The sequence below is a fragment of the Chenopodium album genome, chromosome 3 (genome assembly GCF_948465745.1).
Source record: "Chenopodium album chromosome 3, dcCheAlbu1.1, whole genome shotgun sequence".
Taxonomy (NCBI): Eukaryota; Viridiplantae; Streptophyta; class Magnoliopsida; order Caryophyllales; family Amaranthaceae; genus Chenopodium; species Chenopodium album.
In genome coordinates, this window is record NC_137836.1 from 33,029,936 (window position 1) to 33,102,024 (window position 72,089).

The window sequence follows — 72,089 nt, forward strand, 5'->3', positions numbered from 1 at the left end:
GAAATTCATGACATGGATAATCTTCTCCCTCTCTCATGAATTGTCCATTTAGGGTGATAGGATAATGATCCATTGGGATTGCTTTATTTTGGGTACGAGTGTTCCTACGTGCATTTTCTTTTTCTCTTGCTCGCTTAAGGTCTTCTAGAGTCGGTTCAAAACCAAGTCTGAAAGTGTCTAATTTAGGGAGGCCAGGTAGTTCCATTTTCTTTGCTATCCCTTTCTTCTTTCCAAGAGTCATTCCAGGGAAGTGTCCCCGTTTTCTGAGGATATCATTTACTGTCATATTAGAGTTGAGGTTATAGTGAAGAGGGTTCCTCTCATCCTCCTAGATTAAGGAGACCTCTTCATTGAAGCCCCATAAATCTTCGTCATCTTCATCGTGCTCCACATTAATGATTGGATTCTTGATGGCCTTGATTCTCATTGGTAAAGCATCAATTGGGATAGGAATTCCTCCAACTATAGCCTTCACTTGTTGAAAAAGGGATGAAGGGACAACCTTTAGGTCATAAAGTCAAGGGAGTCCCAACAATAAATTAAAGGATGCTTTAATGCCTACTACATGGAAAGTAGTAGCATGTTTAATGACTCCTGCCGTTACATTCATGGTGATGGTACCAAGGGCTTGACGAAGAGTGTTATCATAGGCTCTTATTCCGTATGTATACAAACACAAGTCTTCATCCCTTATTCCCAACATTCTTGCTGTTCGAAGTGGATAGATATTAATTGTTGATCCATTATCTACAAGAGTCACTAGGACATTCATCCTCTTGCAAATTACTGTGAGATTTAAGGTCTTGTTATGTTTGTCACCCTTTGGTGGTAGGTTCTTGTCAGACAAGGTGATCAAGTTGATGGGACAAGGAAGATCATTCGTGAGAATGTTAGCCAACCCCTCAGGAGTGGTTTCATAATCTATTCCTATTTTATCAAAAGCATTCATCACTGCCACTCAATGTTGATGGGATGTACCTAAAAGTTTCCATACATTCATCTTGAACCTAGTCTTCTTTAGTTGTTTGACAATATCGTTGTCTTCTATTATGGGTATGAGAACTTGCTGAGTTGTAGGAATAGGTTGTTGCACGGTAATAGGAGGTTGCATTCTCCCGGATCTTATGAGAACGTGTATCGGTGAATCTTCTTCATCCCAAATAATCGTCCACTAGATATATTGTGGAGTGTGGGGTTTTCTCCATATCCTTGAGGTAAACGTCCTCATCATCCCAAACTCCATTGATGGTAGCATCTTTCTCTTGAGGAATTTGGACTAACTTTTTATTATCAATCAACTTTTAAATTAAATCCTTGAATTTTTTTACAATGTTCTATAGTGTGTCCCCCCCTTAGTGATGATATGGACAGTAGAATATGTCTGTCCTCTTTAGTGATTCAAATGGTCTCGGTCCGAGAGGTTTAATCTTTCCACTCTCCGAGAGAAATTTGAACATATACGCATATGTGGTCCGAATTGGAGTGTAGGACTTATTTCTCCTTTTGGGTATCTCGACTATTTGAAGAGAAAATGGCTTCTTCTTAGTAGTCTTTATAAGTGTCACCTCTTCATTGACATGTTTACTTTGTTCTTGCTTTGTGCGTTCAAGAACTTTTCTACACATGTCTATTGTTTTCCCCATTGTATATATGAAGAGCAACACATCTTCTTTAGTTGCCGGTTGTTGAATTGGGGACCAATCACTCATAGCATCGAAAAAAAATTCTTCTTCTTCTTCAAGGACATGAGTTTCTTTGACTGGTTTGATTAAAGATGAGGGATCAACACAACTTTCTCCATCAAAAATATCCAAGGAGTCATAAAGTGGTGCACTGTTGATACTTGGCTTCTTTCTTGCAAGAGGCACTAGGAGTTTATTGTTATCAATCAAGTCTTGGATAGCTTCCTTTATCTTCTAACAATTCTTAGTAAGATGGCCCTACCTTGATGGTATTTGCAGTGTGTAATGGGGTTCCAGTTAGCCGTTCTCCTTTTGACTGGTGGGTTCCCAAATGGTCCAATAGAAGTTATAAGACCTTTTGCATGAGGACGAACAAATGCGGTGTCATAACTCATACGAATAGGAGTAAAGTTTATCCTAAATGGTTTTTTTTGTCCTTTTTTTTGGAAGGTAAGAGAAGTATATTGATTAAAAAAAACTGTACAAAGAAATAATGTACACTCCTGACGAGCAGGAACCCAAACTACACAAGCCTTAAACAAAAAAGGCAAACAACCACCATGATTTTAAGTTCAGCCTTACCACCTTCTAGGAAGGGTATAAAGCAAGAACAAAAAACTGTTAAATGTAGGCTTTGAGGTGCTGTAACCATTTACAATCCTCAATCTTCCATGTATGATTGATCATCTGCTGACATTTAGCCACAACTTCCCTCTTTACCCCTTTCGAAAGTAAATCCAGCCTTAGAACAACTTTATACCGAAGAGTATGATTCCTAGCCATCCAAATATTGTACACAACTGCAGACAAGAAAGCCAGAACCACTTTCTGCTGAATATAGTTTTTGCCTCTTTGTTTTCAGTTCTTCCAATTATTAAGAGAATGCAGAGGGGAATTATGAAGTCCAAGCCAATGTGCAACATCATCAATAACCTTTGCACTATAGCTATAAGCAAAGAACAAATGAGTACTGATCTCAGCATCCTCTCCACATAAAAGACAGTCACTAGAGTCACAAACCCCAAACTGAACAAATTTATCTCTAGTTCTGAGCCTGTCCAAAGCTGAAAGCCAGTTAATAAAAGTATGCTTGGGAATGTTAAAATGATTCCAGACCCAGTCATACTAATTAACTTTTTCCATGTTACCCTAAAGCCACTTGTAACCATCTTTGATTCTATATCTTTTGTTTATCCAATTCTCAGTCTCAAACCCCTGCCTAAGATCATCTTTAACCTTACATAACAGCTTCCAGGCCCAACCAGCATCTTTCTTTGGTTTATAATCCCACCACTCCTCATCTTTGATATAGACAGCATGAACCACTCTGACCCATAATGAATCAGATTTTTTTGCAATTTTCCAGACATAGCTTCCCAGGGCAGCTTTGTTCCGGTTCCTGCAATGTCTTATACCTAAACAACCAAACTTCTTGGGTCTGCAAACCCAATCCCAGGCAATTGGAGGGGACTTTGACAACACATCAGTACCACTCCAAAGGAAGGCTCTACATAGCTGAGTGATTTTATCCATCACTCTCTTGGGTAGAAGAACACACTGAGCCCAATAAGTATGCAAACTCATAAGAACATAGTTAATAAGGGTAACTCTAGTAGTATAGGACAAATGTCTACTACTCCAGCATTGCAATCTCATCAACATTTTATCAATGAGACTATCATAATCACTCACAGTCAGGTATTTAGCATTTAGAGGGATACCAAGATACCTAAAAGGCATGTCCCCAGTAACAAAACCAGAATGCATGAAAATATTGTCCTAAACCTGCTGTTGAACATTCCCAAAGTAGATTGCTGTTTTGTCAAGGTTTGCTTGAAGCCCTGACCTTGCCTCAAAGGTTTTTAAGGCTCTAATAAGCAGTTTAACAGAATCAAAGTTACCATAAGAAAAGAGCATCAGATCATCAGCAAAGATCAAGTGATTGAGAGCCAAAGGAGCACATCTCTGGTGAAACTTGAAATCTTTCATCTTACCAACTTTCCTGAGCAACCTGGTTAGATACTCCATTACAATGACAATTAAGAGAGGGGACATAGGATCACCCTGTCTCACACCCTTTTTCTCTTTGAAAAAGCCATAGGACCCACCATTAAGTAATAAAGAGAAGGAAGGAGTGGTCACACACTGCATGATCTAGGAGATGAACTTGGTAGGAAAATTAAGAGCACTCAGCATCTCATGAATAAATCTCCAATTAACAGAGTCATAAGCTTTCCTCAGATCAACCTTTATGGTACATCTGGGAGGCTTCCTCTTATTACTATAAGCTTTCAGCATATCCTGACAAATCGGAATATTATCAAAGATAGATCTCTCAGACACAAAAGCTCCTTGACAACCATCAATCAACTCAGGAAAAACTTCCTTCAGCCTATCACAAATCATTTTAGAAATGATCTTGTAGACCACATTACAGCAAGAAATTGGTCTAAATTGAGTGACCCTATTAGCATGCTCAACTTTAGGGATCAAAGTAAGAGTGGTAGCATTAATTTGCTTAAGAAGTTTGCCTGAACTAAAAAAGTCCAAAACAACCTTAGTGATATCAGAACCAATCAAGCTCCAGGTAGCCTTGAAAAATTTGCTAGAAAACCCATCAGGCCCAGGAGCTTTGTCATCCTCAATACTCCACAAAGCTTTCTTAACATCATGCTCACAAAAATCCCTGCAGATATTGATGCCCTGGTCTTCAGAAAGCACTTTACCTTCAGCAATGACTCCGTGATGGATATTGCCATTCATATGAGTCTCAGTACCAAGTAAACCTTGATAATACTACAGAAAAGCATCACACATCTGCCCTGGGTCTAAAATAACCACTCCCTCCTCAGTTATAATAGAGTAAATACTGTTCTGAAGTCTTCTCTTCCTGATCATAGCATGGAAGAAAGCTGTGTTCAAGTCACCATCCTTGAGCCAATGAACTTTAGCCTTTTGTTTTAAGAAGTTAAATCTATCAGTGTGAGTTTTAGTTAATTGAATCCTAGCCAATCTTTCTTGACTGATCAACTCCTCATTACCAAGATCACTTTGCAACTTAATCTGGATTTCTTCAAGATGTTTCTCAGGAATTGCATCATCAACCTCCACTCAAGAGAATCTACCCATCTTAGTTGCTTTCAAAAACTGCTTCACCTCTTTCAGTTTTCTCACACATTGGAACATAGGAGTGCTAGAGACCATTTTACACCAAGCATCCTTAACCCCAAGAAGGAAGTCAGGGGAGTCCACCCAGATGTTTACAAACCTAAGAGATTTTTTAGTAATATTACCAGAATCAAACAGATTGATCACACAAGGGCTATGATCCATTAACCCCTCAGGGAAAAAAGTAGCTTGCATATCAGCAAATTTCAGCATCCACTCATTATTAACAATAACTATGTCAATCTTTGAGCAAACTCTATCCTTGCCCTCTTGTTTATTATTCCAAGTATAGAACATTCCTCCTGTAGCCCACTCAGTGAGACCAGCATGCCTTAGACAAGATCTGAAAGGCTCAACCTTAGCTAAGGAAACAGTGCTCCCTATCCTATCATTCAAATTCAGCACACTGTTAAAGTCACCTTGCAAAATCCATGGGCCTGTAATCTTATTACTGAGCTCAACAATCTGATCCCAAATCTGAGTTCTAGCTCCAGTAGTATTTAGACCATACACCATAGTGCAATCAAAGCTCAAACCAGTAGCTTTGTGAGTTATAGAAACATGAATCAACTTAACTTCACATCTCACCACATTCACATCAAAGAACTGAGATAACCAAACCACCCAAATCCTACCTCCTTTATGATAAGGGTAGTTAGCACAAACAGACCAGTCACTACCAAGTCTACTAAAAACATCACCAAACATCCCAACCTTAACCTTTGTTTCAATAAGTCCAAATAAACCCACTCCATGATGTCTAATAACCCAAATAACATCACAAAGATTACTATATTTATTTAGACCTCTTATATTCCAAAAACCAATCTTATCCATGACAAGAGTGGGAACATTCTCCCCCTTCCAGAACACTGAATCTGTTACCACTGCCATTGATTAAAATCACCCCTGGCTTCACAAGCTGGGGTATTTGACAAGCATCATCAGTCTGCAAATCATCATTCAAGATATTTGTCCTGCTCCCAGCATACTGATCCTGAGAATCAGATTTTTGAACTGGCTTCCAGACTCTTTATGGCTTTTTCTTTTGTTTATTCAGCTTTTTGTTTTTCTCAGCTTGCAATTCCTCCAATTTCCTAGCTTGGAATTTATGATTAGGACACTGAGCATCATCATGTCCAATTCCACCACACACCCTACGCACCCTAGGCTTCCATTCATATTTCACTTCCTACTTGACTGTGTTACCAAGCTCATCTAGGAACTCAATGAGTTCTGGTAACTCAGCATTGAACTTAACCTCCACCACAATTCAAGCGTACTCCAGTCTTCTTAGTTGCAGTTGCCTTATTTGTCTTAATAGGCTTTCTAACCAGTGAAGCCGGCTTCTTTAGAGCTTTTTGTCCCCAATACATCAGGTTTAAACTAGGCATCCTCACCCAAATAGGGACTAGATCCACTGGTTCATCAGTAAGGTCCATTCTCGCTACCCATTTTTTCATTATTACAGGCTTGTTATCAAACCAAACAGGTCTTGAAACCAACACTCTATCTCTAGCATCAGCAATCCCGAATTGAACAAGGAAAATCCCATTTTCCATTAAAGAAACCTTGTCTATACCAAATTTGCCCCAAATTCTTCTAACAAACCCATTAATAATAGGCAATGGTGGTTTGATTCCAATCACATGACAAACAATTAAAGAATTCTAGAAATCAATCTCTGGTTGCACATCTTCCAAATTGATTTTAACCTTATCACATCTATCCCTTATAGAATCATTTCTCCCCCCCAGAAAGGTCTACCCCCTCATCCCTAGTCCCCTGAAACAAGCTCTCCCTCCAATTCAATCGAGCTACAGAAATAGAGCTAGGGGATCGAAAAACAGAGGATTGCAAATCGAGGTTCTCAGAAATTGGGGAAAATTCATTCATATTACTCCTAGAATTCTCAAGCATCAAAATAGGAGTTGGATTATCAAAATTTAACACACTATCACAACAAGAAACAGTACGGAGCTCATCATCAATGGCGGATGAAGAAGAACGAATTGTCCTTGACTGTTCATTGTGAGGACTTCATTCAAATTAAAGGTTCTAACATTATTTGAGTGGGTGGTTTTGGAAGAAGAAGTATTATCGTTCTTCTTTCCTTTCCAACCACTGTTGGAGCTAGTGTTAGTAGCTTTTTGCTTTGCAAGGTCATCTTCAATATTAATTCCAATGTCATAAAAGGCCTTAAAAGTATTCAAGTTGCTTTGGTACTTGAGATGTTTGGAATACTTTTCCAGGAGATTCTTTATGAATAATCTCACAGATTCTTTTTCAGTAGGCACTTCAATCATTTTAGCAGAGGTTTTCTTCCTCTTATTAAAGAAAGAAGTAAAACCTTCATTCTCTTTTTGTTTAAGTATCTCAAGTTCCCTATGATCAGTTTCATCTTGAGTATTACATTTATACATATCAATGAAAGCGTTTACAATGGCACCCCAAGTAGAGGATTTCTCTTTGTCAAGGGAAAAACCATTGTTGACAAACGGTTTCAAGATATAGAGAAAATAATGAATGAAAGACTTTCCTATCTATCCCCTTAATATTCATTATGGTCTCGAAATCCCTTAGATGGAAGTAAGGATTGTCTTTGCCTTGAACCTAGGGATGTCATTGGCATTGAACTTCCGCGGAAGAAGTTCCTTGTCCACTGGGACCCCTTGTGAGCTAATGCCCTGGAATCTATATATAGTCGTTGGATAGTTTGCTCAAGATTTCTTACATGAGCTCCATTTGTTGTTGTTTCACAGGGTCATTAATCTAAAGAGCCATAGTCTTCATCAATTCAGTTAAGTTGGCCACGTCCTTCCTAAGATCGTTGACTTCTTCTTGAGTTGCCATTATCTTCTTAGCTTTTCTTTTCCAACTGAAGTGTTTGTCAAAAAGAAGTACTTGAACAAAGGTGTTTTCCTTGATTAATCGCACTTCCTTTCTTGACCAAGCACGGTAAACTAAACCATTTATTTGTTTTAATGACTTGACTAAAATTGTCTTTGACTTTATTGTTTTTTTTAAAAAAAAAAACAGAAATAGGGTGAATTTTTTTGGAATCAAGTAAGGGTTCAAACAAGTATGGTCTAATTAGAGGATTGATATTTCAAACTAGTATGGTTTAATTGGAGTATTAATATCTGACTTACCCCCATAAAAAAATGAAGGAAAATATGCGAATAAAAGAATCTCTAGACATGGTCAAAATGTGACATACATATTAAGAGTGTGCTTTAATAGTGATTGTGAGTGACATGCATTGACTCTTGTGTGAGACCATGGGACTATGTGCCTAGACTCAATTAAGGACTGAACATGATTACTGTCATTAAAAAACTGATTAAACCGTTTAAAAAAATTGATTAATTAGACTCGCCGTGAAGATTCGAGCACAAAACATGGATTGTCACCGAATGACAGGACTGTCGCCAAACGCTAAGGATTAGCCCCAGACGACAACATTCTCGCCTTGCGCTAATAACTAGCGCGTGGTACTATATTCCAAACCTCTGCGCCATTGTTGGAAAATGCCTGTGACTGTTTCTAGTATTTTTACTCTAAAGGGACAAACCTAAAGTCGTACTAAGTCAAAATTGATCAATTTATTTAGACTTTAACCATTTATTAATTAATTAATTTGATGAGTGTCATTTATGGCACTCATAAGGTAGTGTTTTAGGATATTTTCACTATATTTTTCATGCTTTTCTTTTATCATTTTGGTCATTTCTCCTTTAGTTTTTCTATTTCTTCTTTCTTCGTGTTTTACTTTCCTTTATGTGTTTTTCCTCGTGTTTTCCTTTTATATTGCTCTTTTTCTCTTCTATTTTCTCTCTTTGGTTTCTTTTGTTGGTGCCTAAGGACTTAGCTTTGCAAAGGATTCAAGAGGAGCAAAAAGAGCTAAGCAAAGGAGTTTCAAGCCTCTTAGAGATGGCTCAGAGAGGGCGCTCTACATCTTCTCATCGCCGCGGGCGCGGGATATGTGTTTCTTTTTGGTGATTTTGGGCAGGAACTCTTTGCGCCCTGGCCGCCGTCCAGCCGCGGGCGCGAAGGATCTAGAGAGGCCACTCCAGAATAGAGAGATCGCGGCCCCCTGCTTCACCTGGAATAGGGCATCTGCCGCGGGCGCGGGTTTTGCCCAAATTGCTCGCAAAGTTAGTTATAGGTTCCGTCCCATTTTTGCGCGCCCACAAAGTCTTCTTGAAGAGGGCGCGGCCGATTAGTTCTTCTTCTTTTTCTATATATACTCTTGTAAATCCTTTTAAGAGGAAACTTTTAGATAATATTTCATTTGCTTAGTTTTTAGAGAGTGAAACTAGAGATAAGTTAGAAAGAAAGTAGAGATTGTAATCCTTGGATTTGATATGATTTGTAATTCAACATTGTTTCTTTAATCAAGTTTGGAATTGTTCTTTCTATCAAACAAAGTTTGTGAGATTTCTTTCCTTTGAATTTACTTCAATTGCAACTTACTTTTATGCTTAAATGTTTGGTTTGGATTTTGATTTAGTTTTGAGAATTTGTTGATTGATTGTATTTCCTTTTGATTTAGCTTGAGATGAATATGTTTGTTATTGAATTTTTTTTGGATTTCAATCTCACCGTGATTAGTGAGTAATTAGTTGTTAGGGAGAAGGGGAAGCATGCTTGATTGATGATTTTTGGCTAGTTGTTGATCCTTGATTGATTGAAATGTTGCAATTAAATTGGTTGACATAGTTGTGCATGTGATTAACTAGACTAGGAGTGATCAACCTATAAGATTAATCCTGATTGCATTGCAAATTCCAATGACACGGACAATGATTTGGGAATTGCTTTAATTGATTGAATTTGATTTTGGTTCTCCTTGTTAATCATTCTTAGTGAGCCCTAGTTTGGTTTATAGGAGATAACCTTTGAATTCCTTTGATTGCAATTATTGTTTGTCCCTTGCAATGTTTGAATCAATTGGGTGATCTATCAATTAGCATGATTGTTAAGCTTGCATGTGGAACCTATATCCCTAGTGTTTAGCAATTTGATTGAATTCTTGATTCTTGTTATCCTAGTTACCATTCTCAACCATTGACAATTCTTTGATTTAGCTTTACATTAGGTTATAGCATAGCTTTGATTCATTCCTTTGGGTTCGACCCTTAGCTTGCCTCTATACTCGTATAAGGTTTGTTAAGTGTTTACAAATTTAGTTTGACTTAGGGAGAATTAGATGACGACCTAGTTCCAACCCCTTGTCATTATGTAATTTAGTAAAGTCCTTTAGTCATTAATTAAATCATTTAGACTCATTCACAAGCGAAATAAACGGTTATTGAAAACACATATAGGTGATGCATAGACAAATAATGCACGAGTAGGAAGATAGTCATAATATGATGCAATGAGTTTAAAACCTAACCATGCCTCTAGTTCTCTAAAGTTCAGGATATGGGTTAGTTAAAAAGGGTCCATGGTTATGAGTGTGGATGCACCGCACGGAAGCCTTACCTTTGGAAGGGTTGGCGCGAGGGGATGGGACCCCGTGAGTTAAACTCGCTTCCATGGTTTGGTGAATTCAACAAACTCAGATGTACCCTTCGATTCCAAGAGCGTTTGATTGGGAAGATGGAGCGTGAATTCCCAGAGGGTTATGGCCATATGTAGAACACATATGGGTTTCGTAAAAAAAGGAAAAACTCAATCAGGAAGTAAAACTTTGCAAAAAGTACTAGAAAACTAGTCGAAACAAGAAGGTAGATTTCTGGCTTGGTATTGGAAGAATTTGGCATGAGTAAACAGTGTCATCGTCTGCTGTCTGTCGCCAGACGATGCCACTGTCGCCAGATGACAAGTACTGTCGCTAGGCGACAAATCCATCTCTCGGCGATGACGCCGTTTTCTCAGCGCTAATTCCTACACGCCTCGGCAGCTTACTATTCTTAAATTTTCTAGTTTTTTTCGTAGCGTCATTTCAATTTTAGTTGTTAAAGGTATTTCACTAATTTCCTACGTGTAAAAATCATATACTTTAAACGCTTTATGGATGGTTTTTCATTTCAAACCTTTTTATGCTTATGGTAATAATGTAAATAAAAATTATGCACATGATATACTTAGAACTTTTCGAGTCTCATCCACTCATTCTAAATCATTGACAAAATAAATTTTAGGAATTTTAATAGAAATCCTCCCCTGTGGAGTCGCCAAAAAAACTGTAGGGAATATTTCAAGAATTCCACAATTGAGCCCCACTGTGATCAAACATTTAAGCATGGTGGCGTCAAAAGGGAAGGAAGCAAGAGTAAAAAAGTCGCCAACAAGTTTTAGGAACTTGTAAATCGTTCACAGGGTGAAGGTTACACCTCTTAACGATCCTAGAGATTGTTAACTCCAATAAGTCTGGAACCATGACTAGAAGTTCGGGGATGAAGGTACAAATCCAACCTAAAAGAGATTGAATCTGCCCTAAAAATAGGCCTCTATTTTATTCTTCTCGTATTCATGTGCGCTTTCTGACTAACATGCAATCAATAGGTTAACTTTAAACATGTTTAATCTATGTTGGTTGAATATTAATGCACAAACAAATATATTATTGGCAATCACTTGAATTATAATCATATTAGCCTAAACAAGATTATTAATTATCTTATTAAGCGTGATTACAAGTACAAATTCCCTTTAAATATGCATAAAAGGTGTGATCAAACAATAATAATAATAATATCAAGCAACATAATAATATTGATAACAAATCAGCATCATAATAATAATATTCTCAATAAAGCATAATAATATTATTAGCAAGATCCTAGGCATGATACTAACATGATTAATAACAAACCCTAGCATGTCACTAAACATTACAGATCAAAGCTTTAGCCCTAACACGATACTAACATGATATTAGGAATGAATAAGAACAAAACTAAACATGATACCAGAAACAACATGATATTAGAAATTTTAGTTATTACCCTAAACATGATACTAGGAAGCAATAAAGACATCCTAACATGGTACTAGGAATTAAAATAATCAAATCATGATTTCTATATCAAAATAACCATTAAATTACTTACTTGGATGCCTCGTATACCTTTCACGTCTAGGTCAAAGGCAACTTCGAACTTGGTTAGGTGTGTCTAGAACTAATCAATGTGGAATTTTGTGAGGGAAGGTTTAGGAAAAGAATAAAGAGACAGAGAGAGAGAGAGGAAATGATGATTGTAAATGATTATTAAAGACGGGGAGATACGACCCTTATTTACAGAAAAAGTAGCTCAGAATCAAATTAAGTCTTATTTGGAATAAAATATCTCTTGTCTCCAATAACAGGAGTGAGCGCCAGACGAAAAGAGCAGCGCCAGGTGACAGCTGTCAATGCCAAGCAACAACTGTAAGCGCTAGGCGACAACTTTGTCGTCTCCCGTTAAGCCATAATTAAAACGCGCTTTGTACGCAGAATCATCTTCTTAATACGACTAAGCAGCTAACTCCGCGTCCAGCAGATTAAAATCAAGTTTATGATAAAACACATATTTTATTAAAAAAAAACTCTTTTAAATATAATTATTAATCCTAATCTCACTAGAATTAAAAGGAACCTTCTAGATATAATTCTAGAAGATTAAAATCAATCATAATAACTTTAGGAATAATAATAAATAGACCCTCCTCTAGATCATTGGGTCACATTTAATTTAATCCATAACTTCCACATTATTGATCAGAATTGGGCTTACTATATATCGTTGGAAAACTCTTTCTGAGCCCAATCCAACTACACTATTATTGGACCCTAATCATGAACCAAACTGAATTAGACTAGCTCTTTTCATAAATAGAGTGTAAGAAAAAACATTTTCAAAAAAAGAAAGAGAGAGATTTTAATAAAAACATCCACATCACTAGACTTTTCACTACTAGAAAACAAGCCATTTCCTACGGAATTTTTCCGTCGCAAACACCCTGAAATCTGTCGGAAAAGCCCTTTTTGACGGAATTCCGTCGGAACTGGTTGTCGGAAAACCCTTTGTAGGAAAAACGGCATATTTCAACGAAATTTCCGTCGAAAACTTTTTTACGACGGAATTTCCGACGGAATTCTGTTGTCGGAACAGATCTTCAGGCTCCAGCAAAGTCAATTGCAACTTTCCGACGAAATCGTGTCTGTCAAAATGTAGCGACGGAATTTCCGTCGGAAAGTATTTCAATTAAAAAAAAACACGCGCACCACCCAAGGGCACGACATGTCACCACCCTGGCCCCAACAGCAGACCACCACCGCCACTATCCCCACATCACCCACAACCAGCCTCTACCCCTCACCCACCGCCACTCTAGCCCAGATCTAAACTATCCTATCTTTACCTGAACCAGATCCACCCACCATAACCCAAACCAGACCCACCCACTAACCCGAACCAGACCACCCACTAACTCGAAATGACCATTTTCACCACCCTAACCCGTCCAAATCAACATCTACCACCAAGACAAACCCAGATCTACAACCCTAATACTACCAACATCCATCCAAAAACCACCACCACCTCCAAAAACCAGAATCACAACAAAAAAAAAAACAAAAAAAAAAAAAAAAACAAAACCTAAAACTAGAAAACATACCTTAACAACCAAAGCTTCGAATTTCCACCTGAATTTGGTTTAATACGGCTAAATTTGACCCTGAAACCTCTAGATATATAGATTTTATGGTCGAATTTGGCCGTATAAACCATTAATATGTATGAAATAGAAAGAGAACCATTGGCGACCGTGAGAACCCTTATCTTGAGAAAATAGTTCAGTTCGAATTGAGAAAGAGAATGAGGAAAGAAGAGGAGGAGAAAATACAAAAATTATGGAGAGAGGAGACTATGAGATAAGAGAAAGTGGAGGGAGAAGGTGACCGAGGAGGGAGGAGGGAGGAGGAAGGAGGAAGGAGGATTTGAGAGAGAAAGAGAAGACAGGGGAAGATCGAGAAATTGAAGAGTAAGAGAGGAGAGAGAAGGGGAAGCGAGAAACTGAATGAAAAGGGGGAGGAGTTGCGGCTCAATGAAATAAAAGAGGGTTGAATGTTAGGGTTTCGGTGTATTTAAAAAAAGAAAAAAAAAATTCCGACGGAATTTTCCGTCGAAAAGCCCATATATTCCGACGGATTTTGAAAATCTGTCGGAAATTTCCAAAGGATTTTTTTTCCGTCGTAAATTCCTATTTTTGCGACGGATTTACGTGTCCGTCAGAACCAGTCTGTCGGAAATAGGCCTATTGCTAGTAGTGTTTCACACTTTCACTTCGTTCGATAATCAAATGAAGTGAAAGGTATTTGTAAACACCCAAATGTGTTTCCCCAAAACCAAACTCGGTGATGAATACCTTTCACGTCATTTGATTATCGAACGAAGTGAGAGTGTGAAAAGTCTAGTGATGAGGATGTTTTTATTAAAATATTTCTCTTTTTGTTTTCTAAAAATATTTCTTTTCTTACTCCTGTTTATGAAAAATAGTCAGGCCAACTTGGTTTGGTCCATAATAAAGGTCTGATAATAGTGTAGTGGGATTGGGCTCGAAAAGAGCTTTCTAATGATATATTATAGGCCCAATTCCGATGACTTATGAGGAAGTTATGCATTAAATTAGATTAGGCCCAATGATTTTTAAAGGTGGCCCGATGATCTAGAGGAGGGCCTATTAATCGTACTTTTAAAAGAATGTTTTATTTAGAATAAAATATATTAAATCTGATTTCGAAAACTACACGAACGCATAATTACCTGCAACCGATGATGAAGGTAATTATGCGTGGAAAAGCGCCCTGACTTTTGGACCGGCGCGAGACGACAGAGTCGTTGCCAGGCGCTGACCTTCGTCGCCTGGCGTTGGCCTTCGCGACGAGCTCGCCGTTAGGCGCTGGCTCCTGTCGTTTGCGATAGGAGGATTTATATTTTTAACATAATTTTCTTCAGTCCTGTGTTATTTTTCTTATACATAGGGGTCGTATCTCCCTGTTTTCAAATCATCTACATCTACATCTACAATCTTCTATCTTTTTCTCTCTCTCTTTTCTTTGTCTACACCTTCCCTCTCTTAAAATTTCTCATACATTAGCTTTGGAAACACATAGCCAAGTTCGAAGTTGCCTTCGCCCTAGACGTGAAAAGTTTGATATTTCTGAGGGTTTGGTCCCAAATCTCTATTTCAATTATTTAATTTAGTTTTACTGATTAATTATTTTCCTTGAAGTTACCAACGTGAGTATTTTGTTATTAGAAAGAGGTACGAGGCATAGAAGTAAGTACTTTAACTGTTTTATTGATTCCTAGTATTATATTAGGATGTTTTATTGCTTCCTAGTATCGTGTTTAGGGTTAATTAATATTTCTATTATCAAGAATGATCACAATGATGCTTCCTATTTCTTTCCTAATATCACGTTAGTATCATGTTAGGGCTAAAGCTTTGATCTTTAATATTATTTGACATGCTAGGGTTTGTTATTAATCTTGTTAGTATCATGCCTAGGATCTTGCTAATATTATGCTTTAAGATGAATATGATTATGATTATTATTTTGATGATTATGATTATGTTGCTTGATATTATTTATTTTAATTTCTTGATCCCACCTTTTATGCATATTTAAAAGGAATTTTTGTATTTGTAATCACGCTTAATAAGATAATTAATAATCTTATTTAGGATTAATATGATTATAATTCAAGTGATCGCCAATAATATTTTTATTTGTGCACTAATATTCAATCAACATAGATAAACAGATTTAGGGTAAATTTATTAATTGTATGTTAGTCAGAAATCACACATGAATACGAGAAGAATAAAGTAGAGGCCTGTTTTTAGGGTAGATTCAATCTCTTTTAGGTTGGATTTGTACCTTCATCCCCGAACTTCTAGTCATGGTTCCAGACCTATTAGAGTTAACGATCTCCTGGATCGTTAAGGGGTGTAACCTTCAGCCTGTGAACGGTTTCCTAATGAGTGTCATTAATGGAACTCATAGGGTAGTGTTTTAGGATATTTTCACCTTATTTTTCATGCTTTTCTTTTATCATTTTGGTCATTTCTCCTTTAGTTTCTCTATTTCTTCTTTTTTCTTGTTTTACTTTCCTTTATGTGCTTTTCCTCATGTTTTCCTTTTATATTTCTCTTTTTCTCTTCTATTTTCTCTCTTTGGTTTCTTTTGTAGGTGCCTAAGGACTTAGCTTTGCAAAGGATTCAAGAGGAGCAAAAAGAGCTAAGCAAAGGAGTTTCAAGCCTCTTGGAGAGGGCTCGAAGAGGGCGCTCTGCTTCTTCTCATTTCCGCGGGCGCGAGCTAAGTGCATCATTTTGGTTATTTTAGGTAGAAACTCTCCGCGCCCTAGCCGCGGTCTAGCAGCGGGCACAGAGATTTTTGAGAGGCCGCTCCAGATAGAGAGACCGTGGCTCCCTACTTCACCTAGAACCAGGAATCAATCGCGCTCTGAGCTGCGGGCGCAGGTGACATCGCCGCGGGCGCGGGTTTTGCCAAGATTGCCTGCAGAGTTAGTTATGGGTTCCGTACCCATTTCTGTGCGCCCGCGGCTAATCATTTTTTCTTCTTTATCTATATATACTCTTGTAAATCCTTTTAAAGGCTAACTTTTAGATAATTTCATTTGCTTAGGTTTTAGAGAGAGAAACAAGAGAGAAGTTGGAGAGGAAGGAGAGATTGTAATCCTTGAATTTGATTTGTAATTCAACATTGTTTCTTCAATCAAGTTTGGAATTCTTTTTCATATCAATCTATGTTTGTGAGATCTCTTTCCTTTGAATTTACTTCAATTGCAATTTTCTTTTATGCTTTAATGTTTGGTTTGGATTTTTATTTAGTTTTGAGAATTTGTTGAATTGATTATACCTCCTTTTGATTTAGCTTGAGATGAATATGTTTGTGATTGAATTTGTTTTGGCTTTAGATTTCACCATGATTAGTGAGTAGATTAGTTGCTAGGGAGAAGGGGAAGCATGCTTGATTGATGATTTTTTCTATTTGATGATCCTTGATTGATTGATTGTTGCAATTAAATTGGTTGACATAGTTGTGCATGTGATTAATTAGACTAAAAGTGATCAACCTACAAGACTAAGGGTTGCTAGGCGATCTTTTAGCTCTAGCATTTAAAGTGAGGAAGAACCGCAACAAGTAGAACAAGCAAGAATGGAAAAGAATCCGAGAGTGGCATTGAAAGAATTGGGGATTCCCGGTGCATATAGATTTGAGAGTGGAATTGCTCCACCCACAACACCGACAAATGATTTTGAAATTAGGCCGGCTATGATCACTTTGATGGAGAGGCGAAAATTTAGTGGAGCCAATCATGAGAGCCCGCTAAATCATCTCAAGGAATTTTAAAAATATTGCAATACTATCAAGGTGAACGGAGTTTCCCAAGAATTTATCCGCCTCAAGCTCTTTCCCTTTTCTCTCATTGGGCGTTCTTTGGAATGGCTAGACAAGGAGGTTAAGCCGAATTGTCTAACTACATGGGACGAGGTTACAAAGGAATTTCTAACCCGTTTCTATCCAAAAAATAAAACGGCTGAGGCAAGAGCTTTGATTCAAGGCTTCAAACAAAAGCCATGTCAGAGCCTCTATGAAGCATGGGAGAGATATAAGGAGTGTCAAAGGGAGTGTCCTCACCATGGGAATCCAACCTATCAAGTTATTTAGATTTTCTATGGAGGCCTAAGTCCCCAAGGCTAGTCAAGCCTAGATGGATGAGCCGGAGGTCCCATCATGAATTGGATGGAAGAAGAAGTGGTGGACATCATTGAGGATGTTGTGAGGTACTATAGATATTGTCAAAATAGTGAGAGAGAATCAACTAGCAAGAGTAGATCTTTGGTGTACTCGGTTGATAATTTGAACGCAATCAACAATCTCTCCTCACAAATGGAAAACTTGGGGAAGGAAGTGAGTGCAATCAAGGAAAAATTGGAGAGTTCTTCTCCCCAAGCTTCAAGTCTTACCTCCCAATTTAAGGGGAGAGGTACTCCTTGTAACTCTCATCCCCCTCCTTCTTCTAGTAACATGCCTAGTGGTTTTTTTTTTGTGATGCGTGTGGTTCATATGATCATGATTCTAGTAATTACTCTCATGCGTTTTCGGAGAGTAATGATGATTTTGATAATAATGAGAGTGAACATGTGAACTATGTGCCAAACAATAAGAATGTGCAAAGTTTTGATAACCAAAGGGGTCAATGGAATAGGAATTACCAAAACCATGGTAATTTTGACAACTATAACCAAGGTGGTGGTTATAGGAACTAAGGGAACCAAGGTTCTCTAGGTAACCATAAAAATCCAGGTTATAGTGGCCAAAATCAAAACCAAAATTATGGTAATCAAAACCAAGGTTATGGAAATCATAATGAAGGTGGTGGTAACCATAATCAAGGTTATGGTCAAAATCAAAATAAGGATAATTGGAACAATCAAGGGAGAGGCAATTTTCAAAATAATGCTCAAAGAGGCCCTCCACTTGGATTTTCTCCAAAGACTCGAGTTGATAATTCCAATTCACAATCCTCTTCTTCTAGGAATAGTTTGGAGGAAATCATTGAAAATCAAACAAAGTTTTTAAGCACTTATATGGCCTAAGTGACAAGAAATTTTATGAGGTGATGACTCATAATAAGATGCTAGAAAACCAAATTTCTCAACTTGTCAATGCTTTGAAAGACTATGCTAGTCCTTCTTCTTTACCTTCCCAGGGCTTAGATCCCAAGAGACCCGTGAATGCTATTGTTATAATAAGTGGTAAGGTTCTTGAGGAGAGTTTTCTTAGGAAGAGTGGAACTAAGGAGGTCCCCAAGGAGGCCATGGTAGAGGATGGGAGAAATGGTGCATCTTTTAGTGAGGTTGTGATTAAGACACCTAGAGAGGTGAGAGTGCAGAAAGAAATTGTGAAACCCAAACTTCCATATCCACAAAAATTCATGAGACATAAGTTGGATGAACAATTTGGAAGATTTATTGACATGCTTAAGCAACTTCATCTTTCTCTACCTTTCACTGAAGTTGTTACCCAAATGCCCAAATATGCAAAATTCCTCAAAGACATTTTGAGTGGTAGGAGGTCTTGTGATTTGGTGGAGACGGTCAACTTGACCAAGAATTGTAGTGCAATTGTAATGAACAAGATGCCACCCAAGTTGAAAGATCCCGGAAAATTCTCTATCCTTTGTGCCATTAACAAGATGCAAATTGACAATGTCTTATGTGATTTAGGAGCTAGTGTTAGCTTAATACCATATTCGATTTATCAAATACTTGAGTTAGGGGAACTTAGGCCTTCCAAAATCACCTTGCAGTTGGCCGATATGTCAATTAAGATTCCTAAGGAGAAGGTTGAGGATGTTCCTCTGAGAGTAGGGAAGTTTGTGATTCCGGTAGATTTTGTGGTCCTTTAAATGGATGAAGATGCTACCATTCCCATTATTTTTTGTAGACCTTTTCTTGCTACCTCGGGTGCTATGATTGATGTTAAGAGTGTGAAAATTTTACTCAAGGTAGGAGAAGAGGTAATTGAATTTGACTTTAATGAAAGCATGAAGTATCCATGTTCTTCTTTAGAAAATTGCTTACTTCTCTTGATCTTGTTGTATCTTCCATGCATGAGCACTTGATCACTTCTAATGATCTTCTTGAGAAAGTCTTGTTGTTGAACAAGGATAAGATAGGTGCTCCTATCAAGGAAGAGGCAATGTATGAGGATTTGCTAAATGGAAACATTGAGGAAGTGGATGAGCATATGTGCATGAATATCTCAAGCCAAGAAGCTTTGCAAGCCGCCACTTCAAAGGAAGGTGAAGGTGTACCAATGGTTGAGGTCAAAACTCTTCCATCACACCTTAGCATCAAGGGATCAAAACTCTTCAATCACACCTTAGCATCAAGGGATCAAGGGATCCAAATTCGACCAAGAGTGATTTTCCAAATGGTTTGTAGAAGTCTCACTGAAAGATTCTCTTTGTCTTGATCTTGTTGCCTCGTTGTTTGTCCGACAACCACCTTAATTGGTGGAGCACATCGAGCTAATGACGTTAACCAAAAGCGCTACCGGGGAGGCAACCCGGTTTTCTAACCTTTTTCTTTGATTTTACAATTCTCTATACTTCCTCCTTTGAGAACTTTTCATATTTCTCTTTATTTTTGTTTGTTCTTTTTATCCTAAATACCATGAGTTAGGATCGGAGAAAATTTCCAAAAATTTTGGTGCTACTTCAAGATTTCATGAGGTTTGGTTAAGCTTAGAGGAAAGGGTTCGTTAAGGGTATATGTTTTCGTGTTTGCATTCCCATCGATTTTTATTCATGTTCAAACATATTTTGAATTGTTTCTTATGAAGTTTTTTAGTACTTGATCATGACTTTTGATAGGAACGGTGAGAAAGCAAACACAAAATAACCATTAAAGGTGTTATTATTTTTAGAGCGTTCCCATATTGTATGTGGTGCACACGCACCAAGCAGCGCGCACACATCGCAAAGATCACTTATGGGCGCAGGTCTACCAGCCGCGGGCGCAGGTTTACAGGCCGCGAGCGCGGGTGTCTGTTGACCTAAAATACCAAAATCCGACCAGGAACTCCCAGCCGGCTAACCGCGGGGTACCCGCGGGCGCGACCTTCTGTTGCACGCATGCACCAGCTGGCAGTCCTTATAACCCCAAAACGCACCATACTCTTTCAATTCTCTCATTTTTTCCATCCTAAAACCCTATACCCTCTCTTGCAATATGATGAGTGGCATTTATGCCACTCTTATATCCTTTTTCCTTAAGGATTCTCCCCTCATTTGCACTTGTTTGGCCTTTTATCTAAGCATTTTTACTTAGTTTTGCATCCTCTTTTCTTTATCCTTTATCTTCCCTTTTCTTAGTCTTCTCGCTTTGTTCTTATTGTGATTTTCATGCTTATGCTTTGTAGGAACCATCGGGATTTTCAAGAGGAGGAAGCTAAGCTCAAGGGAAGCTGGAGGAAGCATGATTCAGAAGAGGTTCGGCCGAACCTCCTAAAGGTGTGGCCTAACCAAGGTGTGACTGAACCTGCTCAGTGGTTCGGCCGAACGTTCAGGCAGGGGCAAGACGAAATTTGGCAGTTTTGCAGGAGTTGCCGAACCACAGGAGTTCGACCAGACCAGGATCAGGGAGGTTCGACCGAACCTACCCATGGTTCGGCCGAACCTACCCTGTAGTCCGGTCGAACCTACCCTGTAGTCCGGCCGAACCTTCCCATTTGTTCGGTCGGACCTCTCCTTTTATCAGCTGGCTTTGTACGGACTATATAAGTCCCATCTTAGAACGTTTTGAAGATTAGATTAACTTAGTTTTAATTTTTCTACATTTTAGCTTAATCTAGAGAGGGAAACACTATTAGTTTTCATTGGTAGAGAGAGAAAGTGTGGTTTTCTTCATTGATGAACTTGGATTTTGAAGAAGGATTTTTGTTCAATCCTTTTTAGACCTTCATCTTCACTTAATGAGCAATCTCTTACTCTTTCTCTTTACCTTTGTTTTTTATTTTGCTTATTTGCTTTGATTTTTCTTCTTTGCTTATTAATCATGTTGATGCTTATTGATTTGATGATTGATATTATTTTCAATATGATTTGTGAGTAGTCACCTAGCCAAGGGTATGGGGATGGTGTAGTTGCTAATTGTTCGTGCTTATAATGTTGGGGTTATGTTAATGGTGATTAAAGTCTTTGCATGCTTGATATTCTTTGGTCTTTCTTGCAAGTGCACATTGGTAGTTGATCAAAGATGAGTCTTTACTAACAAGTAACGGAAGTTGACTTAGTTGAGATTCATTACTATCGATAATTCTTTGTTTGCACCTTCTAATATATGGTTCTAAGATGGAAACATAAAGGCTATGTTAGGAGAAACCAATTAACCCCGGAAGGCGGTTAGATTGGACCCCTTTACTTCGGTATTCATGCATGTTTAGTTTACCATTGATATGCTACTTTGTTATTGCATGATCAAGCGTCAACTTCACCTACCCATTTCCCTTGGTGCCTAAGCTATATTAATTTTAATCCATTTCGTTCTTAGTTTAACCTTCTAGTTATTCACACTTCTTGTTTTGAGATAGCTTAGACCCTAGGTAATGAATGCAGTGCTTAAGCATTTCTCCCTGTCAGTAGAGCGTTATAAATTCATTTGATTTAGGTGTAGTCGCTCAACGACACGATTATTGCCTTGTCAAATTGGCGCCATTGCCGGGGAGACGGTTTTCATTGCTATTTCATTGCTTGTTTGAGACTATCTCATCTTTATTTGTTGGTGTTTGCTACTTTTGTTACTTGTCAGTGCTTACGTTCTTCTTAGCTTTGTTGTATGAACAGAGGACGAACCCGCTCAAGATCTTTGATTCCCATCGATCCAGAGCTAGAGAGGTCTTTGTCCCTACTTCGAAGAGAAGAAAGAGCAAGGAGTAGAAATTCCCACACTCCAACGAGAGGAGTAAGAGATTAGAAGATACTCCACCCTCTTCACCCTCAAGTGAAGAATTAGATAGCCCTAAATCATCTTCGAGTTCAGAAATCAACCCTTTCTCAACCTATAAGTTTGAGAGTGAAGAAGGTTCTAAAATGGGAGAGAATACGCCTTTGAGTCGTCTTGGGGCCCCCGAAGCTTTTAGAGCGCAAAGTGGGATCCTAACTCCTACTACTCAAGCCAACAATTTCGAAATCAAGCCTAATTTGATTGCTTTGATTGAGAGGAAACAATTCTCGGGTGGAAAGTTCTAGAGTCCTCATGAGCACCTAAAAGAGTTTGAGAAATATTGTGACACAATAAAGGCCAATGGAGTGACTCAAGAATATATTCGCCTGAAAATGTTTCCATTTTCGCTAATTGGGAGAGGTCTAGAATGGCTAGAGAAGGAGGTGCCCCCTAATTCTCTCACAACATGGGACCAAGTGACTATGGCTTTCTTGAGTAGGTTTTATAACCATAGGAAGACCGCCGAGGCTCGGTCTTTGATTCAAGGTTTTCGCCAAAAGAGTGGTGAGTCTCTAAGTGCGGCATGGGAACGATACAAAGAGCTTCAACGTTAATGCCCACACCATGGGATACCCAAGTATCAACTCATTCACACTTTCTATGGAGGTCTCACACCTCAAGAAAGAACAAGCCTAGACGCCGCGGCCGGTGGTCCAATCATGAACAAAGGAGAGCATGAAGTGGAGTGTATTATAGATGAAGCCGCAAAGCACTATGATGATTGGTATGAAGGAGAAAGGGATGCTACTTCTAGCAAGGGCGTTTATGCATTGGAGCAAGCCAACGCAATCAACAACCTTTCTACCCAAATCTCCAAAATGACCAAGCAAATGGATGAATTGATGAAAGAAAGGTCCAACCCTCATGGTAATACCTCCCCTTCAACCAAGGGAGGCAATGGTATGGATACTTCCTCCCCCTCTTCTTACAATACAATGCCCCAAGGATGCATGTTTTGTTCTAATTGTGAAACCTATGATCATGATACCTCTCATTGTGTATATGCTTGTGAAGTTCAACCCCCTTCCCATGAACATGATGGTAATATGAAAAATGTCAATGCTATGAATTTTGCTCCTAGAATGGGAAATGTAGGAAACTTGAGGCCAAACTTAAATCAAATGGGGAATTGGAATCAAGGTGGAAACCGTGGTTGGAACCGAAGTGGTGGTGGTTATGATAACCAATACCATGGTGGGGGAGGCCCTTCCAATTTCAATGGAAGAGGCTACTCTAACCAAAGGGCGTATGGTAATCAAAACCAACAACCTAATTCCCGATACCATGACCATCAAAATCAAAATTTTGGTGACCAAGGTAACATGGGAAATAATCAACAAAGCAATGTTCCTAACCAAGGCACCGGAGGCAATAGGGGCCAATTTGTTTCTAACTATGCCCAAACTAATAGGCCTCCGGGTTTCCATCAACCCTAACTTCCTCCACCTCAACAACCTCTTCAAATTGAAGCCCCTCCAATAGATCCCGTGATGGCTAAATTAGATGCTCTTTTAAAAATGCGTGAGGAAGATCAAAAGAAACATGAAGAGGCCCAAAATCAAACCAATGCTCATATGAAAATGCTTGAGACCCAAATTGCTCAACTTGCATCTAATTCATCCCCTTCTTCTTCTTCTTCTTCTTCTTCTTCTTCTTCTTCTTCTTCTTCTTCTTCTCACATCCCAAGTCAAGGAGTCAACCCAAAACCTTTGTATGCCGTGACAACAAGGAGTGGGAAGGTAGTAGGGAGTGACCCTTTAATTGAGGAAGAACCCCAAGAAGAGGTGGAGTTAGAGAATGAGGGTGAAAAACCCAATGAGCCATTGAGTGTTGAAAAGGAAAAACATGTTGAGGTTCCCAAGGAATAAGAAGCCACCCCCTTGCCCCTAAATCGCCAACCTAGAGAGGAGAAGCTACCCTTTCCACAACGATTTGTGATAGCTAAACTTGATGCCCAATTTGGGAAGTTTTTGGAAGTCATTAACAATTTGCATATCTCCGTCCCTTTTGTTGATGCTATAAAGAAAATGCCTCACTATTCCAAATTTTTGAAAGATCTTTTGAGTGGGAGAAGGGAGTGTGAGACGGTGAGTTTGACCGCCAATTGTAGTGCAATTCTTTCCAACAAACTACCTACCAAATTGAAAGATCCGGGTAACTTTTCCATCCCTTGTTCTATCAATGGCATTGAATTTGATAAAGCCTTGTGTGATTTAGGAGCAAGTGTGAGTCTCATGCCCTATTCCGTCTACCAAAAGCTTAGTGTAGGAACCCTCTCTCCCACTAACATTACTCTTCAACTAGCGGACCGTTCCGTTAAGTTCCCCATGGGCAAAGTTGAGGACATTCCCCTTAGGGTAGGAAAGTTCACATTCCCCGTGGATTTCTATGTGCTAGAGATGGATGAGGATGAGAGGATTCCTATAATTTTGGGTAGGCCATTTCTAGCTACTTCTAGAGCTATCATCGATGTGAAGGAGGGGAAGATATCCTTGAAAATTGACAATGATTCTATTGAGTTTGATTTGAATAATGTCATGCAACAACCCTCCTCAAGTGATGAATGCTTTAGGCTAGATGTTCTTGATACGGTTCTTGATGAATTTTCTCGCTCCCACTTGCATGCTACTGATGATCCTCTTGAAAGTGTTTTGTTGAATGAATCAAAGATAGGTACTCACGAAGAAGACATACAATTCTATGAGGATTTGCTTGAGGAAAGCAAGAAGGAGTGCAAGGGCGCGAGCATGGAAGAAGAGGCTCCTTACATTCATGACCTCTTTCAAGTTGAAGAAAGAGAAGAGAGCCCCAATGGTAAAGGAGCACCAAAGGTAGACTTGAAACCTCTACCTTTGGGCTTGAGATATGCATTTCTTGGTCCCGATGAGTCTTTCCCCGTGATTATAAATTCTAACCTAACGGAGGAGCAAACCTCCCTCTTGATCAATGTTTTTGAGAAAACACAAGAAAGCTTTGGGTTATACCATTGATGATATCAAAGGTATTAGTCCATCTTTATGTATGCACAAAATTGATCTAGAGGGAGATGCCAAACCCGTTAGGCAAAGGCAAAGAAAGCTTAACCCTTCCATGCAAGAGGTTGTGCGGAAGGAAGTGGCTAAGCTTCTTGATGCGGGAATTATTTACCCAATTGCTCATAGTGATTGGGTATCTCCTGGCAAGTTGTGCCTAAGAAAGGGGGCATGACGGTAGTGAAAAATGATCATGATCAACTAGTACCCACTAGACTTGTTACCGGTTGGCGAATGTGTATTGACTATAGCCAACTTAACACAAGTACATGCAAAGATCATTTTCCACTACCGTTCATTGATCAAATGTTGGAAAGGCTTACAAAGCATTCCTTTTATTGTTTCCTTAATGGTTACTTGGGATTTTTCCAAATCCCGATTGACCCCAAGGATCAAGAGAAGACGACTTTCACATGCCCCTACGGTGTACTTATGCGTATCGTAGGATGCCTTTCGGGCTTTGTAATGCCCCCGCAACATTCCAACGTTGCATGATGTCCATTTTTAGTGATATGATTGAGGATGAGATAGAAGTCATCATGGATGACTTCTCCGTTGGAGGAGCCACCTATGAAGATTGTCTATCTAATTTATCTCGTTGCTTAGAAAGGTGTGAGAGGGCTAACCTCGTGTTGAATTGGGAAAAATGCCACTTTATGGTGGAAAGCGGGATTGTTCTTGGGCACAAAATTTCCCATGCCGGCGTTGAGGTTGATAGAGCCAAGGTTGAGGTCATCGAAAAACTTCCTCCCCCCACCAACGTGAGGGAAGTGAGGTCTTTTCTAGGCCATGCCGGGTTCTATCGGCGCTTTATTAAAGATTTTTATATGATCTCTAAGCCTCTCACATCCTTATTGCAACAAGATAAGGAGTTTGTGTTTGATGATGCTTGTCATAAGTCCTTTTGTAGGTTGAAAGAAGCCCTTTGCACCGCTCCTATTGTCTAAGGTCCGGATTGGTCTCTTTCATTTGAGCTCATGTGCGATGCAAGCGACGAGGCCATTGGATCGGTTCTTGGACAACGAAAGGATGGGAAACTTCATGTCATACATTATTTGTCTAAAACTCTCAATGATGCCTAACGAAACTACACAACTACCGAGAAGGAGTTCCTAGCGGTTATCCATTCATTCGAGAAGTTTAGAACCTACCTCATTGGTTCTAAGACAATTGTGTATACCGACCACTCGGCTCTCAAATATTTGATAAGGAAGAAGGAAGCTAAACCAAGGTTGTTGAGATGGGTTTTAGTCCTCCAAGACTTCGATTATGAGATGAGAGACAAGAAGGGAGTCGAGAATGTGGTGGCGGATCACCTCTCAAGGTTGGGCGGTGCAAGGTTTGAAGATGATGGTTTGCCAATAGAGGACGCTCTAAGAGATGATGTGCTTTATGTCCTTGAAGTGAAATCGGAGCCGTGGTATGCGGATATTGTGAATTACTTAGCTTGTAGTGCCATACCGCCGGATTTCACTTCACAACAACGTCGAAAACTCAAGCATGAGGCCAAGAGATACATTTGGGATGATCCCACTTTATTGAAAAGAGGGGTCGATGGTTTGTTGAGGAAATGCGTCCCCAACGACGAGGTTCAAAGTGTTCTCCATATGTGCCACTCTTCTCCTTGTGGTGGGCATATGAGTGCTCAAAAGACCGCCTCAAAGATCCTTCAATCTATGCTCTTTTGGCCATCTCTATTCAAGGATGCGTGGATATTTGTTAAAACTTGTGATAGATGTCAACGGATGGGGAATATTTCTAGAAGGGATGAAATGCCGTAAAACCCCATCCTTGAGCTTGAAGTTTTTGATGTGTGGGCTATAGACTTCATGGGCCCTTTCATTTCTTCACATGGGAACAAGTATATTTTGGTCGCCGTTGACTATGACTCTAAGTGGGCGGAGGCCGTGGCTTCTTCAAGAAAGTGATCTTCCCGAGATTTGGTGTTCCAAGAGCAATAATTAGTGATGGGGGATCACATTTCAAGCACCACACCTTCGTTCGACTACTTGATAAGTATTGGGTGTCTCACAAGCGAGGGCTTGCTTACCACCCTCAAACGAGTGGCCAAGCGGAGGTCACCAATAGAGAGCTCAAGGTGATTTTGGAGAAGACGGTTGCTAGGACAAGGAAGCATTGGTCCTCCAAACTCATTGATTCACTATGGGCTTATAAGACCGCCTTCAAAACTCCAACAGGGACCACTCCCTACAAGCTTGTCTATGGGAAAAATTGTCATTTTCCCGTGGAAATGGAGCATCGAACGCATTGGGCAATCAAGCAAATCAACTTTGATCTCCATAGTGCGGGTGAGCAAAGGCTTCTAGAGCTACATGAGTTAGAGGAGTTGAGGATGAATGCCTACGATAGCGCAAGCATGTATAAGGCGCGGACTAAGGCTTGGCACGATGCTCAAATTGTCAATAAGGAATTCGTTAAAGGCCAAAAAGTCCTCCTATTCAACTCCCGCTTGAAGCTTTTCCCGGGCCAACTTAGGTCAAGGTGGAGTGGGCCGTACATTGTCACGGAAGTGTTTCCATATGGAGCCTACGAAATCTCCTAAGACGGCCACTCTCCTTTCAAAGTCAACGGTCACCGTCTCAAGCTCTATTATGAAGGATTCCCAAGTGATGAACCGATTTCTGTGACACTTCTTGATGTGCATCGTCAATTTGACCCTCCTTGATCAACTCAAGGAACGTCGAGCTAACGACGTTAACCAAAAGCGCTCCCGGGAGGCAACCCGAGTCTCTAACCCTTTTCTACTTTTTCTTTTCATGTTGCTTCTATTTTTCCATCTCTAACTTTGGATTGTTGGGATTTTTGAGTTTTCATTGTGCTTGGGTTTTTGATATACTTTGCATCTAGCATGATTTTATGGTGTTTAGATGTGTGTTAAGGACTATTTTTACTTGCGTGATTCTTTATGGGAGTTTGGCCGAACCACTTTATGTTCGGCCACTGCAGCATTTTCAAGGATTTATGGCAACATTCTGCCAAAAACAAAAATATTTCATTCTGGCAGAAGGTTCGACCGAACCCCTGGTAGGTTCGACCGAACTTATCTTGTAGTGCGGCCGAACTTTCCTGGGTTCGATCACTCCTTAATTTTTAGAAAATTTCAGTAACTTTCTGCCAGAATTTGCAAACTTGAAGTTCCAGCATAGGTTCGACCGAACCCCTAGATGGTTCGACCGAACTTATACTGTAGTGCGGACGAACTTTCCTGGGTTCGGTCACTCCTCTCTTTTTGCGATTTTGCTGGAACTTCCTGCCCGGATTTCAGAAAGTTGAGTTTTGGCAATGGTTCGAACGAACCAAAGGGGAGTTCGACCGAACTTTCATTGTGGTTCGACCGAACATACCCTTGGTTCGGCCGAACCTCTCTTCAGATTTGAAAAAAAAAGCTGCTGCCATAAGTTCTATTTTGTTGTATTTTCGTGACCACCACTCCCATTTTCGTCACCTACCTCTTTCTTCTCCTTCTCACTCTAAACCTCCATTACACCTCCCCTTAAAACCTCAAATCTCCATCAAAATCACTCCAATCTTCACCCTTTCTCACTTATTTTCCATCCTCTACTAAATTTCTACAATCTCCACCAAAAATTCCCCACAAAAAAACCCCATCTTTCCATTTTCCCCAATTTCAAGGGTTTAGGTGCTTTGGTGTTTTTGGGTTTTTACTTCCTTCCAATCAATTGTGTTATGTTTTTCCTAGCTTTTGCAAGTTTATTTCTTTAAGTTCTTATAGTTTTACCATGTTTTACATATTTAAGTATGAATTGTGGTATTATTGAAATTGTTAGTAATAACTTGTTTGATTCATGTGGTTCTTTGGATTGACTTGTTGCAATTGATTGGTTTTTTATAGTAGAACATGTTGTTATGATGATTATTCATGTTTGCCTTGGTTTTATTTTGATCTCAATGTCTTTTCTTAAGATTGTTGATTTCATACTAGGGTGTTCATGTTACCATTTTATGATTGAGAAATGCATGAGTTGTATGTTGTTGGAGATTGTTATTCATTGTTTTGGTTTGATTTTGATGGTTTGATGAATGGATATCATGAAAATAAGGGGACATCATGCCAAATTTCACCTAGACTTTGTTATGACTAATATAGGAATGACATAGGAATTCTTATTCAAACCTTGGTTTAAATGTATTCATGCATGCCTTGAATTGTATACTCTCATGCATACACTTTTACCTTGGCTAGCTACTTGGCTTCTTATGTCATTTCTTATCAATTTGTTCTAATGATATGCTCTTGGTGAATTTGTAGAATCAAGATGTTCGGCAAGGGAAAAGGAAAGTCAAAGAGGAAGAGGGTGGGAGAATCTTCAGGACCGCAATTCCCACCTCCTCCCGGCATCAATGATCATGGAATTATTGCTTCGAACGAGCAATTTTGGCCCATATATGAATCACTCGTCAAGCGTCCGATTCGGTCTACAAGATTCTTTTCCCCTCAAACTTTGAGGAAGCTGGGAATATTGGATGAGGTAACAAGGTTGGCTCAAAACTTTGTATGGGGTGACTTCATTCACCTCCACGCTCACACTTACGAGCGTGTGACTTTAGAATTCCTTGCCTCTCTTCGCAAGGAAGTTTTTGAGCCGGAAGATGTCGATGAGGATCCTCAACTCATGATTCACTTCAGAATGTTCAACGAGGATCACTCTCTAACGGAAAGTGATCGAAATGAGATCTTCTTTTGGCACGCCACCGACCTTGATCACCCGTCCGAAATGACCTCCTCTCACCGCATTCCTTACAACGAGCAAGAGTGGTGGCGGAGTATCACAAACAAGGATAGGTTCCAAACCAATACCTCAAAGGTCAACAACATCATTCATATAGCCTTGAGGTATTTTGTACGGCTTCTCCAATATGCTGTGTTCTTCAAAGCCAACCTCGGCTCCATGGTAAAAGACGAGGTTGCTTGCCTATTCTTGGCCGATAATCCTCAACGGCTCAAATTTCAATGCTCCTCCACCTTCATCCAACGACTCTTGGATACTAGGGACAACCGTCTCGGTGATGAGATATTTATGGGTGGCATGATTACTATCATTGCTCTTTCTTTGAAGAATAGAGCATACAAAGATCAAATTGAATTGCTCCCACCCGTGCACCAAACCCGAGAAGAGCTCACCGACGAGTTCCCTCCCTATGCTCTTTCCATAAGCGCCCTCCGTCACAGCTGCTTCCTCAACTACACTAATAGCAAGCGTCGTTTCATCCTCTTGGTCGATAGGGAGATCGAATGGTGTGTCCTCCCGGACCCCGACCTCACTACGGTGGACTACTCCGCTCCTCTAAAATGGAAGATCCCTCAGCAAAACATCCCCAATGAGCTGAGGCGAACTAGAGCCCGGGGTGGAGTTCCTCAACCTCCACCGGTCCTCCATCAAGAGCAAATCATTCCCCCCCTTAGCGATGGAGGTGAGGCATCTTCTTCTTCTTCCATTCCTCCTTTTGATTTCAATGGCCTTTGTAGTACCCTCGATGATATCCGTCAAGACAATCAAGCTTCCATTGATCAATGGGGGTACTACGCGAGGGCAAATTATGACAATCTTGTTCAAGCGCGCTATGTCAACTTCCCTTACCACCCTCCTCAAGACGCTCTGGTCAATCATTTGGGACCCTATGACCCTCAACACCCCACCCCCCCCCCTTGCTACGCCTATTAGGAAGGTCCCATCGACCTTACCCAACGCGTTGGCACCCCCCCATACGACCCCTATCGTCCGGGTGGCTGTGAACCGGCTTATGACCTGGCATCCACATCCACCCCCGCTCCTTTTGATGGTGGTTAGGGTGCCCAAGGGTGGCCCTATGAGCACTTTAACCAACCCTTCCACCCTTTCATGGACACTCTCGGGTTTGATCCTAATAACCCCCCTCAACCTAGGGGGCGAGGAGATGATAACCAGTGATGAGGGATCTTTTCCCTCCCCCCCCCCCCTCGATCTTCTCACTTGTCACTTTTGCTCGGGACGAGAAAAATAATAGTGTGGGGGAGGATGTCCTTTTGGTTGGTTGAAGTGTACATAGGAAGGTAGAGTGGTAGGGTAGTTGCTTGCACATAAAGAGGATAGTGAGGATAGTGGCCTTGTGGTATTGATGTGGCGTTGTAAAGGTGGTGATGATGTTGGTGATGTTTTGAAGGTGATGTGATGAGATGGTGATGTTGTGATGATATTGATGTGGTGATGTGATGATGATGATGATGTTTTATGATTATTTTTGCTGATTTCTGATGATTTTCTTTGATGATTCCTGAGTTTTTGTAGGTGAAGATGCTCCCGAGAAAAAAAAATCCAAATTTCCCGAAAATCCAAATCCCCTTAATCCAAACTTTGTAGATAGCTTTTTATTTATTATTTTTTTTTCTTCTTTTTGTTTATTTCTTTAGTCTTTTTCTTTGTTTTCTAACCTTTTCTTGTTTTGTTGTAGTTTCTTTTGTTTGGCTCATCTTTGTTGAAGCTTGAAGCGGTTATGTAGGACGTTAAGGAGCAACTCTAGCTCCCTTGGTGAGATTGAATATATTACCTTGTCTTATATTTCAATCGGCATTTGGTGAGACCTTTCCTCTCTTTCTTTTTCTTTTTCTTTGAGTGCTTAGTTTAGGTCTAGTTTAGGAAGAGTTGAATGGTTCGAGGTTGATAGATTTTGGTTCCAAGGAACCTAGGGTCGTTGATGTTGATATCAACAATCACTTGGACGTCGATTGGGATTTATTTGATTTACATGCCTCGATTATGAACCTTTTTAATTTCTTCCTCCTTTTTGTGTGTTTTTCTTGTTCTCTTTTGTGTAACAAGCATGACTATGGCAAGTTGAAATATTTTTGATGTGGATTTGCTCATTCATTTGGATTCGAGAATTTGTGTGCCTTTTTTATGACATGACTTTGAATGCTTACCTTCCTAGTTGATGAGGGTTTACACGGTTTAAGAATGCTTATTAAGGTTGAATTAGACACATTATAAGCTAAGGTAGCTCGGTTTAGAACTTTTGATGACGTTTGAACCCCCTAGTTCACGGGAAAGTGGTAAGATGGTGTTGCTCTCCGTAGTGAATAGGATTCCCTTGGTTGGTATTTGCTTATTTTTATCCCGTGTGAGCGTCATTTGTTTTAGCCTTCATAATTCTTGTGAGCGGCGCTTTGGATCCTTAACTATGCATGTCTTAATCTTTGTGTTGGTATTTAGCTCCCGAGATCGTGACCAAACAACTTTAAAGGAGGAAGAGGGCATTTCTTCTCATTTTTCTTTGTTTTCTTTGTGTTTTGTTACAAATTTGGTTTTCATTTTTACATCCACCCAGTTGCTAACCAATTTGGGCCTCATTCCCCTTTCTTGATCTAGCCATATTACAAACCTATCGGCCTATGTTCTACCAACCCTTGTAGTTAGTGAAGCATTGGCTTTTGAGGTTCGAATTCGAGAGTGTTGGTTTTAGGGCAAGAAAGTTGTGAATATTGGTTCAAGTGAGATTTTGAAAGTTGTTCATGAAAGAAAAAATTTGCAAAAAGTTTGTGAGGAAGGATGCAACGTATGAAGTCCAAAAGAAAAAAAACAGAGAAAAAAAAAAGGAGAAAAAAAAGGGGAGAATAAAAAAAAAGAAAGAAAAGTTGAAAAAAAAAAAGAAAAGAAAGAGAAAATGATGAGAGAAATGAAGTAATGTTGTGAAATTTTGTATTGAAGGTTGTAATTTGAATTTAGGTTCAATTCTTAGGTTGTTCTTGAGAGATGGCCACTCTTTTGCTTCACTTAGGATTTGCCACCAAAATTTTCAAATTAATTCCCAACCTTAACCCCTAGCCATGACATTACAACCCAAGTTAAGACCCTTGGACTTGGAGAAGTGCGGTCAAAGAACGGTGGAGGGAGATAGATTTCAACCCTATGGAAAGAGTGTGCATAGTTGAGATGTCGGGATAACCTTATGACTCCACATAAAATTTCTTTTTCCGGTTCCCTCGAGGAATCATGAGGAGCTAACTTGGGGATGATTTGAAGCTAGTGGAGAGAACGCGGACCGTCTTGGTTGGAGCTAGGGCAGAGGATGAAATCATTAGTTCTCTACGCTTAGCTTAATTTTGTCTCCTTCAACCATGAGCATCTTAGAACGTGTTCCCCCTCTTTGAGTTGAGAAAAGTAAGCATTCTTTGATTCATGTCCCTATGTTAGAGTCCATTTGGAGCATTTCCCATCGTGAAGCTTGATTGATTTTCTTACCCTTGTCATATTATGCTTGTTGTGTGTGTTGTCTTTTTGTTTTAGTATACCTTGCTTGAGGACAAGCAAAAGGCAAGTGTGGGGGATTTTGATGAGTGGCATTTATGCCACTCTTTTATCCCTTTTCTCTAAGGATTCTCCCCTCATTTGCACTTATTTGGCCCTTTTTCTAAGGTTTTTTACTTAGTTTTACTTCCTCTTTTATTTCTCCTTTATCTTCCCTTTTCTTAGTCTTCTCGCATTTTTACCAAGGTTCTCGAGGTAACCATAACAATCCAGGTTATAGTGGCCAAAATCAAAACCAAAATTATGGTAATCAAAACCAAGGTTATGAAAATCATAATGAAGGTGGTGGTAACCATAATCAAGGTTATGGTCAAAATCAAAATAAGGATAATTGGAACAATCAAGGGAGAGCCAATTTTCAAAATAATGCTCAAAGAGGCCCTCCACCTGGATTTGCTCCAAAGACTCAAGTTGATAATTCCTATTCACAATCCTCTTCTTCTAGGAATAGTTTGGAGGAAATCATTGAAAATCAAACAAAGTTTTTAAGCACTTATATGGCCTAAGTGACAAGAAATTTTATGAGGTGATGACTCATAATAAGATGCTAAAAAACCAAATTTCTCAACTTGTCAAAGCTTTGAAAGACTATGATAGTCCTTCTTCTTTACCTTCCAAGGGCTTAGATCCCAAGAGACCCGTGAATGCTATTGTTATAATAAGTGGTAAGGTTCTTGAGGAGAATTTTCTTAGGAAGAGTGGAACTAAGGAGGTCCCCAAGGAGGCCATGGTAGAGGATGGGAGAAATGGTGCATCTTTTAGTGAGGTTGTGATTAAGACACCTAGAGAGGTGAGAGTGCAGAAAGAAATTGTGAAACCCAAACTTCCATATCCACAAAAATTCATGAGACATAAGTTGGATGAACAATTTGGAAGATTTATTGACATGCTTAAGCAACTTCATCTTTCTCTACCTTTTACTGAAGTTGTTACCCAAATGCCCAAATATGCAAAATTCCTCAAAGACATTTTGAGTGGTAGGAGGTCTTGTGATTTGGTGGAGACGGTCAACTTGACCAAGAATTGTAGTGCAATTATAATGAACAATATGCCACCCAAGTTGAAAGATCCCGGAAACTTCTCTATCCTTTGTGCCATTAACAAGATGCAAATTGATAATGTCTTATGTGGTTTAGGAGCTAGTGTTAGCTTAATACCATATTCGGTTTATCAAATACTTGAGTTAGGGGAACTTAGGCCTTCCAAAATCACCTTGCAATTGGCCGATATGTCAATTAAGATTCCTAAGGAGAAGGTTGAGGATGTTCCTTTGAGAGTAGGGAAGTTTGTGATTCCGGTAGATTTTGTGGTCCTTTAAATGGATGAAGATGCTACCATTCCCATTATTTTTGGTAGACCTTTTCTTGCTACCTCGGGTTCTATGATTGACGTTAAGAGTGCGAAAATTTTACTCAAGGTAAAAGAAGAGGTAATTGAATTTGACTTTAATGAAAGCATGAAGTATCCATGTTCTTCTTTAGAAAATTGCTCACTTCTCTTGATCTTGTTGTATCTTCCATGCATGAGCACTTGCTCACTTCTAATGATCCTCTTGAGAAAGTCTTGTTGTTGAACAAGGATAAGATAGGTGCTCCTATCAAGGAAGAGGCAATGTATGAGGATTTGCTAAATGGAAACATTGAGGAAGTGGATGAGCATATGTGCATAAATATCTCAAGCCAAGAAGCTTTGCAAGCCGCCACTTCAAAGGAAGGTGAAGGTGTACCAATGGTTGAGGTCAAAACTCTTCCATCACACCTTAGCATCAAGGGATCAAAACTCTTCAATCACACCTTAGCATCAAGGGATCAAGGGATCCAAATTCGGCCAAGAGTGATTTTCCAAATGGTTTGTAGAAGTCTCACTGAAAGATTCTCTTTCTCTTGATCTTGTTTCCTCGTTGTTTCTCCGACAACCAACTTAATTGCTGGAGCACATCGAGCTAATGACGTTAACCAAAAGCGTTACCAGGGAGGCAACCCGGTTTTCTAACCTTTTTCTTTGATTTTACAATTCTCTATACTTCCTCCTTTGAGAACTTTTCATATTTCTCTTTATTTTTGTTTGTTCTTTTTATCCTAAATACCATGAGTTTGGATCGGAGAAAATTTCCAACAATTTTGGTGCTACTTCAAGATTTCATGAGGTTTGGTTAAGCTTAGAGGAAAGGGTTCATTGAGGGTATATGTTTTCGTGTTTGCATTCCCATCGATTTTTATTCATGTTCAAACATATTTTGAATTGTTTCTTATGAAGTTTTTTAGTACTTGATCATGACTTTCTATAGGAACGGTGAGAAAGCAAACACGAAAGCACCATTAAAGGTGTTATTATGTTTAGAGCGTTCCCATATTGTATGTGGTGCACACGCACCAAGCAGCGCGCACACTTCGCAAAGATCACCTATGGGCGCAGGTCTACCAGCCGCGGGCGCAGGTTTACAGGCCGCGAGCGCGGTGTCTGTTGACCCAAAATACCAAAATCCGACCAAGAACTCCCAGCCGGCTAAGCGCGGGGTACCCGCGGGCGCGGCCTTCTGTTGCGCGCACGCACCAGCTGGCAGTCCTTATAACCCCAAAACGCACCATACTCTTTCAATTCTCTCATTTTTTTCCTCCTAAAATCCTATACCCTCTCTTGCAATATGATGAGTGGCATTTATGCCACTCTTTTATCCTTTTTCTCAAAGGATTCTCCCCTCATTTGCACTTGTTTGGCCCTTTTTCTAAGCATTTTTACTTAGTTTTGCATCCTCTTTTCTTTCTCCTTTATCTTCCCTTTTCTTAGTCTTCTCGCTTTGTTCTTATTGTGATTTTCATGCTTATGCTTTGTAGGAACCATCGGGATTTTCAAGAGGAGGAAGCTAAGCTCAAGGGAAGCTGGAGGAAGCACGAGTCAGAAGAGGTTCGGCCGAACCTCCTGAAGGTGTGGCCGAACCAAGGTGTGGCTGAACCTGCTCAGTGGTTCGGCCGAACCTGCTCAGTGGTTCGGCCGAACGTTGAGGCAGGGGCAAGACGAAATTTGGCAGTTTAGCAGGAGTGGCCGAACCACAGGAGTTCAACCAGACCAGGATCAGGGAGGTTCGACCGAACCTACCCTGTAGTCCGGCCGAACCTTCCCATTTGTTCGGTCGGACCTCTCCTTTTTTCAGCTGGCTTTGTACGGACTATATAAGTCCCATCTTAGAACGTTTTGAAGATTAGATTAACTTAGTTTTAATTTTTCTACATTTTAGCATAATATAGAGAGGGAAACACTATTAGTCTTCATTGGTAGAGAGAGAAAGTGTGGTTTTCTTCATTGATGAACTTGGATTTTGAAGAAGGAGTTTTGTTCAATCCTTTGTAGACCTTCATCTTCAATTAATGAGCAATCTCTTACTCTTTCTCTTTACCTTTGTTTTTGATTTTGCTTATTTGCTTTGATTTTTCTTCTTTGCTTATTAATCATGTTGATGCTTATTGATTTGATGATTGATATTGTTTTCAATATGATTTGTGAGTAGTCACCTAGCCAAGAGTGTGGGGATGGTGTAGTTGCTAATTGTTCATGCTTATAATGTTGGGGTTATGTTAATGGTGATTAAAGTCTTTGCATGCTTGATATTCTTTGGTCTTTCTTGCAAGTGCACATTGTTAGTTGATCAAAGATGAGTCTTTACTAACAAGTAACGGAAGTTGACTTAGTTGAGATTCATTACTATCGATAATTCTTTGTTTGCACCTTCTAATATATGGTTCTAATGTGGAAACATAGAGGCTATGTTAGGAGAAACCAATTAACCCCGGAAGGCGGTTAGATTGGACCCCTTTACTTCGGTATTCATCCATGTTTAGTTTACCATTGATATGCTACTTTGTTATTGCATGATCAAGCGTCAACTTCACTTACCCATTTCCCTTGGTGCCTAGCTATATTAATTTTAATCCATTTCGTTCTTAGTTTAACCTTCTAGTTATTCACACTTCTTGTTCCGAGATAGCTTAGACCCTAGATAATGAATGCAGTGCTTAAGAATTTCTCCCTGTGGTTCGACCCCTCTATTTACCCTATACACGTATTAGGTTAGTAGAGCATTATAAATTCATTTGATTTAGGTGTAGTCGCTCAACGACACGATTATTGCCTTGTCACAATATCAAACCTACTTCTCCTCTTTTACTATCATTTCAACATCAATTACAGTTGCCAACATCATGTTTTCAAATCTAAAACCCAAAATTTTCAAATTTTCTTCCCCAATTCAATTAAAAAATTGGGACTTTTTTAAAATTTTTAATTTTTGTGTTTAGGTTTGGAGCTTGTTTTTGGGAGTTCTATTTGTTCTTACATCTTCATTTTGAGCATTTTACAAGCATTTCAAGGCCTCATTGAGGTACGGTTTCTTGTTGTCTATTCATCATCTTCCTCTTTGATTCAAGCTTGAACCCTTATTATGCTTTCATGGTGAAACTCTATGGTTAGTTCTTTTTACTTGGAATTTATGTTAAATGATATCATTGAGTGTTGAATTGAAGTTTCTTCATGATAAATGTGTGAACTTTGATTGAATTCTTGAATAACCATTGTTGGCTATTTTCTCTCTCATGGGTTTTCTTCATAATATTTTCATATCTTTGATAATTCAATGTTTGGGATTTATTTTGCTCAATTTGATTCATGATTTGTTTTTTTATGTTTAAATTTGCCTTCAATTCATGTTTATTTGCTTAAGATTCATGATGATTATTAATGGCATTGTTCAATTGTTACCATCTCTTGCTTTTATTGTGAGATATTTCCATTTTGTGCTTGTTCTTAAACAACTACTTATGCTAAGTCTTGATACTTTGTAGATGGCAACACTTCGTCATAAGAAGCGAGCTAGAGCAAGTTCAAGCAAGCCTAGGTATGTTGTTCCACCTCCACCCGAGGTTAAAGAAACTTATGGCATTGAATTTTAAAAAGAATCACATTGGGACTGTATTAAGCGTCTATCCCAGATAAAGCTTAGACCAACGAGATTCTACGATCAAACAACAACCAAGTCACTAGGGATTGATGAGGATGTTCGCCTTCTTGCGGAGGGCCTTGATCTTTTAGAGTTTTTGGATTAGAGTGCCCGTACTTATGCTTGGGTTACTGATAACTTGTTATTTGGTATGATTTTAGGGTACTTTTGAACCTTGTTTTCGTGATTATTCGACATCAAAGTTCATTATTTATCCTATTTTTATAAAAATTTTGTACCATCCATGCTTCACGGGTTGTTTGTGTTTTTGATGTAATGTAGCTACTTTTAGCATATATATGGACGTGATCAAGCATGAGTGAACAAGGAGAAGGGAAATCTTGGTTGATAGAGCAATTAAGGAAGAAGGAGAGTGAGGTATTTGTTGAGTCTTTACCAATTGAACATTCATTTTTTGAGCCTCATATCCCTTTCTCAAAAACTCTTGATAATATTGTCTCATTTCCAAACCTTTTCCCCCCTCCTCTTCCCAAGTTCACTTTGCTACATGAGCCTCTTTGTACTTCATTCTATGACTTGCATGACCATTTTCCAACCAACGATGCTCAATTTGGTGAATTTGATGTAAATATAGTTTTTGATTTACCAAATGAATCTCCAAAGTGTTTTGTTGATAGTTATACTTTTATTTTTCCTTCTTCTTTTCAATCTAGGACCTTTTTTAGATCTTTTCATTTTTATTTTAGGAAGCTTTGTAAATTAATTTATATTCTTTTCTTCTTATTATTAAATTTTCTTCTTATTTTTATGGTTTTAATTTATGAAATGTGTTCAAGTACATATGATAAGCTTCTTAGGAGTTTGTCAAATTATTTACTAGCTAAGGTCTAGCCAAAGACCGAAAATAAAGGCAAATTTTCTTCCCTTTTTTTTTTATTTGTTTATTTTTGAATAATGATGTGCATGGATTTTAATTGTATGATGATTTTAACTAACAAGCTTTATGAAATGATTCTCAATTAGGTACTCTCTATGATCTCTATACTCCAAATTACATCTTATAGTCTCAAATTCACAAGAATTTTGGAGTTTTAATTTTGCTACAATGGAAAGACACAACTTACTCTACCAAATTTTGAAGATTTTATGAAGAATTTTGCATCAAATTGAGTAATATCTCTTCCTCTATTCATCTCTTCTCAAGCTATTGATTTTATAATTTTTTTTGCCATTCATTGGTTGCTTGTTTAAGAGTTTGGCTTGGGGCTAGATTTTATTGTATGTTGTGGTTTTTCGTTGTAGTTATGGATGTTGGACTAGATGTACTTGTTGAGATTGATTGCGTTCCTTCCCTCCCTCTCTCTTGATTATCTCTTCTAAGCATTGGGGACAACGCTTCGTCTAAGCTTGGGGGGGTAGCTTCACGCTTTCATGAAGGGGGGTTGATTGTTGGTTTGATGCTTGAATTTGTTCATAGTTGTACATTTGGATATTCATGATTTTTCTTCTTTTCTTTATCATAATTTTAAAGAAAAAAAAAAGCCCAAGGTGAGACTCAAATGACGATGCTTATATGATTTGCTTGCTTGACTCTTGAGTGATGAGTAAAAGTTCTTTTAAAAGGGTGTATGCTAGAGTTGGGGTCATTTAGAGGCTTATTAATCTTGATTGCATTAGTGTATATGGAATGAAAGCCAATGAATGCTCAATTGCACGTCTAGCATAGGATATTGTCAAATTTGCCCAAAGTAGGATATGTTTGAATCGAATTGCGGTCCCTTGTGCCCTTGATGTTCTTCCCCTCCTCCCCAAAATGAAAATCTATTAGGGAATTGGTTCTACTTGTTTCATATGTAATAAGTGGCATAATAAGCCACATGTTTTGAATAAAGAAAGAGACGCTCACAGTTAAAAGAGGCGAGGGCAATGTATGTTGAAAAAAAAAAGAAAAAAAAGAAAAAAAAAATTGAAAAAGAAAGGGAGATAAAATAAACTCCTACAAAAATTCTCAAAAATTTTCACTTTTTCTTAATTAGAGGTCAACTTGTGAACGCCTCCCACACATTGTCTATTTTGATTTTTCTTGTGTAAAATTTCCAAGTTAGAGTGTAGTTAAAGGGGCTTGGGTGTGCATTTTGGGAGGTGGACTTGCATTTTGAGATTTTATAACCGAAAGAGGGCTTGTTGCAACTTTTGATTATCTAGATGTGCTCTAATGAACTAGTAAAACGTTTAAAGAAGTATCCTAGTGCAACCTTGCTTAGTTTTCCTCTTTACCCCCAACTCATGTGTACATTTGTATGATTGGTAATTCTTGAAAGTTGCTCACTTGTCTTGCTTGTGTCTCATATCTCGATGAGTTGACTTGGGCGAAAAAAAAACATTGAAATTGTATGAATATTTTTTTTTTTTTATGATGTGTTGTGGTTTGTGTGAGTTGTGGGTTAAGCTCAATGGAACCCTCACGAGATAATAACTCGTCCTCTTAGGCGACTTAGGGGTTTAAATTGCTTTTCACTTGTGCTAAAAGTGTTTATGGTTGTTACCATGCGGATTTGTGTTTTTGTGTTTCCTCTTTATTACCTCTTCTTGGTTTGATCATTAGCAAGTTATCCTCCTTCTTGATTTGACATGTTTGTTTTGCTCGAGGACTAGAAAAAGCTTAGTTTGGGGGGATTTGATAACTTGTTATTTGGTATGATTTTAGGGTACTTTTGAACCTTGTTTTCGTGATTATTCGACATCAAAGTTCATTATTTATCCTATTTTTATACAAATTTTGTACCATCCATGCTTCACGGGTTGTTTGTGTTTTTGATGTAATGTAGCTATTTTTAGCATATATATGGACGTGATCAAGCATGAGTGAACAAGGAGAAGGGAAAGCTTGGTTGATAGAGCAATTAAGGAAGAAGGATGAGTGCCTTACAGAGAAATGAAAAGCTTTTGGAAAGTTTTGGAAGGATTTTTGCACTAAGGACAACTTCAACTGAACATAAATTTTGTTCCACTCAACATTTTGAAGTGATTCAAATTGTAGATTAAAGTTCATCTCAAGAGCTTTCCAGCGACTGGTCACATGCCTTATTCTAATGAGTAACGAAGAAGTTATGACCTTCCAAAAATAAGTTGTTTCGCCAGAAAAGAGCTGCACGTCCGTGCCAATAAATGGCACGTCCGTGCAAGTCACTGCACGTCCGTGCCAAATGAAGCACGTCCGTGCAAGGTCAGGCAGTAGCTACTGGTCGTATTTTAACAGGTCTGCACGTCCGTGCAACCTTTGGCACGTCCGTGCCGACCTGTAGACGGGTCGTTTCCTCGTGTTCTCCGTCCTTTTACTTGGGGGTTATATAATACCTCTTTGGCTTCATTTGTAAAGAGAGGATCTTCTTAGTGTAGTTTTATCTTAGGTTAGGTTTTTAGAGAGAGAAACTCTCAATTTCTAGAGAGAGAAAGTGGGAAAAACTTGTTGAAAGCTTTGAATATGAAGAATTGAAGGAAGGAGACTTGAAGATTTGATTATTTCTTGCATTATCAATGAGAATTTCTTACTCTCTCTCTTATTTTATTGCTTTAAATGCTTATTTTTGTATCTTTTCTTGTTTTATTACTTGTTTATGTTAAATTAGTGTTTGATTTCATGTTCTTAGTTGTTAGTTATTTATTTAGTTTTGCAATTTATTATGATTTGTGAGTAGTTCTTTTACTTGGGATGGTTGAAACCATTGATGAATTCACAAATACTTGTTTGCATGTGTTGATTTAGCTGATGTGGGATGTTAATTAGTTGAGCTTAAGTGGTTTCATTGTTAGTTCTTGTAAATGGCCATTGCTAGAACTATTTATCTAAGCTTTCTCAACGAAGGATCGAGAGATGAATTTGAGTTAGCTCCCTTATGCTTAATTGACTTGAAATGCCATGAGAATAGGAATTTCCAGTCAAGGGAATGTTTATGTCATCGTGATTATGCTTTAACACTTGTTTTATGCTTTGTAACCACGAGAGTAGGTTGTATTCATAACTCAAGTAATCCCTCTAGCTTGAGAGAGTAGTTGGGTGCCTTAGATGACTTCCCCTAATTTATCCCCAAATTTCTATGTTTTGTATGTTAAATTGTAGTTTGTGAATGACTTAATTGGTGGATACCTTCCCGAGATCCTTTTTATTATTGTTTGTAGTTTTTCTTTATAACTCAAAACCCAAAAAGACTTGACTTAGCTTATCACAAATTGATACTTGTTAGTGCTCTCCTTAGTCCTTGTGGGATCGACCCTTACTTACCCTTTCTACCCATTAGAGAGACCAAGTTAGGTTTTTATCTTTGGTGGGCTCGACGACGGCCTATCAGATACTTATGAATTCCTTTCTTCTCTTGAAGTTGTCCATGAACCGGGTGCAAATTACTCAAAGATTCTGACTTTCCAACTCTTCAGCAATGATCACTCATTGATGGGTGCTCAACTATGTTCATATTTCTAGTTTCCTTGGGCTAAGGATCCAAATCATTGTATCTATCCGGCTCATAGTAGAATGGCAAGTGATCATGGATATGATGAGCTACATTGGTGGAGGAGTATGTCGGAGGAAGGAAAGTATGATCCTCAAACTTAAAAGTCCGCTTCCATGATTCATCCGGCTATGCGGTATTTCAACCGAATCCTCACATACGCTCTTTGATCCAAGGACTCTTTGGGAGATATCTCTCGTGAGGAGCTTTGTTGGTTGTGGATAGCCGACCAAAATGACTTTGAGATTGAGTCGGAGGATTTCATGGAGCATTTGATCTCCCGATTCTTTGATATTCATGATGGAGTTTGCCTATCGGGGTGCATCCAATTGGGTGGGATGATATCTATTCTAGCTCTTTGCATCAATAATGATTACAAGACTTTATTATATGAGCTTCCCCCGATTATTGATCCTCGAGATAAGTCTCCCTCTCATTTCCTCAACATTTCCGCTCTAGTGAATCAAAAGTTTCTCGATCGAACTAGGAAGGATGATCTTTTCATTTGGAAAGTTTCTCGTATAATGAATGGTTCCTCATCCCTAGCAAGGAGGCAACTACCCGGCCCGAGGAAAGAATTCCTTATCTTGGAGGCCCCCGGGGCGAGATTTTAATCCTTCTATCCGACGAAGGACAAATTGTACAAGAGGTCGCTCAACTAATGCTTGCTCATCGAATGCTCATTCTCTTCCCCCGGTTGAACCGGGAGGTACACCAACTCTGTACCTCTCTCCCACTCCTTCTACTTTCGATATGTTAACCATTCATGCCAAGCTTTATTATATTGCTAACGTATTGTACTCCATGCCTTCTGTGCAACCCCCTTCCCTTTGTTATGATTACCATATGCATCGATTATATAATTTGCATGTTTGAAGGGGGGAGATAGAACCTTCCGTCAACTATCCGTACCTACCAGTCCAATAAGGACCCGTCCCTCAATGGGAGCCTTTTGATCCTACTTTGGGTCCTAAACTTTGTTACCCTTATTGGGAGGTCCCCCATATTCATCCTACTTCTATCATAGGCACTACCCCAGGCACTTACGACTATAGGCATCCCGGTGGTTTTGATTATACTTATGATCCAGCTAATCCATGGCCTTTTTCGAAACCCGAGACTTTTGGTAGTTGGGGTAGGTCGGGTGAGCCGATCTTAAATGATTGGTCTCATTTTTTTTAGGTTGATAGACTTAGGAAAGAAAGCCGGTTAAGGGGTAAGTCACCCATGGAGGTGAGCGAGACGACAAGCTCTAGTCATTTGATGGAGACCGGTGAAGGGAGTTCTCATTCTACCCCTTAACATAGTGCGGATGATACTACCATGCCCCCACCCCTTCTTTTGTGCTTTATATGATGTTTCTCTTTTGCCTATATGTCTTTAGGTTTAGAGTTAGGGGTTGGCCCATCTTAAGCTTGGGGGTATTCTATGTCTTTTGTTGTTTTGCTTCGTTATTGTTCCCCCTTGCTTTTGTAAGTTCATTCCTGGCCTCGTCTGCTTCTGGTGTCGATCTATGAGTCCTTTGGTTTTATTATTATGATGTTGTGCTTCTATAGATTTCTCTGCCCGGCTTTTTGGGCTTGTTGTTTGATTTCCTGATCAATGTCTGATGTGCTTCTCTGTATCTCTGTTATGATGATTCCTGATGATGATTATCTGATATCTTGCTTCCTGTTACTGTTTCGGTCTGATGTCTCATTGGATACTACTCTTGTTGTTATTACTACTTGCTTTTTCTTTATTTTCATTATTTTATTTTCTTCTTTTCTTCTTTTATTTTGTTTGGAAGTTACTAATAATTTTCTTTGTATATAGTTCTTATATTCTCACCTTGCTCTTTTGCTTATGCTTTGTATTTCAACGATTTGTAAGGTGCTCTTACACCTTGATTATGTAGCATAGCTTTGGCGCCCGGTGAGATCTTTCTATATCTCTTCTTTTTCTTTTCTTGGATGCTTAGTTTAGGATTAGTTTTAGGATGAGTTGAATGGTTTGAGGATGTTTTCTTTGTAACACCTAGCGTGTTTGGGGACATTGGCATTGTTGCCGAATGACCACTTGTTTGACGATTGGGTTTTACTTGTACTTGCTTGCATTCTTGTGCTTTTCTCTCTTTATTTTGATTTTTAGCTCTTTTCCTTCTTTCAAATACAAATAAAACATTTGAGGCTATTCTTTTTTTCTTTTTGCTTGTTTAGCTCTTTTCTTTGGACATTCTACAACTCGGAATTTAGCCTTTGCATGTATGATTTCCTATGTTTAATTGGTGTGCTTGTTTTGAGAATATTTGCGGTTGACTCTAGGATAGGGTATGCTAAGGTAGCGGTTTAGACCTTTTGGGGCCTTGAAGCCGGATTCCGTTGGGTTTGTGGTATGACGGAGTTGCTACCTTTGGTTGATTTGACGCCTTTAGTGAGTTTTTGCTACATCCATGTGAGGTTCATTATTTTTTCAAGCCTTCAACATATATTTTCATGAGCAGCATGGATCCTTGACTATTTTGGACCTAATCTAGAATCTTGACTCATAATTCTCAAACTCGAGACCGAGCCAACTAGGGAGGACAAAGGCATCTTTTCGGGGTGGCAATTTTTCATTTCTAGGATTTTTCTTTCTTTTTAGTTCATAGGGTTTACATTTGCCTTCTTGCTAACCATTTAAGCCTTTTCCCTTCTTTTCAAGCCACATCTTTAGATCTTGAGCCTTTTGTTTCATTTTCGTTTCCATTATTGGTTTTTGTGAAGCAATTGATCTTTATTGTTGGAGTTTGTGGTGAAAAAGTTTAGGTATTTGGTTCTCTTGAAAGCAAGTTTATATTGTGATATTTGTTTGAATAATGGCAAGTGAATAAATAAAAGTCATCCATAGTAAAACAAAAGGCAAGGTCAATGCAATTGCAAATTTGTAAAAGCCGTCCTAAGATGAATAAGCATGGACAATTGCTTTGAAAGACATGAAAATACAAAAACAAAAAGAAAAAGAATAAAAAAAAGTGAAATTGAAAAAATAATCCAAAAATATTTTGATGTAATTTCTTTTCCCTTTTCAAGCATTGAGGACAATGCTTCCTTTTATCTTGGGGGAGAAGCGTTTACGCTTTTTGTATATATGCTTGTGTATATAGCTTTGAATAATCTTGGGGGTGTTATTTTGTTTTTGTTTGGTGACTACTTGATTGTGATTCTAAGAAAGGGCCTGTTCTTTACATCACTTTTAGGGATACAACAAAATTTTAAAATTTTAGCCTACCCATAACCTTTTGCCCTTACGTTACAACCGTTGGGAATGTCTTTTCGACCTAGTGGTTGAGTCATATACCGAGGGAGGGCATTATGAGTTAAAGTCTAAGGAAAAGGGATGAAAGGTGAAGATGTCGAGAAACCCCCAAATTCTACTCTTTTACCGGTTCCTTCGAGGAGCCATAGGGACGCTTACTAAGGGGAGATTTAAAACCAGAGGGAGCACGCGGCTTGATTGGTTTGGATGAAAGTGGATTGCGCCTCTTTAGTTCTTTACGCTTAGCATACCTTATGTTTCAATCAACCGTGAATATCGTGAAGCATGCGTACCCATTCCATATAGAAAAGTTTTCATGCATTTGCATTTGACCATTTGTGAAAGTCCTTGAAATGAGCTATTTGTTTGAATTTTCGTTTTACTTTCTTTTCTTTTCTTTTAAAATGATTTTGCCTCATTTTATCTCAAAAGATTTGTGGGTTAAACTCTTATGAAACACTTACGAGACCTCACTCGTCCTCATAGGAGACTTTGGGGTTTAAAAGGCTTGTTGTAGCTAAAAACAACCGTGATTCCTACAATAGTGAGTCTAAGCGTATATTCTTCTTCTCTCTCTTTTAATGCTTAAATAAACCCTCCTTATTCCTTTTTAGCTTTTGATTTGCTCGGGACGAGTAAAATTCTAGCTTGGGGGAAATTGATGAGTGTCATTTATGGCACTCATAGGGTAGTGTTTTAGGATAATTTCACCTTAATATTCATGCTTTTCTTTTATCATTTTGGTCATTTCTCCTTAAATCTCTCTATTTCTTCTTTCTTAGTGTTTTACTTTCCTTTATGTGCTTTTCCTCGTGTTTTCCTTTTATATTTCTCTTTTTCTCTTCTATTTTCTCTCTTTGGTTTCTTTTTTAGGTGCCTAAGGACTTAGCTTTGCAAAGGATTCAAGAAGAGCAAAAAGAGCTAAGCAAAGGAGTTTCAAGCCTCTTAGAGAGGGCTTGGAGAGGGCTCGGAGAGAGCGCTCTGCTTCTTCTCATTGTCGCGGGCGCAAGTCCTAAGAGTCGCTGGCGCTGGCTAAGTGCATCATTTAAGTGATTTTGGGCAAGAACTCTCCGCGCCTTAGCCGTGGTATAGCCGCGGGCGCGAGGATTTTGGAAAGGCCACTCCAGATAAAGAGACCGCGGCTCCCAGCATCACATGGAATCGGGAATCTGCCACGCCCTGAGCCGCGGGCGCAGGTGACATTGTCGCGGGCGCGGGCTACAAAAGCCGCGGGCGCAGGTTTTGCCCATTTGCCTGCAGAGTTAGTTCTCGGTTCTGTACCCATTTCTACACGCCCACGGGGTCTTCTTGGAGAGGGCGCGGCCGATCTGTTTTTCTTCTTTGTCTTTATATACTCTTGTAAATCCTTTTAAAGGAGAAAATATTTCATTTGCTTAGTTTTTAGAGAGAGAAACTAGAGAGAAGTTGGAGAGAAAGTAGAGATTGTAATCCTTGGATTTAATTTGTAATTCAACATTGTTTCTTCAATCAAGTTTGGAATTCTTCTTCATATCAATCTAAGTTTGTGAGATTTCTTTCCTTTGAATTTACTTCAATTGAAATTTTCTTTTATGCTTGAAAGTTTGGTTTGGATTTTGATTTAGTTTTGAGAATTTGTTGAATTTATTGTACCTCCTTTTGATTTAGCATGAGATGAATATTTTTGTGATTGAATTTGTTTTCGCTTCAGATTTCACCATGATTAGTGAGTAGATTAGTTGCTAGGGAGAAGGGGAAGCATGCTTGATTGATGATTTTTGCTATTTGATGGTCCTTTATTGATTGATTGTTGCAATTAAATTGGTTGACGTAGTTGTGCATGTGATCAATTAGACTAGGAGTGATCAACCTATAAGATTAATCTAGATTGCATTGCAAATTTCAATGAAACGAACAATTGATTTGAGAATTGCTTTAATTCACTAGTAGAAAAATAGCATTAGGCACCCCCCATATGGCACCGGTTCAGGCCAAACCGGTGCCAAAAATCGGCCCAAAATTGGGCGGGTTTTTAAACAAAGGCAAAAGGCACCGGTTCAACTCAAACCGGTGCCAAAAATAAAATAGGCACCGGTTTGAACCGGTGCCAATTAAACCGGGTCTTTTTCAAACCTTAAAAAACGCGGCCTTCCTACTTCCTTTCTTCTCCTTCCTCTCTTTCTCTTTCAATTCATTCCTTTCTAACCCGACTTCTTTCATTAGAGACGAATTGAAGAACAACGAACCTCCCCCTTTTCCCTCCACCACAGCCGCCACCTTCACCGGCCACCGGCCTCCAGCCACCAGCTTTGTTCGAATTTAAACAGCGCCTTTAATTCTCCCCTGCCCTTGTACGAGTTGTCGAATTGAAACACCGCCCTTGTACGAATTGAAACACCACCAGCATTGTACGAATTGTCGAAAACCACCGCCCTTAATTCTCCCCTGCCCTTGTCTTTTCCCTCCCCTGCCCTTCTCTATCTTTCATCGGCCTCCAGCCACCAGCATTGTTCGAATTGAAACAGCAGCGCACCGCCTCCACCTCCGCGTTGTTCCCTCCACCAGCGCGCACCGCCTCCACCTCTGCGCTGCCTCCACTAGTGCGCACCACCGATGCTACCTCCACCAGCGCGAGGGTCGTCCTCAATCTCTCATCCCCTTAGCTTCTTCCACCTCCAACTAATTTAGGGTAAGTGTTAATTTTTTTTGTAAAAAATTGAACAATTATTTTGAAATTGAACAATAAAGTATTGATGTGCTTCCGTCGTAGGATAAAATTGAAATGTACTAGGTCATGATCCTTGATCTGTTTCTTGGTAAATCAAGCATTAAGCCCCTACAGCTTTTTCTACCTCAGGTTTGCTGCTTTTGCTGTTCTTAGCTTGGTACTTGTTTTAATGGTCATCCTACTATTAGGATAGGAGTTTACATTTAGTTGATGTTTTGTAAAACTTTTCACATGTTAACTGCTATATAAAAGAATTTAGCACCGAGTATAAGTTTTACTTAAGACACTTGTATGAGAACCTGATTTAATATAAGTTTAGTTTTTTTCGTTTCGATAGGCAGTTTTTGATCCGTTTGACCAATAAGTTAGCAACCCCTTTATTTGTTACTTGCACATTTGATTTAGATAAAGAACCCAGCTTTTGTTTGTCCGATTAATTAATATAATTCATACTAAGTATAAATGCAACCTAAGGGCAGCAAAATTCAAATTCAAATCTTTAAAGAACTGTGTATAAAAGCACAATGTTAATTATGCTACAAGTCTGAGAGTGGGATTTTTGGGATTTCCTTTCTGCATGATTCCAAATTTCAGTCACTTTATATCTGCTATCAATCCTTTCAAACAATGCGTCCAAGTTTTAGCAGAAAGGCACTACGCCAAAGAATATTTTGCTCCTTATCTTACTCCAAAAGAACATAATTTCCTTGCCTAGGCCTCTCCTTGCACCAATAAAATAGGATGTATACAAGTACTTTGTGTCACCATCATGTTCAACCTGCATGGGCCTACCAGCCATAGGTAGCCATTAGGAAAACCTATTTATTTGTCTTTTGGATTTGCAAACTTGTTATAGATATTAATTATATCTGAAGGTAGGCCGCAAACTTAAGACGTCATATGTCATTTTGTCAAACCGATAGTGCTTGCTACGAGGAGAAAATCTTTTTGTGGGATCCTGTAGAAGGATTAAGGGATAAAATATAAGATTAGGTAATAATATTAATGTCAAATTAACTCAATACCTCAATTTCTCATTATGCTCAAACGTGTACATATATTGTTTACAAAATATATTCCTAATCATCTTAGGAATCAAATATTAACATAAAGATAATTAAGGACTCCTAACAATAATTCCTAAATTTTATCTTTACATATATAATATTATCTCAACATCCCCCCTCAAGATGGAGCATGGAGATTTGTGAATTGTTTCTATTTACCCCCCCTCAATACCTTATATTTAACCTAATTTTTGTTTAATGTTTTTTTTAATAGATTTGTGAATTGAAGCACGAGTTTAATTAGCTTGAGGACTACATATTGAGCTCAAGTGGGTAGTTTCTATATTGGTATGACTTATAAACTTTACTTAGCTATATTTCTTTCTATTTATCCATTTAATAAAAGTTTATTCATGAAATTGCAACTTGTGTATTGTTTAATTGCAAATAAATACAACAATATATAGAATACTTGCATCATCATATGCCTAGATACCCGTTCAAGGCTTTCTCATTAGGAGGAAGTCTTGAATAGTCCCCGGTTGGGACTGTTCTTGAATGTGTACTCTCACTTAGGTGGTGAATGTATGTTTTCTTTTCGATTTTAAGGAACATCTTGGCTTACCATTTCCTCACTATGTTCTCTGGGTACATATGTGGGTAATTATTTATCTACATCGTGTACTTGGAGAACTAGGGGGAAATGCTGCCGGATTTTCCTTAAAATTGGAAAGTTGACATACATTCACTAGTGAGAGTAGACATTCAAGGATGGGTTAGGTTGGAGTTATAAGGACCTTTTGGAAACATGCATTTTTTCCCTATATGAATGGTATATTCACGTTTTGTACTTGAATTTGATTTACATAAAATATGTAGCACTTACACATTATAAATTATATGGTGTTATTTATGTTTAGAGACAATTTACTAAATGGAGAAGGATCGTGGTTGGATGTATGGTAGACGCGATACATTGGAATTTTGGAATGGGGTTCAAGAGTTTTGCGAGAGGGTTTTAGCTTATCAACGCAAACTGGGTGGTAAAGGCTTTTATTGTCCTTGTGTTGATTGTAACAATGTGAATGTGGTAGATAGTTTTGAAATCATTAGAGATCATGTATTATGTCGTGGGTTTAGGCAATTATACCATGTGTGGATTTGGCACGGAGAAAGTGGAGAGTACAGTGGGGATCTTGATCGGAATGATGTGCGTGTTAGAAGCAATGAGATTCATGTGGACGAGGAATACGAGAATGATGACTATATTATTGATAATGGTGAGGATGGAGCCGATGATGATGAGGCGGATGAGGTCAAGGATGAACAAGTGGATGAGATGTTGCATGGTGTTGAAGGTGAAGTGTTTGAGTTATTATCGGAGGCTTCCAAAAAGCCTTTGTATCCCGGGTGCAAAAAATACTCTAAACTATCGGCTGTGCTAACACTTTTCAACATTAAGTCGAAGCATGGGTGGACGGACATCAGTTTTACTTCTTTGTTGACCGCATTAAGTGATATGTTGCCTGATGGGAATGAAATTCCTAAGTCTTACTATTACGCAAAGAAGCTCATGTGTCCCTTTGGTTTGGAGTATAAGAAGATACATGCATGTCATAATGACTGTATTTTGTATCGAAATAAGTATGAACAACTGCAGGAGTGTCCACGATGCAAGCGGTCGCGGTACAAGCGCATGAGTTGCAATCCTGGCACGGAGGAACCTCCTGATAAGGTGTTGTGGTATCTTCCCATTATTCCAAGGTTTAAGCGTCTGTTCTCAATGTAGAGGGAAGAAAGAAAAACAGAATGCTGAAGCATCCAACTGACTCTCCACAGTGGAAGAACATTGATTTGAAGTTTAAGGAATTTGGTAATGAAGTCAGAAATTTAAGGCTTGGGTTGTGCACGGATGAGATGAATCCATTTGGCACTCTTAGTACCCAACACAGCACATGGCCGGTACTTTTAGTGATTTATAATTTGCCTCCTTGGCTGTGCATGAAACATAAGTATATAATGCTTTCATTGCTAATAACTAGTCCTAAGCAACCTGGAAACGATATAGATGTTTACCTTGCGCCGCTTATTGACGACTTGAGAAAGATGTGGGACGAAGGGGTTACCGTTTTCGATGCTATTCAGAACGAGATGTTCATATTGCGTGCAGCCCTTATGTGGACTATGAATGACTTCCCTGCATATGGAAACTTGTGTGGGTACAAGGTCAAAGGGAAAAAAGCATGCCCCATATGTATTGATGACACATCAAGCGTATACCTGACTCATTCTCACAAAGATGTCTACCTACGGACTTGAAGGTTCCTTAGGCGTGATCACCCGTACCGTAGGCAGAAAAAGGCTTTCGATGGAACCGCGGAAGAGGATACTGCGCCTAGACCATTGACTGGTGCTGAGATTAGTGCTCGGGTGATAGGGATACGAACGGTGTTTGGAAAATAAGAAAAAAATGTGGTCTCAGCTGCTCTGTTTAAGAAAGAATCAATCTTTTGGAAGCTTCCATACTGGAGAGAACATGACGTTAGGCATTGTCTTGATGCGATGCATATAGAGAAGAATGTGTGTGATGCTCTTTTGGGGACGCTTATGAATATCCCAGGCAAAACAAAGGACGGAAAGGGTGCATGGTTAGATTTGAAAGAGATGGGGATTCGTCCAGAATTGTGGCCTCAAGAAAAGGTTAGAAAGGGGAAGGAGCCGAGAATAGAAGATGAAATTGTTTTGAAAATAGGGAAGGAGAAGAGCAAGGGAAAGGGAAAGGCCAAAGATGCGTCAAAGAAGAAAGTTAAGGGTAAAGGGAAGGATGAAAAGAATTATTTACCCCCGGCTTGTTATACATTGTCAAGGGTAGAGAAACGTATGTTTTGTGCATGTCTGTACGACATTAAGGTTCCATCAGGGTACTCATCTAACATGAAAATATTTGTAACCTTAAATGGATAATTGAAGCTGACAAGTATGAAATCTCATGATTGTCACATTATGATGCAAGTATTCCTACCGATTGCAATCCGTGGTATTCTACCGAAACACGTGAGGGAAGCGATTACAAGCCTTTGTTTGTTTTTCAATACAATTTGTAGCAAAGTTCTTGATCCTTGTACACTAGATGCTTTGCAAGCAGATGTGGTTGTGACTTTGTGCAAATTTGAGATGTATTTCCCACCCTCATTTTTTGACATAATGGTTCATCTGGTTCTTCATTTGGTGCGTGAGATTAAGTTGTGCGGTCCAGTGTTCATGAGGTGGTGCTACCCTTTTGAAAGACACATGGGTACATTACAAGATAAAGTACGAAACCGGGCTCACCCTGAAGGAAGTATGATGCAAGGGACAGTGGGTGAGGAGATAGGTAACTTTGTGGCGGACTACATAACCCTTGCTCAACCTATTGGTCTTCTTACTTCTCGACATGAAGGTAGACTTGATGGTCATGGCACAATTGGGTCGAAACGAATGTCACCAGACCGAGATCAGTTCTTACAAGCACACCTTTATGTGTTGCACCATGTTTCAAATGTGCACCCATATTTAGACGAGCACATGGCTAGTTTGCGTGACGAATTTCCATCCAAAGGTGAAATGGCACTTATACAGTTGCATAATAAGAGGTTTGTTGATTGGTTTCGTGATCGAGTAATGAGTGGATTGAACGATACTAATGACGAATTTCCATCCTAGGGATGATGTTCGTTCATTTGAGGGATATGACATCAATGGGTACACTTTTTGGACCGAGGGTCGTGATTTGAAATCTTCCTCCACCCAAAACAGTGGTGTAACTCTTGTGGCATCGTCAAGGGAGTTTGCAAGTTCTAAGGATAAATCACCTATCGATGCAGAGTTGTCATACTATGGTTGAATTAAAGAAATATGGGAGCTTGATTATTGTGACTTCATGGTTGCTCTTTTCAAGTGTAAGTAGGTTGATAATATCAGGCGTAACGTCAAATATGAGGACTTTACTCTTGTAGATTTTGGCCACTTGAATGATAGTGCGGAACCATTTATCCTTGCATCTCAAGCTAAGCAAGTGTTCTACGTAACTGACCCAATGGATTCAAAATGGTCTATAGTGCTAGCAGGCAAAAGAAGAATCCTAGGCATTGGAGATTTTGAGGATGAGGAAGAATATGATGCGTTAGATGATTCAGCACCTTTCACTGTTCCTAGACCTGTTGTACTAAATGACATAGACAACGAAGCAGGTTATATGTGATCAGACCACAACGAAGGAATTTCAGAATGAGGTAGTTTGATTAAAAGTTAGTAATGGTTTCATTGCAAATATAGTTTAGTTATCATGTATCTAGGAGCATAAGTAGGCAAAAATGACATATTTGTAGTTTGAAACTGCCAAAGTGTACTCATTATCATGCATATACAAGGTTATAGGACCATAAGTAGGTGAAAATGGCTTAAATAGCTTCTACTTAACCCAATTCTTTTGTTTTGTGTATGAACTAACATTTATTCATTCTAACAACCTATATTCAATATATTTAACATGTTTGTAGTTTGAAATTGCCAAAGTGTACTCATTATCATGCATATACAAGGTTATAGGACCATAAGTAGGTGAAAATGGCTTAAATAGCTTCTACTTAACCCAATTCTTTTGTTTTGTGTATGAACTAACATTTATTCATTCTAACAACCTATTTTCATTATATTTAACATGTTTGTAGATTGAAATTGCCTAAGTGTACTCATTATCATGCATATACAAGGTTATAGGACCATAATAAGTAGGTGAAAATGGCTTAAATAGCTTCTACTTAACCATAATAACTATCATGCATATACTTTACTATACACTAATATTGTTTTATGATTGCTTTGACAGGTGCTTATATCTCATGGCGGACGATCATGATCCTCATTTGGGAGAGGACATTGACGGTGATGAGTATGAGGACGAGTACGAGGATGAGGACGAGGACGATGATGATGTGCCTTATGATGTGAATAAGGAGGATGACTTGGGTGAGCCAGAGGATCAGGCTCAAGATGAGTTCGAGCGTAGGCTTGATGATTTTGAAATTTTAGCTGAACGTGCACCGCCTATTGTAAATACAGGACGTGAGATTGTTGGTGAGAACCCAACTCCTGAAAGTCAAGGCCGAGGACAAGATGAAAACAACATAGGTGGTGGAGGGGGGGAAAAGGCACCGGCTCAAAGAAAAAGAAGGGGTCCGACGAGAAGCTTTAAGAAACCGGACGGTCCCATGGTCTTGGAGTATGACAACAAAGGCCAATCCGGGCCCAAATGGCGTCGACAATATGCTAATCAAGTTGGCATATGTTCGCGGAAAATCCCCATTACACTTGTAATGCGGCAAGTACCTCCAGGTTTGATTCAAACAATTTGGGATGATACCTTAACCTTATGGTTGTTACAAAATAGAAACTAATAATCGGTTTTAATTTGTGCTTGTAGAGGCTGTTTTCTATTCCTAATGATCCCGAGAAGAGAAGGGTGTTCGAATCTTTATTAGCGGAAAGATTCAGAGGCTTTAAGACCAAGTTGACTAATCGGTGGATCTACAAGAATAAGAAGAAATCAAAGAAGAAGAATGCTGATGAGGATGACCGTCTCCCGTGGCAAATATGGCCGACCGTGTCAAAAGATGATTAGGAAGAGTTCGTTACAATGAAGACTCAAAAGAAAGCCATTGTAAGTTTGTGTAAATCTGATCTCAATTGAATAATAGCTTGACACTTTTTGCAACAATGAGACTAACATTTTTAGTTTTGTAGGAACTTCGAGAGCAAAATAAAAAGAATACAGAAAAGAAGGAATACGTCCATCGTATGGGTCCTAAGACTTTTGGTGAAAAGAGACCTGAGTGGGTCGGTTCGGGTTTATACCCTAAAGCGCTTCTAGTGGCATCAAAGGAACCCTCTAGTTCCACGATCACTACATTGGTGAGTAGTGCCGGTGATTTCTTTTTTTCTCTCCATACGTTTGATAAGGAAACCGGAAAATGGGTCATCAAGGGTCCGGAAGCCAAAAAACTGGCGGATAAGCATGTAAGTTACCTATGAATTGTTGAAATTAAGTCACTTTTGCATCTAAATCACTGTACAAACCATTAACTATTTTACTGACCTCGTTTTTCTTTATGCTATAGCTTGAGCACACTCAAGAGATGGTGGAGGGAAAATTTTAACCAAGTGTGGAGAATGACCCTTTCACCATGGCTTTGGGAAGGCCATACCATCCAGGACGAGTAGTAGGTTCGGGAGGGTCATTGCTCTGATGGAATAAGGTGATGGGTCCCGAATACACAAAATCGGGTAGATCTCGAGCCTGTGTTAACTCACCGGGGAAGTTGGATGCCAAGGTGGCATCAATTAAGGAACAAGTACGCAACGAGTTAGTTGGTGAATTGAATGCTTGGGCGAAGCTGATGAACTTACCGACTTTGCTGTTCCTCACGAGTACCCCGGTCGACTCATGTTCTGAACCAAAAGGACAAGGAGAAAATGATAGACATGGAGGAGATGAGATACGTGGTGAAGATGTGCCACCTTAGGTAAAATCAATTGGGTTATTAAAAGTTTTAAAATATTGAGTTAATTGATATTTGAGGTGCAATGATTGATGTATTGTTGCAGGTTCCTACTCCTACACATGCGGACTCGAGGGAGCTTGAAAATCCAACACCGCATGAATTTCCAGAGTTACAGGTGATTTGTAACCCTCTACCTTAATGAATTTTGTTATATTATCTATGCTGTTGTAAAAGTCCTATTTAACTATCTTGTTTTTATATATATACATGTGTAGGAAGACACCCGGTGTGCACTTTTAGCCCCGGGGCATGCAAATAGTACGGCGTTGAGTTGGGTGGCGTATGGTAGTGCCCAACCGACGACGGGTGCTACGGCGGGGCCACATCATTACTCGGTTGGGATCGATTCAGTGGTTGCGGGGTTCAAAGACATCCCACTACCCGTACCTATAGAGGAGGTTGAGATAACAACGCTTCGGCAAGCTGTAGGTAGCTTCGTTGATTGGCCACGTGCATGGGTGAAGTTGATTAATAAGGAGGTAAATTATTTAGTTCTCAATTTTTGTAAGTGTTAAACCGTTAGGCACTCTTAAAATAAAACCGCCAAATTTTTTATTTTTTTTTTACAATATGCAAGGTCCGCCAAATATAAGTGGTTGTCATTTCAAATTACATAAAACTTGCCAAGTTCTAAGGTTTTGGGTCCAATTCATCAAAATCAATGTCATTTGAGCCGAAATGGCTACTCACTTGCCTATTTTCTTCATTTCTCAACTAATAAACTTATACATTTTTAAACCATATCATAATTACATATGTATAAGTGATTGTGAGTTGAAATTGCATAAAAGAAGCAAAGTTCTAAGTTTTTTGACGCATTTCATCAAAATAAAGCCATTTTGAGCCGAAATGGCTACTCACTTGCCTATTTTCTTTATTTATCAACTTATAAACTCCTTGTATCTCAAAACAACTCATAATGAAATATTTATAAGTGTTTTTCATTTCAAATTACATAAAAATCGCCAAGTTCTAAGGTTTTGGGTCCAATTCATCAAAATAAAGCCATTTTGAGCCGAAATGGCTACTCACTTGCCTATTTTCTTCATTTCTCAACTAATAAACTTATACATTCTCAAACCATATCATAATTACATATGTATAAGTGATTGTGAGTTGAAATTGCATAAAAGAAGCAAAGTTCTAAAGTTTTTGGGCCCATTTCATCAAAATAAAGCCATTTTCTTCATTTCTCAACTTATAAACTTATTCTTTCTCAAACTATTTCAGATTTCGCATGGAAGCAAAACTTCAAAGAGAAAGAGGGTGGAGAAGCCTAAAAGAATTGATCAACCTAAGAAGAAGCTAAGTGAACAACGGTCCAAGAGTGAACAAGCGTCGAAGTTGCACTCTTCGAAAGGTTCACCCGTGCTACCTACTCCACTTGTTGAAGACATTGTTTTTCAATCGCTCTCTGCTGACATGAACTTTCTTCACAACTGTGCTTGTCATTTGGTCGATCCCATGGAAGTTGCACTTCCTAAGGCAATGTTCCACTATGATGAGGATGCAGTTGCATGGATCAGCATAGAAGATGTGAAGGAATTTCTACGTGGTGCAAAGCTTAACATTTCCCTCATTCAAACATTCATAAGGTACTTCAATGCCCACATAATCTATACTTTTTTCAAGTTATTCAAATTGATGGTGATTATCCTACATCTCATTAATTATTCAATGTTCATACACACAGAGCACTACAGGAGAACTTAACTGACACTGATTCTCCTTGTAAAGTTGGGTGGTTATGCCCCGAGCAGTTATCCACTACTAGAATCATAGGCAACCCTCATGATGTGTTGTACTATGTTGAACAGAGTATCAGGGAATCAGAGCGTGCGGGAGTCAAGTTCATATTCGCCCCATGTTATAGAGAGTAAGTCTAACCATGTCAAATTCAATTGATTTGGCCTCATTATATGTTGACTCCTAAATATTAATTTGCTTGTCTATTTTGAACTTATGTAGGGAGCATTGGAGCCTCATGGTGATTTGTAATTCCACTAACACAATTTATCACCTTGATTCAGCTCGATCATCGGAGAAGTGGCTCGTGAAGTCTATATTGCAAAAGTAAATATATATAGCAACCTAGTGATGATTATTGCTAATAATAACTAATTTAGTAATCATACGGCTAATCAAATTTGAATGTACTTTTTTTTACTACAGTGTTATGAAGAAGCTACATTGTCGTGCTCCAAAGGGTCCAACATGGAAGTCACCGTTGGTAATATACATGATATTGTGATTATCTTGAAAATCTATGTTAGTAAATATTTGCTCATTTCCTTTGCATGTTTCACTGACGTGATTTTTTTGTCATATGCTAGTGCGCACAACAAGAGAATGGACTTGATTGTGCTTTGTATGTGATGAGATTCATGCTTGACATTGTGACTCATTATACGGACACTCAACAGCTTGATGAGGTAAGTCCAAAAACTTATTGAAATGCTATATTGATGTGATTTCTAGCCTTAGACACCTAATATTACCCAACATTGACATGTTATAAGAAATAAAATGGTCATTTGACAAGAAAGGTAGAAAATGGGCTGAATAGAAGTCATATGGGCCATATTTGGGCCATTTTGTGTTAATATTCTCTTTTGATGTTATTTCTTTCCTTATACACCTATAACTAGATAATATTGACATGTTATGAGATAAATAAAGTTTGTTTAATAAGAAATGTAGGAAATGGGCAAAGTAAAGTCATATAGGCCATATTCGGGTCATTTTGAGTAAAAAGCGTCATAAACCTTAATAAAATTCTATTTTAATTCAATTTTAGGGCTTAGACAAATAAAACTACCCAACATTGACATGTTATGAGAAAGAAATAGTTCATTTGATAAGTAATGTAGGAAATAGGCTACATGGAAGTCATATAGGCCCTATTTGGGCCATGTTGAGTAAAATGCGTTGTTAAACTTATTGAAATGCTATATTGATGTGATTTCTAGCCTTATACACCTAATATTACCCAAAAATGACATGTTATGAGAAACAAAAAGGCCATTTGACAAGAAAGGTAGAAAATGGGCTGGATAGAAGTCATATGGGCCATATTAGGGCCATTTTGTGTTAATATGCTCTTTTGATGTGATTTCTTTCCTTATACACCTATAACTAGATAATATTGACATTTTATGAGATAAATAAAGTTCATTTAATAAGAAATGTAGGAAATGGGCAAAGTAAAGTCATATAGGCCATATTCGGGCCATTTTGAGTAAAAAGCGTCATAAACCTTAATAAAATGCTCTCCTATACAATTTTAGGGCTTACACACATACAACTACCAAACATTGACATGTTATGAGAAAGAAATAGTTCATTTGATAAGTAATGTAGGAAATGGGCTACATAGAAGTCATATAGGCCCTATTTGGGCCATGTTGAGTAAAATGCGTTGTTAAACTTATTGAAATGCTATATTGATGTGATTTCTAGCCTTAGACACCTAATATTACCCAACAATGACATGTTATGAGAAACAAAAAGGTCATTTGACAAGAAAGGTAGAAAATGGGCTGAATAGAAGTCAAATGGGCCATATTAGGGCCATTTTGTGTTAATATGCTCTTTTGATGTGATTTCTTTCCTTACACACCTATAACTAGATAATATTGACATGTTATGAGATAAATAAAGTTCATTTAATAAGAAATGTAGGAAATGGGCAAAGTAAAGTCATATAGGCCATATTCGAGCCATTTTGAGTAAAAAGCTTCATAAACCTTAATAAAATGCTCTCCTATACAATTTTAGGGCTTACACACATACAATTACCCAACATTGACATGTTATGAGAAAGAAATAGTTCATTTGATAAGTAATGTAGGAAATGAGCTACATAGAAGTCATATAGGTAATATTTGATAAAATACATGTTGTTTTGCCTAATTAATTAATTTTAACATAATGTTTTTGTATTTCAAGTTTTGCAAGGTCCAAAAGGATGGTCCGTTGACAATCAAGGAGCTTAATGAAGTTCGTGACATGTTGGCGTCTTTTATCACCTTCAACATGTAAATGACATTGTAATTGTAAATTATTTATGTTAACTTTTGAACTATATAACTTATTATTCATTATATATTTACTTACTATTATTTGTATATGTAAGCAACTTTTTTTTTTTGTATTGCGTTTGGGAATATTTATATCTATATATATAATTGAATTCTTGTTTTTAATATTATTTTTGTATCTTATTGTAATAATTAATAATATTATTATTATTAGTTATTATAATAATAATATTATTAATTATTATATTTAATATAATTGCTGGAATTACAGGTTATTATTATTGCGGGAAAAAGGTTTTTTTTTTTAGAATATTATTGCATGAAAATTGGAAAAAAAAAAAACAAAAAAAAATTTTTTTGTTGAATAGGCACCGGTTAGGCACCAACCGGTGCCTAAAATAGCATTACCACCAAAAAAAAAATGGCGGGAGAGCAGTTAAAGGCACCGGTTAACCGGTGCCTAATTGACCCTATGGCACCGGTTTTGAACCGGTGCTAAAAAGATGGTTTTTGGTACCCCCCACATAGGCAGCGGTTCAAACCGGTGCCTTAGACCGGGTTTGAACCGCTGCCAAAGGCCTTTTTCACCTAGTGATTGATTGAATTTGATTGTGATTCTCCATGTTAACCATTCATAGTGAACCCTACCTTGGTTTATAGGAGATAACCTTCGAATTCCTTTGATTGCAACTATTGTTTGTCCCTTGCAATCTTTAAATCAATTGGGTGATCTATCAATTAGCATGATTGTTAAGCTAGCATGTGGAACCTATATCCCTAGGGTTTAGTATATTGATTGAATTCTTTGAATTGTCTTGATTCTTGTTATCTTAGTTAAAAAACTCAACCATTGATAATTATTCGATTTAGCTTAACATTATACTATAGCATAGCTTCGATTCATTCCTTTGGGTTCGAACCTTAGCTTGCCTCTATACTCGTATAAGGTTTGTTAAGCGTTTACAAATTTAGTTTGACCAAGGGAGAATTAGATGACGACTTAGTTCCAACCCTTGTCATTTACAAGTTCCTAAAACTTGTTGGCGACTCTTTTTCTCTAGCTTCCTTCCCTTTGGACGCCACCATGCTTAAGTGTATGATCATAGTGGAGCTCAATTGTGAGATTCTTGAAATATTCCCTACAGTTTATTTGCGACTCCACTAGGGAGGATTTCTATTTTAATTCCTAAAATTTATTTTGGCAATGATTTAGAATGAGTGGATGAGACTCAAAAATTTCTAAGTATTTCATGTGCGTAATTTTGATTGACGACCTTGCAAAACAAAAAGCTGCTAACACTAACTCTACTAGTGGCTGGAAAGGAAAGAATAACGACAATCCTTCTTCTTCCAAAACTACCCACCCAAATAATGTTAGCACCTTTTATTTGAATGAAGTCCTTGCTATGAACAATCAGATACAAAAGAAACCATTTAGGAGGAACTTTACTCCTATTGGTATGAGTTATGACACCGCAATTGACCGCCTTCATACAAAAGGTCTTACAACTCCCATTGGACCATTTGGGGATCCACTGGTCAGAAAGAGATCACCTAATTGGAACCCCAATGCACGATGTAAATATCACCAAGGCAAGGTCCATCTTACTGAGAATTGCTGGAAGCTAAAGGAAGCTATCCAGGATTTAATACAATAATAATAAACTCTCAATGCCTCCTGCAAGTAAGAAGCCAAGCATCAACAGTGCACCACTTTCTGATTCGTTGGCCATCTCTGATGAGGAAAACTCTATTAACCCCTCATCTTTTATCAAACCAATTGAAGAAACTCATGCCCTTGAAGAAGAAGAAGAAGAAGTATTCTTCAACGGCATGAGTGCACAGTCCCCAATGTAACAACCGCCCACTAAGGAAGACACATTGCTCCTTGTATATTCAGTGGAAAAATTTGTAGGCGTGTGTAGGAAGATTCTTGCACGCGATGAACAAGAACAAAATAAACATGTCAACAAAGAGGTAGTACCAACTACAAGGAAACCGTTCTCTGTTTAAGTGGTTGAGACACCTAGAAGGAACCATAGGTCCTACACACCAATTGGGACCACCTATGTAATATGTTCAAAATGCTCTCCGGGGGTGGCAAGATTAAACCTATCGAACCGAGACCATTTAAATCACTAAAGAGGACGGATAGATTTTACTGTCCATATTACCAATCAGGGGGACATACAATAGAACACTGTTTTAAATTTAAAAATTTAATTCAGAAACTGATTGATGATTAAAAAGATAGTCCAAATTTCACAAGAAAAAGATGCTACAATTAATGGAGTTTGGGACAGTTACGATGACTATTTCTACCTTAAAGATTTGAAAGAGACCCTACTATCCAAGATATACTTGGCAGGCGACATTTTGGGTGAAGAGGATTCACCCATAGATTTCCTCACAAGGTTCGGGAGAATGCAACCTCCCAATACTACGCAACAACATATCCCTGCAACTCAGCAAGTTCCCATACCTATCATAGAAGACAATGATGTTGTTAAGCATTTACAGAAAACCAAAGTTGATATGAATGTATGGAAACTCTTAGCTACCTCCCATCAACATAGTTAGGCGGTAATGAATGTTTTGGACAAGACAGGAATAGATTCTGAAACCACTCCTGAGGAGTTAGCTAATTTTATCACGAGTAACCTTTCTAATCCTTTAAATTTAATCACCTTTTCTGACAAGGACTTACCTCTAGAGGGTAATAAACATAATAAAGCATTAAATCTCATGGTAATCTGTAAGAGAATGAATGTCCCAATGACTCTTGTAGATAATGGATCGATAATTAACGTCTGTCCACTCTGAACCACCAGGATGTTAGGGATAAAAGATGAAGACTTATCTCCATCCACACAACGAATAAGAGCCTATTACAATACTTGCCGCCAAGCTCTTGGGACCATCACTATGAATGTGACGGCAGGAGTCATAGAACATGCCACTACATTTCAAGTGGTAGACATTAAATCCTCCTTCAACCTATTGTTGGGACGCCCTTAGCTTCACGGCCTAAAGGCAGTCCCTTCATCAGCAAGTGAAGGCTATAGTTGGAGGGATCTCTATCACAATTGATGCTTCACTAATAAGTATCAAAGCCATTGAAATTCCCATGATAAAGGTGGAGCACGATGAAGATGACCAGGACTTGTGGGGCTTTAACGAAGAGGTATCCTTAATCGAGGAAGCTGAAAGGACCCCTCTTCACTATGACCTCCACTCCAACATGACAGTGAACGCTATCCTTAAGAAACAAGGACACTTTCCGAGGATGACCCTCGGAAAGAAGAAAGGAATAGAAAAACAGATCGGACTACCTGGCCTCCCTAAATTGGATACTATTGGACTTGGTTTGGAACTGACTCCGGAAGATCTTAAGCGAGCCCAGGAAAAGAAAACGCACGTAGGAATGCTCGTACCCAAAAGAAAGCAATTACAATGGATCGTTACCCTCTTACTCTAAATGAACAATTCATAAAAGAGGGAGAGGATTATCGATGCTATGAATTCCCTAAGCCCTTTGTCAAGAATTGGATAAGACAACCTGGGTTCGAAATAATTCTGGATTGCAATTTTATAGACGATGTCCATAAAGAAAAAGCACCGCATGCTTTGACTTTAATGTCTTGGGACTTCTCTTTGGGTATAAAAAGAATGAGCCAAAGCACATTGAAGACAATTTCTCGCTCATTCAAACATTATTACATAGTGATAGCTTTGATCCCTCCAAAATTATCACTCCGACAGAGGGTCTAGTTCAAGGATGGAGAAAGACCGTGAAAGTGACCACTCCAAGCAGAAGAAAGATCTCTATAACAACCGGACAAGGGCTGATGTTTGATGAATCGTCTAAGTCAGAGTCTGAGCTAGTGTCTTCCCCTATCGAGTCTTCTAAGTCCTTAGTAGTAGCACCATCTTCTAGCTCTAGTTCTTTAGTTTCTTCACCTAGGATAGTCAATAATCAAGTCCCAACGGACGTGTCATTATTCGATGTAATGATTTCAGAATTTAATAATATGTCCTCTTCTGCTTACTCCTCGTGTCATTCTTTAACTCAAGAAGATGATCATTGCTTAACTAACAATGAAAGTGACAAAGAAATAATTAAAGAAATGGAAACAGTTGAAAATAAAACACCGATAATTAAGGATACTGAAACGGTTCACATCTCAAAAGATCAAACCATTAAAAGAGAAGTTAAAATCGGACTAACGCTTAATAAAGAAGAAAGAACCGATTTTATTAATCTATTACAAGAATTCCTCGATATATTTGCTTGGTCATATGAAGATATCCCAAGCATTAATACAGAAATAGCTCAACACACAATTCCATTAATTCTAGAAATGAAACCGGTAAAACAGAAGTTACGTCGAATGAAACTCGGCGTAGCTTTTAAGATGAAAGATAAAGTACAAAAAAAAAAATAACAGCAGGTTTTATCAAGATATCTAAATACCTCGAATGCGTTGCAAATGTAGTCAGTTCTGAAGAAGGATGGAAGGGTACGAATGTTTGTCGCCTATCGAGATCTAAATAAGGCAAGTCCAAAGGATGACTTCCCTTTACCACACATCGATACTCTAGTAAATAATACATCAAACCACACACTTCTCTCATTTATGGATGGATACGCAGGGTACAAACAGATCCTCATGGCAGAAGAAGACATGGAGAAGGCAACTTTCATAACACCTTGGGGCACTTACTACTAGACGGTAATGCCATTTGGGTTGAAAAAACCCGAGTGCCACTTACCAACGAGCAGCGACTGCTTTACTCCATGATATGATGCACAAGGAAGTCGAAGTTTATGTAGATGACATGATTGTGAAATCAAAGGATCGATTAGGGCATTTGGTAGCCCTAAGAAAATTCTTTGAAAGATTAAGAAAATTTAACCTGAGGTTGAACCCATCCGAGTGTGCTTTTGGAGTCACCTCAGGAAAGCTCTTGGGATATGTCATTAGCTCTAGAGGAATAGAGATAGACCCAACCAAGATTAAAGCAATCATGTAATTGCCACCACCCAAAACCGAGAAGCAAATTGAGGATTCATTGGCCGGTTGCAATACATAAGTAGGTTCATATCAAAGTTGACAACAATATGTGAACCAATATTCAAAAAGCTTAAAAATAATGTGCTGGTATTATAGGATGATGACTGTCAAAAAGCCTTTAACAAAATCAAATCCTATCTCGCTAACCCTCCCATATTAGCACCAGCACTCCCAACAGTCACCAAGGAGACAATGGGGGCTATGCTCGCACAAGAAGTAGAAGGAAAGGAAAATTTCATCTACTACCTATGTAAGAAGATGCTCCGATATGAAATACGCTATACACCACTTGAGAAATTGTGTCTCACATTGGTTTGGGCCACAACCAAGTTAAGACATTACATGCTCGTTCACACAGTCTTTGTAGTATCTCGAATGGATCCACTCAAGTATCTTTTCAAGAAATCTACACTAAATGGGTGGATATCAAGATGGATAGTTAACCTAGCCCAATTCGATGTAAGGTTCATGCCTCAAAAGGCCATTAAGGGATCCATTGTTTCCGATATCTTAGCGGATTTTCCGATAGAAGATTCCACGCCCATACATGAGAATGATTTTCCGGACGAAGACTTGATGGTCACAGAATATGATACTTGGACTCTTTACTTTGACGGAGCCTCAAACCAAAAGGGATGTGGTGTAGGAGTGTTATTGGTATCACCAAAAAAGGAACATGTTCTAATCTCCATAAATCTAGATTTTGACGTTACCAATAACGCTGCAAAATATTAAGCATGCGTGGTAGGCCTCGAAACAGCATTAGCATTGGGAGTAAAGAAACTTTGAATTTTCGGGGATTTTTCATTGATCATCAATCAAATCTCCAAAAGGTGGAAAGTAAGGAGTGAAAGCTTATCCCCTTACTAAACCTACTTGGAAACTCTTATAAACCAACTGGAAAAGGTAGAATACACATATCTACCTAGAGAAGAAAACCAATTTGTTGATGCCTTGGCAAGACTAGCCTAAATGGTTAGGATTCCTATAGAAATTAAGCAAATGCCTTTAACAATTGAAAAGAGGCATAAACCAAATTACATCCAATCAATAGAGGATGATGAAGTAATCCAAGAGGAAGAAGAAGAAGAGGAATAACCTTGGTACACAGACATCCTCAACTATGTCACAAAGGGAGAATATCCACCCCATGCTAACAAAAGAGCAAAACGAGCTTTAAGACTTTTGGCTTCCCAATACGTGCTCATTAACAACGAGTTACATAAAAGGGTACCTAAAGGTCGAGATCTTCTATGTGTAGGAAAAAAAGAAGCCTAAAGGGCTACTAGAATAGTCCACGAAGGGGTATGTGAAACACATGTAAATGGCAAAATGCTAGTCCAAAAGATAATGCGCGAAGGATATTATTGGACTACCATGAATAGGGACTGTCACCAATATGCTAAAAGATGCCCTAAATTCCAAATATATGACAACTTGCAACATGTTCTCCCATCTCTCCTCTACACCTTTACATCACCATGGCCATTCTCAGCATGGGGAATAGACAACATTGGAAAAATTACCCCTCCGGGAACAGGAGGCCATGAATACATATTAGTAGCAATCGATTACTACACTAAATGGGTTGAAGCAAAATAATATGCTAAACTCTTTGCAAAACATGTAGCACTCTTTATCGAAAGAAACATCATTTGTCGATATGGAGTCCCACATGAGATGATAAGTGACAATGGAACTCACTTTCAAGCAGAATGTGACGAATTGTTAGAAAAATATGGCATTAAACACCATCATTCTTCTCCCTATATACCTTAGGCAAATGGTGCCGTTGAGGCAGCTAATAAAAACTTAAAGACAATCATCGAGAAGATGACGGAAAATTACAAAGATTGGCCTCACAAACTCCACTTTGCCATGTGGGGTTATCGCACGTCAATCCGGTAATCAACAGGGAATACGCCATTCTCCTTAGTCTATGGAATGGATGTCGTACAACCTGTAGAACTGGAAATACCCTTTCTACGCATCGCGTTAGAAAGTAAACTCGATGAAGTAGAATGGACTAGAGCGAGATATGAAGAGCTAATTCTACTCGATGAAAAACGCCTAGCGTCTCTACATCATACTCTATGTTATCAAACCCGTATGGCTAGGCACTTTAACAAGAAAGTCAAGACAAGAAATATAAAAGTAGAAGACTTGGTCCTAAAAGCATGCTTGAGGAAAGACTTGTCTGATTTTGGCAAGTTCAATTGTCCCCGAACGTGGGCTGTAGTTGGTTCGCTTGTCCCCAAACATGGGCTGTAAATGGTTTGCTTGTCCCCGAACGTGGGCTGTAGATGGTTCGCTTGTCCCCGAACGTGGGCTGTAAATGGTCCGCTTGTCCCCGGACGTGGGCTGTAGATGGTCCACTTGTCCCTGGACGTGAGCTGTAATTGAGACCTGCAAAATAAAATTTGCCAAGGGACTCGTATGTACTATGATTGACTTAACCAACTAACTTGACCAAGCTTGACTTTACACGACATGAAATGTGTATAACTTATGGTTGTGTGTGTGTGTGTATGGTGTGTGTGTGCAGACACAAGCAACCAAAAACGGAACAGCAAAAATTTTCTGTCATTTTGGTCATGAGACGAATGGAGGGTACCGACTTTCTCCCGAAAAAGAAAGACGTGAAAAATGAAATTTTATTTTTGAACTTCCCTCAATAAAAGATTTTGAAAATGTTTTTGAACTTCTTCAAAAGAAAAGGAAAGAAGTTTTGAACTTCCTCGTTGAGCAAGACAAAATTAATCACATGGATCGAATTGCTTATCTTGAAAATAATGTATGCATGATGCATGTTCTTAGGCTAAGAGGCTAAGGAAGATTACATCATGTGACACGATAGATGAATTAACTTAGGTCATGGAGCTAAGCATCATATATGGTGTAAAGAAATAATCTTGAACGTCACTTAGGTCTTGAAGCTAAGCATGTATATAGATGAAGTGATTGATGAGTATTGCATAATAAATGTTTCTTAGGTCAAGGAGCTAATCACGATATGCGATGCATGAAACAATGAATATTGTTCACGTCAGGAAGCTAAGCAAGTGTACAATGTTTCTTCTAATGAATGTTGTCTTGAAACATGCACAGTGGGGAAACAAGATTTCACAATAAAGGGTTCCTAAGGGAAAGATTTTATGGCTATGTATGTGTGCAAGAAGTGTGTGAAAGTGATACTAAGGTGAGGCTGCAAAGGCTATGGTGAGGGAAATTTATGTGAGAAGAGTCAAGATGGTGACTCTTTAGGCTAGGTAGGCTAAATGATGTGGGTTCAAGCTTCCAAGTCTAGCTCTAGATGGGTAGGGGTAATCATTGGATATTCTTTGACTCAATCAAGCATGGATATGAATATAAATGTGAATATTAATGTGGTCGCACCTCGATGTGAGGTTGCCTACGTAACCGTTAGGAATCAGGCAAACGTAGCTCCAGCTGAACTTTGCACAAGTGTATATACACCTCAAAGAGGTCTTTCAAGGGTTTTAATGTGGTTAAGCTGATTGTTTAAGGAAGAAAGGGGTAAAAGACTCAAGACCCGAGAGAAGCCCCCAAGATATGCAATTATGTATTGGACTTTGCAAGTTTTATTTTTCATATATTTTTTGGTTTTGAATATATTTTCTCTTTTTCATTCTTTTTTCTTTCATTCTTTTGAATCAATGTAGGCAATCTCGGATCATGCGGTCCATCACTCACTTAGCATTCATGTTTCTCAGGCAGAGTACTAAGCACTCGATGAGAGACGTAAATTGAGACATGTTCATATCGGAGACATTGGAACACTTTCCTTTAGACTTTTTTTTTATTCATTCTTTTTTCTTTTTCTTTTTTAGTTGAACTTGCTTTGTGAATGTTACACAATTTGCACACCTTTCCATCCCAGGGTTAGGTGAATGTGGGTTGAATAAATGAGGCCAACCGTTAGACGAGGCTCAAAGTGGTTGATGAAGAAATGGATATGTGATTGTAAATGGTTTAAGGGGAATGACAGGGTTGCAAAGTTGCCTCAAATCATTGGTGAACCTTGTTTTTAGTTCGACAATTGATTTTTCTTTTTTTTTTTTTTTTTTTTTTGCATAAGAAAGTCATGTTCGAGATATATAGGAAATTGGCTAATTTTATTAATAGAAAAGGTGAACGAAACACATAAAACATATAAAAATTCGAAATGGAAAACCTATGCTAGACATGAATGGGGGAATAGAGATGAATGATAAAGGAAAAAAAAAAAGAAATCATGAAATCTTGCACGAAGGATTTGTTGTGCGCCTTGTGTTCATTACTTCTTGTTGCCTGGAGGGACAGGAAGTTTGTTTGCATCCACCAAGTCCTGAATGACGTCCTTCAAATTCCACCATTGCTCCGTAGTGTGGCCCCTTCCATGATGGTACTTGCAATGGGCATTGGGATTCCATTTGGCGCTCCTTTTTTAAAGTTTTGGCTCTGGAAATGGCCCAATAGGTGTGATCAAGCCTTGACCGTAAAGGCGATCAAAGGCCGCATCATAAGTCATTCCTAAAGGAGTGTAAGTTCTTTTCTTCTTGAGAAATGGAGCATTAAGAGCTAACACTTCATTGAGATCAACTTGGCTTATACTGTTGGTAGTATTTTTGTGCTTAGAAGACGAAGAAGAAGGATGGTCGTTCTTCTTGTTTTTCCAAGTGTTATTTTTGTTACTACCAGCAGTCTTTATTAGCTCATCCACGATATTGATGCCGATATCGTATACAACTTCAAAAGTGTTCAGTTGGAAGAAATTTGAGATGTTCCCTATATTTCTGAGTCATATTTTGAATAAAGAGGCGAACCATCTCTCTTTCTTTGGGAGGATCTACCAAGAGTAAAGTCGTTTCCCTCCACCTGTTGAGATAAGCGGTGAAGCCTTCATTCTCTTTATGTTTAAGAATGGAGAGTTCACGGTAAGAAGTTTTAGTTTGAATGTTGATCGGTGTCAAATGGCACTCATATGATGAGCATTTAAGTTGATTTCATCCTCTTTTAATAGCTTCCTTGCTCAATAAATGCTTTATTTTATGCTTTTGCTCTTAGTTTTACCTTACCTCTCTTATTTTATAGCTTTCGTGTATTTCGTTGGTTTCCTAGTCTTTTCTCCTTTATTTGCTCTATTTTTGTGGTTGTAGTATGAGGTTTGGGTCTTGATATTGGTGATCTACTTAGGTGGAGGAAGCTTTTGGAGCAAGCTCATGGCATTTGGAAAGCTCAAGATGCAAGGAAGTGGAGATTCCAAGTCTTTGCTCTTGCGCTCTCATGCCGTGCTACCATTAAGAAGTGGTGTTCCCACTAATCAAGAGCATTAGCTACTGCCACTCCTAGTGTCCATCAACATCATAAGTCATGCGACCTTAGCGAACCCACCAAGCCGCGAGAATCTCGAAGGAACCCAGCTAGGCGCGGGCGCACCTCCCTTGTTGTCCGGGCGTGCCTTCGTGGGTATTTTGTGCTCGGTTCTTGGTGTTTTCGCGCCTCTATATATATCTATGTAAACCCGATTTTTGGGGTAGAGGAAGAAGCAAGTTTCATATTAGAATTAGATCATATTCTTAGCTTAGTTGAGATCTTCTCTCTCTAGTTTTAGGGTTAGTTTTAGGAGTAGATTTTAGAGAGAGAAAGTGAGGAATTTCAATGGTGATTGAGAGATTGAAGATTTAATGGTGACAATTGTATTAGAGATCTTCTCTATTATCAATGAGCATTTCTAAACTCTATCTCATTTATTGTTTTGATTAGTTTATTCATGTTTGTTTGATTTGATTTGATTGGATTTTGATGTTTGATCTTTGATTAGTGTAATTGTTCTTCATATTTTGTTGATTATTGATTTCTTTAGTTGTTTGTTGATTTGATGAAGTTGTTAGAGTAGTTTCCTTGCTAGGGTGATGGTGAAGCTTATATTATGTGATGGATTGATGTAGATTGGGCGAAATTGATGGAGTTGATGATGTGATTAAATTGGTTAATTGATTATGTATGTGTGTGTTTGATTTAGGCTTGATCACCCTAGTTATTCACACTAGATTGCATTGTAAGTTCACATTGATACAGACCATTGATTTGTGACTTACATTTACACGATTGAGGTGTCTTGTGATGTTTCCTAGCTAGAGTTTATCGTAGTTGACGCTAGTTAGACCTCTAGGAGA

General features: G+C 38.7%; 2 protein-coding genes and 2 non-coding genes across 4 annotated transcripts; 1 reads left to right on the forward strand and 3 right to left on the reverse strand.

Moving 5' to 3' along the window:
• Positions 1–3,836: 3,836 nt before the first annotated feature.
• On the reverse strand, positions 3,837–5,744 carry LOC145624996 (uncharacterized). The gene is made up of 3 exons (XM_081678079.1): positions 4,884–5,744; positions 4,553–4,787; positions 3,837–4,468 (listed from the first exon to the last, which is right to left on the reverse strand). The coding sequence occupies exons 1-3, from the start codon at positions 5,742–5,744 to the stop codon at positions 3,837–3,839; spliced, it is 1,728 nt and encodes a 575-aa protein (XP_081534205.1).
• An 11,675-nt stretch (positions 5,745–17,419) lies between these two features.
• Positions 17,420–17,526, reverse strand: LOC145626077 (small nucleolar RNA R71). The gene has a single exon (XR_014110946.1). It is a non-coding gene; the product is annotated as a small nucleolar RNA R71 (small nucleolar RNA).
• Positions 17,527–22,856: 5,330 nt separating this feature from the next.
• Positions 22,857–22,962, reverse strand: LOC145626000 (small nucleolar RNA R71). The gene has a single exon (XR_014110888.1). It is a non-coding gene; the product is annotated as a small nucleolar RNA R71 (small nucleolar RNA).
• A 12,103-nt stretch (positions 22,963–35,065) lies between these two features.
• Positions 35,066–58,872, forward strand: LOC145624997 (uncharacterized). Its single transcript, XM_081678080.1, has 7 exons — positions 35,066–35,176; positions 35,326–35,595; positions 56,839–56,910; positions 57,011–57,274; positions 58,026–58,390; positions 58,489–58,671; positions 58,764–58,872. The coding sequence occupies exons 1-7, from the start codon at positions 35,066–35,068 to the stop codon at positions 58,870–58,872; spliced, it is 1,374 nt and encodes a 457-aa protein (XP_081534206.1).
• Positions 58,873–72,089: the final 13,217 nt, after the last annotated feature.

Excerpts from the sequence above, each read along its gene's own strand:
- LOC145624996 (XM_081678079.1), bottom strand. The coding sequence starts at position 5,744 with ATGGCAGTGGTAACAGATTCAGTGTTCTGGAAGGGGGAGAATGTTCCC. Across the intron at positions 4,788-4,883 it reads AGGATGCTTGGTGTAAAATG|GTTGATGATGCAATTCCTGA; the intron begins GTCTCTAGCACT and ends TCTTGAGTGGAG. Across the intron at positions 4,469-4,552 it reads GAAGAGAAGACTTCAGAACA|GTTTACTTGGTACTGAGACT; the intron begins GTATTTACTCTA and ends AGTATTATCAAG.
- LOC145624997 (XM_081678080.1), top strand. The coding sequence starts at position 35,066 with ATGGATGAAGATGCTACCATTCCCATTATTTTTGGTAGACCTTTTCTT. Across the intron at positions 35,177-35,325 it reads TACTCAAGGTAAAAGAAGAG|GATAAGATAGGTGCTCCTAT; the intron begins GTAATTGAATTT and ends TTGTTGAACAAG. Across the intron at positions 58,391-58,488 it reads CTCATTCAAACATTCATAAG|AGCACTACAGGAGAACTTAA; the intron begins GTACTTCAATGC and ends TCATACACACAG.